Source organism: Ursus arctos, unplaced genomic scaffold (genome assembly GCF_023065955.2).
Source record: "Ursus arctos isolate Adak ecotype North America unplaced genomic scaffold, UrsArc2.0 scaffold_33, whole genome shotgun sequence".
Taxonomy (NCBI): domain Eukaryota; kingdom Metazoa; phylum Chordata; class Mammalia; order Carnivora; family Ursidae; genus Ursus; species Ursus arctos.
The window spans coordinates 29059379-29131467 of NW_026623019.1; the positions used below are offsets into that span (position 1 = coordinate 29059379).

Here is a 72089-nt window from a genome sequence, read left to right on the forward strand (position 1 = left end):
ACCAAGTGGGATTTATTCCTGGTGCAAGGGGGTCAATAGCCACAAATCAATCAATATGATACACCACGTTAATAAAAGAAAAGATAAGAACTAGATGATCCTCTCAATAGATGCAGAAAAAGTGTTTGACAATACAGCTTGCTTTCTTCTAAATACCCGCAACAAATAAGGATAGAGGGAATATACCCCAACATCATAAAGGCCGTATATGAAAGATCCACAGCTAGTATCATCCACAATGGGAAACAACTGAGAGTTTTCCCCCTAAGATTAGGAAGATGACAGGGATGCTCACTCTCACCACTGTTGTTCAACATAATACTGGAAGACCTAGCCTCAGCAATCAGACAACAAAAAGAAATAGAAGGTATCCAAATCAGCAAAGAAGTCAAACTTTCACTCTTTGCAGATGACATGATACTCTATGTAGAAAATCCTAAAGACTCCACCCAAAAAGTGCTAGAATGGACAGGAATTCAATAAAGTCATAGGATATAAAAGCAATGTACGGGGGTCAGTTGCATTTCTATAGACTAACAATGAGGTAGAAGAAAGAGAAATCAAGGAATCAATTCCATTTACAATTGCACCCAAAAAAACCATAAGATATTTAGTAATAAACCTAATTAAAGAGGTAAAGGATCTGTACTCTGAAAACTGTAGAACATTTATGAAAGGACTTGAAGAATAAATAAAGAAATGGAAAAAATATCGCATGCTCATGGATTGGAAGAACAAATATTGTTCAAATGTCTATGCTGTCCAAAACAATGTACACATTCAATGCAATCCCAATCAAAATAGCAGCATTTCTCAATACCTTCAAACAATCTTAAAATTTGCATGGAACCAAAAAAGACCTGGAATAACCAAAGTAATGTTGATAAAGAAAAGCAAAGCTGGAGGCATCATAGTTCTGGACTTCAAGGTGTATTACAAATCTGTAATCATCAAGACAGTATGGTACTGGCACAAAAACCGACACATAGATCAATGGAACAGAATAGAAAACCCAGAAATGGACCATCAACTCTGTGGTCAACTAGTCTTCCACAAAGCAGGAAAAAAAAAAACAGTCTCTTCAACAAATTGTTTTGGGAAAATTGGATAGCCACATGCAGAAGAATGAAACTGGGCCACTTTCTTGATTCCATACACAAAAATAAATCAAAATAGATGAAAGAGGTAAATGTGAGACAGGAATCCATCAAAATCCTAGAGGAGAGCACAGGCAGCAACCTCCTCGACCTAGGCCACGGTAACTTCTCGCTAGACACATTTCCAGAGGTAAGGGAAACAAAAGCAAAAATGAGCCATTGGGACTTCATCAAGAGAAAATGTTTCTGCACAGTGAAGGAAACAGACAGCTAAATTAAAAGGCAACCAATGGAATAGGAGAATATTTGCAAATGACATATCAGGTAAAGGGCTAGTATCCAAAACCTATAAAGAAATTATCAAACTTAACACCCCCAAAACAAAAAAAAATCCAGTCATGAAATGGTCAGAAGACATGAACAGATATTTCTCTAAGGAAGACATACAAATGGCTAACAGATACATGAAAAATGCTTAACATCACTCATTATCAGGGAAATATAAATCAAAACCACAATGAGATACCACCTCATACCTGTCAGAATGGTTAAAATTAACAATTGAAGAAATGATAGATGTTGTCGAGAATGCAGAGAAACTGGAACCCTCTTACACTTTTGGTGGGAATGCAAACTGGTACAGCCGCTCTGAAAAACAATATGGAGATTCCTCAAAAATTTAGAAATAGAACTACTCTATGACCTAGCAATTGCACTACTAGGTATATATCCAAAGGATACAAAAATAGTGATTTGAAGGGGTACCCACACCCCAGTGTTTATAGCATCAATGTCCACAATAACCAAACCATGGAAAGCACCTAGATGTCTATGGATGGATAAATGGATAAAGAAGATGGGGTATATGTATACAGTGGAATATTGCTCAGACATTAAAAAGAATAAAATCTTGCCATTTGCAACGACATGGATGGAACTAGAGTGTATTATGCTAAATGAAATAAGTCAGTCAGAGAAAGACAAATATCATATGATTTCACTCATATGTGGAATTTGAGAAATAAAAGTAATGAAATAAGGGAAGGGAAGGGAATAAAAAATAAGATAAAAACAGAGAGGGAGGGGAACCATAAGAGACTCTTAACTATAGGGATTGAACTGTGGGCTGCTGGAGGGGAGGTAGGTGGGGAGATGGAGTAATTGGGTGATGGGCATTAAGGAGAGCACTTGATGTATTTTGTTTACACTGTATGTGTTTTTGATGTCATGTGTAAGAAATCACTGTCAAATACAGTGCCATGAAGCATTTCTCTTAGCTTTTATTTTAGGAGTTTTATACCTTTATTTCATTTTTAATTGATTTTTTTAAAAGATTTATTTATTTGATAGAGATAGAGACAGGCAGTGAGAGAGGGAACACAAGCAGAGGAAGTGGGAGAGGAAGAAGCAGGCTCCCAGCGGAGGAGCCTGATGTGGGGCTCGATCCCATAACGCCGGGATCACGCCCTGAGCCAAAGGCAGGTGCCCAACCACTGTGCCACCCAGGCGCCCCCATTTTTAATTGATTTTTGTGTGCGGTATAAGATAAAAGTCCTATTTCATTCTTTTCCATTTGGATAGCCAGTTTTCCCAATACCATTCATTGAAGACACTCTCCTTTTTGCCTTGTATAGTCTTTGCATTTTTGTCGTAAATGAGTTGACTATGTACGTGTGGAGTTTTTTGAAGGGGCTCTCTGTTCTATTGGTCTATGTCTGCTTTAAAAAATATATATATTTTTTTGGCCGGTACCATGTCATTTTGTTATCGTATCTTTGTAATATATTTTGCAATCAGGATGTGTGATGCTTCCAGCTTTGTCCTTTCTTAAGATTACTTTGGGTATTTGGGGTGTTTTGTCATTTCAGATGAGTTTTAGGATTATTATTTCTATTTCTGTGAAAATGGCATTTTTTTTAAGATTTTATTTATTTATTTGATAGAGAGAGACAGCCAGTGAGAGAAGGAACACAAGCAGGGGGAGTGGGAGAGGAAGAGGCAGGCTCCCAGTGGAGGAGCCTGATGTGGGGCTCAATCCCAGGACTCTGGGATCATGCCCTGAGCCCAAGGCAGATGCTTAACGACCGAGCCACCCAGGTGACCCTGAAAATGGCATTTAAGTTTTGTTAGGGATTGCATTGAGTCTGTAGATCACTTTGAGTAGTAATGACATTTAATGATATTAAGTGTTTTAATCCATGAATATGAGATGTCTTTCCATTTACTTGTGCCTGCTTTAATCTTTTTCATCAGTGTTCTATAGTTTTCAGTGTACAAGTCTTTTATTTCCTTGGTTAAGTTTATGCCTGTGTATTGTATTCTTTTGATGGCATCTTAAATGAGAATGTTTATATTTTTTAAAAAAACACTTTTAGTGTAGCTGATTTCTTTCTTTTCTCTGTTCTGCTTATTTTTGCAGCGAGCCATCTGCCCTTTTCCTTTGTTTTTAGTTGCTCGCAGTCACCCAAACTATGCTGGTTCAACAGCACTTGTGTTGTTACTGCCCCTTGGTTGATGCACCAAAAGAGCTGTGGTCCTTGGATGCAAGTTCCACTCTTCCCTCAGTGGGAGAAGTGTAAGTCTGAGGTGATCTCTACACACTGAGCTGTGCTGGCTTGGTGGAAGGGCTTATTCAGATAGAGAGAAATTGCTCTTCTTTATCAATTTAATGTGGTTGTTCTTGGTGTTTTGCTCGTCTGAGGTACTGCTACTTCTTAACTGGATTCCAGAACTCTCATAAAGGTATTTTGGTCTGTATATTTTTGTCAAATAACTGTTTCTGTGGAAGAATGAGAGGTGGGGCTACTGGTTCCACCATCTTGCTGACATTATTCTCTCCAAGATGCAGAGTTTTTGATGCCTACATCAAAGAGGATTCCAACCTCCTCTTTCAACTTGGATATTTGACCTGTGCAGAAGCTGGTGATCCTTAAGGGCAATAGTACATTATGTTAAACTTAACCAGGCGGTAGTTGCAATTATACCTCTTGTTCCAGATATCAGTTCATTACTGTATTAAATCAATATATACTTGATTCCTATTGATCTAGGAAATGGTTTTTCCCCTCTATATTTGTTAGTAAAAATTTTCAGAAGCATTTTGTTTTTAACTGGAAGATCCAGCAACATGTATTCACTGTTCTATCTCAGGACTCTATTAACTCTTCCGTTTTCTATTCCATAGGACATCATCCAGGTCCATTACAGTAAAGATATAATGCTATTGGATGTGGTGAGAAGGAAGTGGCAAAATTTTATTTATTTTTATTTATTCTTAAAGATTTTATTTATTTGACAGAGAGAGGGAGAGCACAAGCAGGAGAAGCAGCAGGCAGAGGGAGAGGGACAAGCAGACTCACCACTGAGCAGGGAGCCCTATGTGGGGCTCAATCCCAGGACCCTGGGATCACGATCTGAGCTGAAGGCAGACACTTAACTGACTGAGCCACCCAGACACCCCAGAAGTGGCAAAAATTTAGACACTTTTGTAGCATACATGTATTCCAGAGAGTGGGAAATATATTTCCCCCAAATTCACAGGCCAGTCCCTTTGGGATAATTTCCAGGAGACCAGTGGTCTAGGGTAGATGCAATGGGTAGTTTCTTTTTTTAATTTTTATTTTGTTAATAATAATTTTTTTTGTTATATTATGTTAGTCACCATACAGTACATCCCTGGTTTTTGATGCAATGGGTAGTTTCTGAAACATGTATAGATAATGTGTAGAGGATTTGTTAGGCCCCTATAGGTGAAGCACAGTGTAGATCATTGGGATTTTAAAACAAAGCTCTTCCATTCTCTGTAGACCGAATATGTTTCTTTTTTTGTTGTTATTTCATGTGTGCAAATTTAAATTTATTTCGTTCACCAAATTTTTATTTAAATTCCATTTAGTTAACATACAGCATAATATTAGTTTCAGTTGTAGAATTTAGTAATTCATCACCTATATACAACACCCAAAACTCATCACAAAAAGTGCCCTCCTTAATACCCATCGCCTATTTCACCCATCCCTCCCTCATCCCCACCTCTGCTCCAGTAACCCTCAGTTTGTTCTCCATAGTTAAGAGCCTATTTCTCAGTTCCCCTCCCTTCCCCCAACCATGTTCATTTGTTTTGTTTCTTAAATTCCACACGTAAGTGAAATCATATATTTGTTTTTCTCTTTTCACTGTGACTTATTTCACTTAGCATAATACTTTCTACCTATATCCATGTTGTTGCAAATGGCAAGATTTCATTCTTTTTGATGGCTGAGTAATATTCCATATATATATCTGGAATGTATATATCTCATATCTTCTTTATCCATTCATCAGTAAGTGGACATTTGGGCTCTTTCCGTAATTTGACTATTGCTGATAATACTACTATAAGTATCAGGGTGCATGTATCCCTTTGAATTAGTATTTTTGTATCCTTTGGGTAAATACCTAGTAGTGCAATTGCTGGATCATAGGGTAGTTCTATTTTTAACTTTTTGAGGAACTTCCGTATCGTTTTCCAGAGTGGTGCACCAGTCTGCATTCCCACCAACTGTGTAAGGGTTGCCCTTTCTCTGCCTCCTTGCCAACATCTTTTGTTTCCTGAGTTATTAATTTTAGCCATTCTGACTGGTGTGAGGTGTGAGGTGATGTCTCATTGTAGTTTTTATTTTTATTTCCCTGATTATGAGTGATATTTTTAGCATCTTTTCATGTGTCTGTTGCCCTTCTGGATGTCTTCTTTGGAAAAATGTGTAGTCATGTCTTTTGCCCATTCTTCACTATATTATTTGTTTCCTTGGTGTTGAGTTTCATTAGTTCTTTACAGATTTTCCATACTAACCCTGTATCAGATATGTCATTTGAAAATATTTTCTTCCATTCTGTGGGTTGCCTTTTAGTCTTGATTGTTTCCTTCACTGTGCAGAAGCTTTGTGTTTTGATGAAGTCCCAATTGTTTATTTTTTTGTTGTTGTTTCCCTTGCCTCAGAGACATATCTAGTAAGAAGTAGCTATGGCCAGTGTCAAAGAGGTTACTGCCTGTGCTCTCTTCTAGGATTTTTATGGTTTCCTGTCTCACATTTAGGTCTTTTTATCCATTTTGAATTTATTTTTGTGTGTGGTATAAGAAAGTGGTCCAGTTTCATTTTTCTGCAGTGGCTGTCTAGTTTTCCCAAAACCATTTGTTGATAAGACTGTCTTTTTCTGTTGGATATTCTTTCCTGCTTTGTCAAAGAGTAGTTGACCATATAGTTGTGGGTCCATTTCTGGGTTCCTTATTCTGTTCCATTGCTCTAGGCTGTCTGTTTTTGTGCCAGTACCATACTGTCTTGATGACTACAACTTTGTAATATAATTTGAAGTCTGGAATTGTGATGCCTCTGGCTTTGCTTTTCTTTTTCAAGATTGCTTTGGCTATTTGGTTATTTGGCTATTTGGGATCTTTTGTGGTTCCATTCAAATTTTATGGTTGTTTGTTCTAGCTCTGTGAAAAATGCTGGTGTTATTTTGATTGCATTAAATGTCTAGATTGCTTTGGGTAGTATAGACATTTTAACAATATTTTCCAGTGCATGAGCATGGAATGTTTTTCCATTTCTTTGTGTCATCTTAAATTTCTTTCATCAGTGTTTTATAGTTTTCATAATACAGATCTTTTACTTCTTCGGTGAGATTTATTCCCAGGTATCTTATGGGTTTTGGTGCAGTTGTAAATGGGATTGAGTCCTTAATTCCTTTTTCTGCTGGTTCATTATAAGTTTATAGAGATGCAACGGATTTGTGTATGTTGATTTTTTTATCCTGTGACTTTGTTGAATTGGTGTATCAGTTCTAGCAAATTTTTGGTGGAGTCTTTTGGGTTTTCTCTATCTTTCTCTCTGTCATCTGTAGTAGTGAATGTTTCATTTCTTCCAAATTTTTGGTGGAGTCTTTTGGGTTTTCTCTATCTTTCTCTCTGTCATCTGTAGTAGTGAATGTTTGATTTCTTCCTTGACAATTTGGATGCCTTTTATAATATATTTCTTATAATAATACATTTCTGATGTGTTGCTAGTCCTTAGTACAGACTAAATGCTTGAAGTTGGCGTATAATGTGAGTTCCATAAGAAGGAATTGAGTGAATATCCTTAATTACCCTTAAAATAGTGATCTTCAACCCAGGATGATTGTGTCCCTTTAGGGACATTTGGTAATGTCTGGAGATATTTTTGGTTCTCACAATGTGGGGAGTGAGCTTTGGTTCTACTGGCATCTATTGGGTATAGGTGAGTCATACTGTCATAAATCGCACAACATGTAGGACAGCTCCCCACAACAAAGACTTAGACTCCCCAAAATGTCAATAGTGCTGAAGTTGAGATGCCCTGCCTTATATAAGTTGGTTACCTTCCTAGTGTTTTGCAAATCATACTATACTTTCAACTTAAAACAATGTGAGTGCTATATTTATTTTCTTCCTGATATATCATAGTTTCCAGTTGATTTTAAGACTTATAGTCGGATTTTTGAAAATTTTGTGAATTTGGTGTTGCTTTGATGACAGCTCAGTTTTCATTGCTTGCATATTTTTGCTTTTAAAACACTTTGGAAACTATGTTTATATTTTGTTGTACACTCTAAGACTATCTCATTTATTTTACTGTTTATTGAAAGCAACAGGCAATAGTGTACTAAATACTATTTATAAAGAGGTAGGGTATGCTGTAGGAGCCTGTGGGAAGGTAATTAACATGTAGCTAATAATGTCTGTGAAGAAATGTTTTATTTATTACATTCAATTTTAATACATTTTATTTAATATTTTCATTTTATTTTACATGTGATATCCTTTGTAAAATACAAAATAGAAATAGTTGTAAGAAGAATGTGGACATATTTCTGATCTCAGGGGAAAGCTCTTAATATATCACATTACCTGCAATGTGTCCTGTAGTTTTTGTGTAAATATTATTTATCAGAATAAGTTCCATCCTATCTTATTTTTCTAAGGCTGCTGTAACAAATTACCACAAATTTTGTGGCTTAAAAATCTAGGAACTTATTTTCTGAAGGTTCTGGAGGCCAGAAGTCCAAATCAAGTAGTTAACAGGTCCACATGCCCTCTGAAGACTCTAGGTAAGAATTTTTCTTTGCTTTTTCCATCTCCTGGTGGCTCCTGACATTTCTTGGTTTGTGACAGTATAATTCCAATCTCTGCCTCTGTGTTTACATAGCCTCCCTCCTTTGTGTCTTTCTGTCTCTTGTGAGGACATGTGTTAGGTTTAAAGTCCATCCTAGTTCAGTGTGATGATAGCTTGATCCTTACCTTAATTACATCTGCAAAAACTGTTTCCAAATTAGATCACATTCTGATGTTCTGGATAGATGTGAATTTTGTGGGGACACTGTTCAACCCAGTACACCCTTTATGCCTAGTTAGCTAAGACTTTTGTTATGAGATTTATTGAGAATGCGTATTGGATTTAATAGAATGCATTTCTATATTTGTAAAAATGTTAGTTTGATTTTTTTTTCTCCTTCATATACTTGATGTGGTGAATTCCTTTGATTTTCAAATGTTAAAACAACCTTGCATTCTAAGATAAAACTAACTTACCCTGGTGTTTTCTTTTACTTACATATCACTGTTTTTACTTTATCATTACTTCTTACGTTATTATATCTTTTAAGGATATACAAATTGTTTTATAATTTTACTTTCTTATAATGTTATTGTCTTTTTAAAAACCTGGTTTTTGGAAGGAATGGTTTAAGAACTGGTCTATAACCATTCTCTGTTTCATGATCATGGCAAAATGATGGAGTGGGGGGAGAGAGAGAGAGAGAGAGAGAGAGAGAGAGGTATAGGGAGGAGGAGAGGATGAATGGGAGTAACAGGAAGAAATTACTTGGTCAAATCTCCATGAAAACATGGTAACTGGATCTCCTCCTAGTGGTCTCTATTAGATGCTAGATAATGAAATGTTAGCAAGATATATGTTGTCATTTTAGTTTGCTCTGGCAAATGAACCTGAACTTTATGATTTATGAAACACAGCACACAACAAAATATTAATGTTTACTCTGTACATATTGGAGTATAAAAAGGAGATATGTCATGACCCAAATACCTCCCTTCTGTAAGTAGTAGACTTCATGTATCATTGGAGACGTCATCTATTATATCTGGGCCAGGTAACATCCTCGTGCAACAAGAGAGAACCTGGGGAGTTACGTTGGCACTCTCAGACTTGTGTCTTGCAGTTACCTTTATCCTTGAATTATTAGAAAAGTGTGTAACTGAGTAAGAACTCTGTTGCATCTTTTGTATGATAGTCAGACCCTTTATTTTATCTCAGTCATATAAACTGTTTCATCTTTTTTATATATTTCTAAAAGAGATTTAGAATGCTTTTTCTGTTACATGTTTGGAGAATTCCCTAGTGAAATTGTTTAAGTTTTTCTTTTTCTTTTTCTTTGGAGTGGAATGTGTCAGGTTTCAACCAGGGGAGTGAAATTACACCACTTATTTGAACAATGAGAATTTAGTTTAAGGAATCATTAGGTGTAACGTGTTGAACTAGGTGATTGAAAGGCTAGATGGTTGTGCTGTCCTCAGCTAACCTAATGCTTGCACAGTGGACCCATGAATGAAGTAGGTTTTGTGGTAGAAAGGAAGGCTATGTATAGTCTCTACAGAGGAAGCTTTCTGTTACATGAGTTTTTGCTTGTTACTGTCACTGTAGCCTGTTTGACCTGTCAGCAGCACAGGGAGATCTTTGAAATGGTACCATGTTTCAAAGACTGAAATCAATCTGTTGACAGTAGTTACCAACACTGAACCCTTTCTAAACTGGAGGAGATAGAGATTTATCCTTATGGGGATTTATATATTGAGTATGTATTATCTTTCCTAATTCGAGTGCTTTGGCCTACACCACTATCCAAGTGTTCACAGTGTCTGATTTCCAGTATGAAATCTTGCATAATATTTCCTTAGACGAAGACTACCCGCTTTATAGCTAAGAAAGTACACATGAGCACGCAGAACAAAGGAACCTGTTTTTCCTTTCTACACTGCATGACTGGGAGCTGTTGATCTGATAGAACATTGGAATAGCCTGTTACAGTTACACCTGAGGCACCAGTGAAGATGATACCATGCAGAGTTGGGGTCTATGCTTCAACATATATGCTTTGATTCAGTGACCTTTAGATGGTGCTGTGTCCCTTGTTGGTAAAAATACATAGGTTTTTGCAAGCAAAGGGGTAGAGAAAATCATAAATCTTACCATAAATCTCAGTGGAGTTCTTGCATAATTTCTGTTCTCTGCCCTCACATTTTAGGTTTTGTTGTAGTGGGGAGACTGCTTCTTTTGGGAGACCCAGTATGGGTTATAGTAAACCTAAAATGTTTACCTGCTTTTCTGTCATTTGGGGTTCCTCACATTGGAAGACCAGCATTCAGAAGATCGAATTACCTCTTTTTTATCCCATATTGGATAAATACCAGGTTGCTGCTCGTTAACGGGTGATACAGTGAAGAGTTTGTCTAAAACTAGAGATCCACTGAGGCATGCCTTGTTAGCTCTGTGATGGATGATAACTGTAGTGGAGCAACTGTAGCAACAGTAGATGGGCAGGAACACTTCAACCAGGGCTAACCTGCTCATAAAACACTGGCTCACCTCGGCAGGCAAGTAACAGAGATCATCAGAAGAACCGCCTGAGGCCAGGGCTATTTAGAATGGGTGATAGTGGAGAATATAACCATCAGCTATGAGCAACAGTGCTGCCGTAGCTTGTCACTCCTGTTTTAAGTCTTCCTTTTGTGAAAGTTAAAACAGCCACCACTTTGAAGAATCTATGACAGGATAAGGTAAAGGGAACTAAGTTCTTTAAAAAGTGGGATATGCTGTGGCATTTCTTGCTTCCAAACAAGGAGATGTTTCTCTACTGCAGGTACCTGAACATCTCCTCTGGCTTCCTGGAATGCACAGTAGTCTGTGTGGGAACGACTGGACATGCTAAGGAGTTAAAACAAGCTTTAAAAATAAAAAAGTAGGTATGCCTGAGTGACTTAGTCAGTTAAATGTCCAACTCTTGATTTCGGCTCCGGTCATGATCTTTGAATCCTGGGATCGAGCCCCGCATCAGACTCCGTGCTCAGCACCAAGTCTGCTTGTCCCTCTCTGTCTCCTCCATACCCCACTCCCCCCCACAAATAAATAATAATAAATCTTTTAAAAAAAGAAAAAGTATTCCAGCTCCTTTCCCTTCAATTGGGATAATTCTAAGCCACAGAATTGATAGAGTCCCCCAGAAGGCCATTGTATGCTTGTACCCTAGTTACATTTATCAACATAAGCAACATTCCCTTCTCTGACTCACTTTGTATTCCCTTAATCATATAGTCAGAAATAAACTTCCAAACAAATTACTGGCAATCAGATTTTGTCTTTGGATTATCTTCTGAGGGAATACAACCTGAGTAACTAGATAGAATTACTAGTCCTATGTATATTTGATGTAATCATTCCTGACATTCCCCAAACCATGGTTGCTGTTCTTTTGCCAACCTATGGGAAGCAGAAGAGATGTCATTATATCCTTCTATTGTCAAAATGATCACAATTTCAATCATAAAGTTTAGTAGATAGTGATGCTGTCTCCTAAAATAACCCATATCATGGTGGATTCACATTTCCCATGATAGTAGAGGTTATGAATAAATGCTCTAGTAGCTGAACTCTATTCCATGAGATAGATGTTATGCCCAGATCTGACCATGTTCAATGATAGAAGCCTACGGGGAGTATCCAAGTGGCTGATGGACATATAGTTTTAGAGCTCAAAAGTCAGATTCAGTCAGCAAAATCTGAAATCATGTCTCTGCTTGTTCAATCTTTTTTTGCTACTTTTATGTCTTTGTTCTGTAATGTATAGATGGCAGGATTCAAGTCACAGGTGATGGCAAAGTCAGCAAGGAACAGGCATTATCACTTGATGATGTGGGGAAAGGTCAGACATAGAGAAATATGTATGGACTGAAAGATAGAACCACCACAGTGATGTGAGCTGACCCACTGACAAGTGCTTTGGATCAGTCTTTTGAAGAACATTTTCAGACAGTGACCAAAATGAAGATACAGGAAGGATTAGTAGAAAGAAGGTGCTCATACTCGTGACATTACTGCTGGCAGCAGCAGTAAATTCCAACTTGCCTCCATATATGCATGCAAGTTTTATGATTCTAGGAGAGTCATAATAGAAGATTTTACTTTATTAGGAACACAAAACACACGTTCATAATGAAAACAAATTGAGACATATGGATATCACCCCAAGTACCCAGCTAGTAGTTATAAATGAAACACATATTGTAGGATTCCTGATGTTTGGGTCATGAAGAGGCTCACAGATGCTGTGTACCTGTCAAATGCCATGGCTATGAGTTACACCATCTCTGCTTCTCCCATGATGTGGATGAAGCATATCTGTGTCATGCAGCTTTGGAAGGAAATTATCTTGTATTGATTTGAAAGGTCTGTAATCATCTTGGGGTCTGTAATAAAGAAAAAATGTCCATATCAGTGAGGGACAGGTTGGCCAGGTGGAAGGACATAGGAAAATGTAAATGGGAGTCTAAAATTACTAAAAAGAAAATGAAGAGATTTCCTGGGATGATCCCTAACGAGATCAAGGAGAATATCAGCATGAGAAAAACTTTAGTTTCCCAAGAACTGGGTTCCAGCGATACAAACTCGGAAACCAGAGATTCTCTCAATCCTATTTTACTGGTGGAAGCATGTTTTCTTTTTTCTATCTGAAGAGATTTGTGTGTGCTTACCTGAAAACTATAATGACCTCTCCTGAGTTGGTTGCCCTAGAGGGGACTGCCGATAATCCTCAGTGCCTGTCCCCACCTCTTCATATTACTCCTAGTCTTATAAGCAGGCTCAAGTCCCAGAAAGTGCAGTGAGTGAGGGACAAAGTGGAATTCATGACAAGATGCAATACATAACAAGAGAACTGTAAAATTTTCCATATGATTATCAACAGACATCTAGAACATATGTATGGGAATGGATCCTAAGAGTGATAGACTAGGATGGAATGAATGTAATATTGAATTAGGCCACATTCAATTGTAGTATTACACTAAACAATTATTCTGTATTCATTACATTAGCTCGGATGGATTGGAGTAACCTTAACAGTTTGCTTTATTTGGTTGAATACAAATTTAGACCCAATTTTGGAATACATAGAATGAGGCTGATAGAGTCTCCTTAGTTTATACTTTTAGAAGAAGTTATTCAAAGCCTGAGGGAGATTGCAGTGCTGCCATTGTTGATGCAATTTTTCCCTTCCTATTGTTTTTATTATTTGCTCTCCTTGTCATTCAAGAGCTTTCTTTTGTCTTCATGGTAAAATATAAAAAGGCAGATAGATTGATAGATAGAAAATAGATAGATGATAGATTGAAAAAACAAATCTTTTTTTTTTAAAGAAAGATTTTATTTATTCATTTGAGACAGAGATACACAGACAGAGAGAGAGCAGGGGCAGGGGGAGAGGCAGGGAGAGGGAGAAGCAGACACCCCGTTGAGCAGGAGCTGGACTCAGGGCCTGATTCCAGGACCTGGAGATAATGACCTGAGCTGAAGGAAGCTGCTTAACCATCTGAGCCACAGACGCACCCCATTTAAGATTTGAAAAAACAAATCTTAATAGGGGAAGGAGATGGTAATTTACAGAAAAGGATGTCACCCCCCAGGTGACTCATTAACCGCTTTTCTTCTTAACCTCCTTTAGAAAACCAACATGATTCTAGGAGACAATTCCCATAACAGTCTGATTTCTGGCTGGCAACACCAAGTCTCTGAGTTGAATTTGGTCACTACCCAAGCACAATTATTGCTGTTAATTAGCTGCTTTTATGATGGCAGTATTTTCTGTAACTCAGTACACAGGGGAGAATTATGCAACAGACAGACACTTTCTGAGTTGTTCTGACTCCCTGAAGATATACTTGCTTTATGCCCTCAGGTGAAGGAGCACAATTTCTGCTGTTCTTTGTGTTTCAGTATTTAAAAAAAAAAAAAACAAAAACACATACGCTGCTGCTCGTAGCCTTTATGAATGGTAGTTAAATGTAGGTCTCTAGACAAGGGTGCTTATGCGTGAGAGGTTTTATGCTACCACTCATTCACCATAGTTTGACTTTGATTTTGTTATTCTTCAGTCGAAAGATGAAACATACAGAAAATGGCAGAAAACAAATTTATAGCTTAATCAAATTTTGTAAAGTAATCCTCACCCAAGTGAAGATGTAGAACTATGTTAGGTATCCCATCACAGAAATTTCTGTGATTCATCCAAATTACAACCACCTTTCTCCTCAAAAGGAGTCGTGATTCTGTTACAGTAAAAATATCCTTGCATTTTTTTTCTTTTTTAAAGATTTATTTATTTATTTTATTTATCTATTTAATAATAATGTTTTATTATGTTATGTTAGTCACCATACAGTATATCCTTAGTTTTTGATGTAACGTCCCATGATTCATTGTTTGCGTATAACACCCAGTGCACCATGTAATACGTGCCCTCCTTAATACCCATCACCTGCCTATCCCAATTTTTTTTCTAGCTTTATCTTCCAAATATCCATTCCAGAACACTGTAGTTTGTCTTGACCATTTTTTCATTTAATATGTCTTTCAAATCTCTTCTTTTTAAAAAAAAAAAGATTTTTTACCTTTTTTAAAAAATATTAAAGGATATTTATTGAATATGTAAAGCAATGGATACTGTATCCCTCCCTCCACAAGGAATACAGGTTTCTAAACTGTAAACACAACCTCTGTGTTAGACCGTTTTAATTCCAGTTAGTTAATATACAGTATTTTATTCATTTCAGGTGTACAACACAATGATTCAACAATTCCATTCATTGCCCAGTGATCATTCCAAGAAGTGCACTCCTTAATCCCCATCACCTATGCAACCCATTCCCCTACCCACCTCACCTCTGGTAACCATCAGTTTGTTCCCAATAGTTAAGAGTCTATTTCTTGGTTTGTCTCTCTTTCTCTCTTTTTCCCTTTGCTCATTTGTTTTCTTTCTTAACTTACACATATGAGTGAAATCATATAGTATTTGTTTTTCTCTGACTGACTTACTTCACCTAGCATAATACTCTGTAGGTCCATGGACCGTGTCATTGTGAATGGCAAGATTTCATTCGTTTTTTTGCCCATATAATATTCCATAGTGCATATCTATATACCACTTCTTCTTTATCCATTCATCAGTGTATGGACACTTGGGCTGCTTCCATATCTTGGCTGCTGTAAATAACACTGCTATAAACAGGGGTGCACGTATCCCTTGAATTAGTGTTTTTGTATTCCTTTGGTAAATAGCCAGTAGTGTGATTGCTGGATCATTGGGTAGTTCTATTTTTAACTTTTTGAAGAACCTCCCATACTGTTTTCCAGAGTGGCTGTACCAGTTTGCATTCCCACCAACATTGCACCTGTGTTCCTTTTTCTCCATATCCTTGCCAACGCTGTTGTTGATTTTAGCCATTCTGACAGGTGTGGAGTGATATCCCATTTTACTTTTGATTTGTATTTCCTGATGCAAGTGATGATGAACATCTCCTCATGTGTCTTCTGGTCATCTGTATGTCTTCTGGAAGAAATATCTGTTCATATCTTCTCCCCATTTTTAAATTGGATTATTGTTTTTTGGGTATTTAGTTTTATAAGGTTTTTATGTATTTTTAGATACTAACCCTTTATATCTTCGCCCGTTCCTTAGGTTGCCTATTGGTTTTGTTCATTGTTTCCTTTGCTATGCAGAGCATTTTATTTGGATGTACTCCCAATAGTTTATTTTTGCTTTTGTTCCCTTTGCCTCAGGAGACATATGTAGTAAGAAGTTGCTATGATGTATGTCAAAGAAGTTATTGCTTGTGTTCTCTTCTAGGATTTTTATGGTTTTAGGTCTCATGTTTAGGTCTTTAATCCATTTTGAATTTATTTTTGTGTATGGAGTAAGAAAGTAATCCACTTTATTAAAAATGCACACAGTCTAAACCCACACTCCTCCCCTGACAGTGTCTTATAGTCCAGTTATTCAAGTCTTCTTAGTATTTCCACTAATGCTAGGCTTATTCCTAATAAAGTACCTTTGTTCATGCTGCTGTCTCTGCTAGGTTAAGTCTCTACCACCACCCTAAATTTATGTCCTTTTCCCTTGAGCTCCAAAACAATTTACATTCTGTAGATACTATTGTAGCTCTTAAATAAATGCAATGTTATATGATGTTTACATTTACAAAGGCATTTTAAGACATGTACTTTTGAAAAACTATTCTTAGTGGTTTTGTAGCCCATCACAATAATTTTATATTAAGATTTTGGAAAACTGTCTATCAAACTAAGGCAAATCCTTATTCACAGTTTTGCTAAGTGAGGCAATTTGTAGTGTACAAGTTTTGAATATAGTCTGTGGACGTTGGACTCACCATATTTAAGACCTATTTTTACCATTTTTACAAATGTGGATACTAATGATATTCAATTGTTATGGTTATTATGAATTTCAAATGAAGTAGTAAAAGTAAAGTGTTTTGCACAGTTTTTGTATTTAGTGAGTGCACAAGAGATTTAGGTAATTATTAGTAGAAGGTTTATCACCTTCTGATTCATAGAGAAACCCCAGCTCCCCAATAATCATTAAAGAATTTTACTTGCATTCTAGAAATAACAATCATAACAAGATGATTGAATCTCAGTTCTCTGTATCCTTCTGTTTTCCCATCTTTAGAATGAATGCACTGGCTCAAAAAATCTTAAAATGCCCACTAGTCTAATAGTCTATGGGGCATGAGTGAGGGACCGAATCCAAAATAATTTTCATAGTCTCTGAGAAGTTTGGATAGAAACATGAGAGCTAAGACAGATGTAGAAATCCAGTCTTAGGGGAAGTTAAAATAAATGAGATTCTAGAAAAGAATGTAAAGGTTATAAGGCCTTATAGAGAATGGAATTTATATTTATCATTTAGTGATATTGAAATGCTTAGAAGAAAATGAGTTAATCCAGAATAAAATTAAAGATGAAAAATAGAAGAAAATAAATAAAATAGCAGGAAAATAAAAGGATAAAAGAAAGGTGATTTAGAGGTGAAATGAAAAGTGAGAAAAATGCAAAAAATCTACATGAGAGAAAATGTGAAGGGGTTTAATTGGAGATACAATTGAAAAAGGATTCTGGAATGCCTGCTAAGGGATTTGTGTGTTAGTATGAATACAGCACAGAACTATTGAAGAATTATGTGCAATTATTTAATACATTTCTAACAAATTCTGAGTAATTGTCAAAATTGATGTGTCCTAGGGAGGTATGAAATTTTATGTGTTATTCTTACTAAATCTCTTGGAGGAATAGTAATATTTGTTATCAACACTTTCCTTAATCATGGTTCTTGCATCGCCCTTGGAAATTACACTTTTCTCTTCATTATCCCATATCTTTCCCTTAGCCCTATTTACTAGTGCTCCATATTACTGTTTTCAAGTTCCTTTAAGAACATAGCAATTCTAATTTCATTTTCAAGTATAAAGAGAAGTCTAATAGTAAGACAAGACATAAGCCCTCTGTTACCTTCTGTTTAGCAAGGTAATAAATACAATCATAGTAATCATTGACAATAGAGAGGATGGGATTCCTGTTGTGAGATCATTTCTGATGTGACTGATTGTCTAGGATGGTTCATAAGAATCAAAGTATGCAACTCAGAGAATGGAACTTCAGTATTTATTTATGTGCAACCATTTCATTTCACTGAGAGGACAAACTCAATACTCACATCTCCATAAGAAATATACCAAGGGTGATAGCTGACCAGTGGTTTCTCTTTTGCAGCAAATGACTTTATACCATGGTAACAAGTAAGAATTCATATATGCTTCTCTTCAACAAAAGGAATTTCTTGCTCACTTAGTTAAGACATCTCATTTCCTGAGTGTACACTACTGAGGAGTGAGTGATGATGTTGGATTCTCAGTTACAGGGGACCCTTCACCACTGTAATCCTCTCAAAGCTCGTATCTGATTCTTCAAAAATGGTTCAAGCAGTTTTAGAAGAATTCTATTGATTCTAAGTTGAACATAAGGTTATTGAAGAAGTTCTCCAGAATCTTACACATTGGCTGTAACATTGATTTAGAGCCAGCTACAAATGAACAAGAAAATCTTTCCCTATGTACTAGATTAAAGTGAAAATTCAACATTTAGGGTGTCATGTTTGTCCTAAATATCTTTTACCCCTCTTTAAAGAAAACTACATAAAGTCTTCATAAGATTCACCGAGATTAAAGTCAGGAGACTTGGGGATTTTAGTACAAATTTACAGTGTGATTTTGGCATGTCATTCAGAATCTACAAGCCTTAGTTTGCCTGTTTACAAATGAGCTCATTGGATCAAAAGCTCTCAAAGACAAAATTCCACAACTCTAGGAGTATGATTTGAACCTTTCTGTGAAAGAAGTGTCCAAAACCAGATTATATTGGAATTGCAGGAAGGAGGGAAAGAGGTGGGTGAGAGAACATGGCATCTGGGTATATGGAAAAAGGATCCTGAAATAGAAAGGAAAGAAGAAATTAGCCTTGAAGATTCAGAAGGACTCAACACTTAGAAAACTTGTATAACATATACTTAGTTGTAAAGGGCAATCCTTGTTAATATTCACACTTTCTAAGTATTTGAATTGACCTCTGGATCCTTCCATTTTTCTTGAAGATGTACACGCAATTGAATTCCGCCAAATGGGTTCTTACTAATAAAGCATCTCTTTATTAATAAAATGCTACATTTTGTTTAGTTCTGCTAATATACTTCACTTTCATCATTCCACCTACCTCCTTCATATGTGGAAGAGACTACAGCAATTTTCAAAGGATGGAAGAGTACAGATTTTCCTTTTTGCACTTTGTCTTGAAGCAGAAAATTTCTAAGAGAGTAAAGTGTGTCTGATTGGTCTTCCTTAGTAAGTCACTTGGTTAAAAGCATTTATGAGTGACCAGAGGCAGGTGAGGAGATCTGGAAATAGCCAGGCTGAAGTTTGAGTACTGAGACTAAGTCATATAGTCTCACAGGTTTTCCCTTGAGGATACACACAGAATCTTCTTGAGTCAGGGGTTGTTGTCACAATTTCTTGGCTTCCTTAGGTATTTCTAGTACCTCACTGAATCTAAAGATGATTTTTTTTCTGTGCAAATGAAACTTTTTTCCCTTATATTTCCCTTAATTCTCTTTATATTGAAGTATAATTGAATACAATGTGTCGTTCCTTTCAGTGTATAACACATTGATTTGACAATTCTGTACACTACTCAGTGCTCAGTACAACTAAGTTTAGTCACCATATGTCACCATAGAACACTATTACAGTGTTATTGACTTTATTCCATATGCTGTACTTTTCATCTCTGTGATTTATTTATATTATAACTGGATGTTTGTACCTCTGAATCCCCTTTATCTATTTCTCTCCCCCCCCCCAATCTGCCATGTGGCAACCACCAGTTTTTTTTCTCTGTATAAGAGTCTGTTTGTTTTGTATTCGTATTTTGTGTTTGAGATGTCACCTATCAGTGAAATCATATGGTTCTTGTCTTTCTCTGTTAAAGGAGACTTTTTAAAATTTAATTTATATATTTGAAGAGAGAGAGAAAGCACAATCTGGGGGAGGGACAGAGGGAGAAGCAAGTTCCCCGCTGAGCAGGGAGCCTGACATGGGTCTCTGGGGTTAGATTCCAGGACTCTGGGATCATAACCTGAGCTGAAGGCAGAAGCTTAACCAATTGAGACACCCAGGCTCCCCTCTCTGTTAAAGGTGAGTTTTTAAAAGAATCATAGTGAAACCAGTAAGATAATGTTCTGAGGTTAAAATCCAGATGGATTCAGGAGACAATAATAATGCTTTAGATATTATACAAAGAAGATATCTTATAGCATTTATGATCACTTTTGGATAAAATATAGGGAAAAAAATACCTTGACCAATAGTAAGAAAGTCTCATATATTATTTACCATTTTATTGAGCAGCTTTAATTACAGTGCAGCAGTTACAACTGAGCTGAGTCACCACAATTAATGTTTCTTAAATCAGTCATAGGGATACATTCCAAGTGATTTCTCAATTGTGCTCTTTGACCCATCAGACTTCTCAAGTTCTACTTGGAAAAGTAAAGTAAAGTAAATATGTCAATCATTTTCTTTGTCCTAAGCACCCTGGCTTATATACAGGTACATTAAATAAGGTGAGATCTGAGTTGGGTACCTGTTTTTAGGTAATAAGATCCTGGAAATACTTTTATAATTGTAGATACTCTTTTAGGGTGAATCAAGAAATGCTTTGAGGAAGACTGCAAGGACAACAGAAATTTGCTGTTGAAAAAAATGGAATATAGAGAAATTTTGCATAAGGCAAAACAGTAGAATCTATTTCTAAAATAAACATTGACAATCAAAGACTGAAAACAATTCTTAAGAGTTGTAGCATAGTGTTCCCTGCCTATTTATCTAACTTAAACTATAATTAGGATGAGAAATATTTCTTGATTTTTAATGGCTGCTGGTTTGTATAAACTCATACTTTATCCATTGGATCCACATAATTTCCATAAGAAATATTAATTGATTCCTAGTGATGCTTATAATCAGTATGAAGGTACTGATAAATAAAGCTCTATCATATGTACATGTATGTATTTACATGGAGATATAAAACAATTACATGAAAATTGAGTGTGGTCATTGATGAAATTGCAATTTAATTTTATAGGTCAGTAGGAATATATAACACTTTATCTTTCATACTTAACAGAAATACTGCAGCTCTATTTGAAAGTGAATTTCTTTAATTCAGTACCTCTTTTATGTAGAGTTCTCAGTTTTTTAAAGGTGATAATGAATTGTACATAATCCATAATGTTCATGGTGATCACAAGGGTCCTGATGCTCCACGGCACTCATCTTGTGCTCTTACCAGTGAAATCTGCTATGGCATCTCCCTAGAACTTACAACTTGTCAACTCAGCCTTCTCATTGCCACCTTCATATCTCTGTTCCTTAAAGTATAGATGGCAGGATTTAATACAGGAGTGATGACAAAGTCCACAATGGCAAAAAATTTATCCATTGACTTGGTAGGGAAAGGCCACACATAGAGAAACATGCACGGAGTGAAGAACAAAACCACTATAGTGATGTGAGCTGACAGAGTGACAAATGCTTTGGATAAATCTTTTGAAAAATGTTGTCTGACAGTGATCAGAATAAAGATGTATGATACAAATAAGAAAAAGAAGATGCCCATAGATATGAAGCCACTGTTGGCAGTGACCACAAATTCTAGTCTGTAAGTGTCCATGCATGCAAGTTTAATAACCCTAGGAAAATCACAATAAAAGCTCCCCACATTATTAGGGCCACAGAATGGTGAATTGATGACAAAAACAAAGAGACACAGCATGAATCACCCCAGTGATCCAAGCAGCCACTATGAAAAGCATGCACATTTTGGGATTCATTGTAGTTAGATAGTGGGGAGGCTTGCAAATGGCTGTGTACCTGTCCTATGCCATGGCTATGAGCAGTACCATCTCAACTCCTCCCATGACAGGAATAAAGAACATTTGTATCATGCAGTTATGGAAGGAAATGATTTTGCAACCACTGAAAAGATCAGAGATCATCCTAGGAACTGTGGTGGATGAAAGGCCCAGGTCAATGAGTGATAGGTTGGCCAGCAGGATATACATGGAGGAGTGTAAGTGAGAATCAAAAATCACTGTTAACATAATGAAGAGGTTTCCCAAGATAATTCCCACATAGAACAAAGAGAAGAAAAGAATAAGGAAAACCTGCATTCCCAAGGATTGTGCGAGTCCCGGTAACACAAACTCAGTTGCCACAGAGCCATTTCCTTGGTCCATTGAATCATAAGGAAGGGAAGACTCTAAAGTGACCTGAAAGAAATGAGAGAAGGAATTAACTTTGAGGAATTCTTCACACAATGTGTTAAATGTTGATAATTTAAATTGGTTATTGACCGATCCTTTATTTAATTGATAGTAAATTAGTTACAAAATAATGGGAGCCCAGAGCATGGGTTTGGTGGTATGAGCAAAGATGCATGCAGAGGCCTTCTATTGCTTTAAATTGCTCTTATTTATTCAAGTACATGGGGTAATGAGTCAACTTACGAAGTTAGAAAAGGATGCAAAAATTAAACTCAAGGAAATCAAGTTAAATAGAACAATAAAAATTAAAACCAAAAATAATACATATTGACTCCTAGAAAATTGGAAGAGTGTATATGAGCATAGAAAAAAGTTAAAAAGAAACAAAAAATAGATAACCTTTTGAAAATATAATCAAGAATAATAAAATAAACAATTAGAAATGAGAATAGAATAATAACAGTTAACATAATAACAGTTAATACACATTTGAAGTCTGTTTTTTATGTGTATGTATTACTGTTAGGTTTGTACTGCTGAAATGGTGTCGGCATTGGAGTTTGAGTGATAATTTTTGTAAACAGAAAAATCCCACACTACATAAACCTATAATCCTAAAGTCTCTAAACTTCCATTTACAGCATATAATATAATCCGTTTATGAACTTTAATTATTATACTGTGGACAATCACAATGGAAAATATGGAACTGAGTGTATTCAATGTGGTGGAGTCAGAGTCAGTAGCATGTGTAAAGGACAGGCAGGAAGGAACACATAAAGAAAGGGGAAGAATGAAGATCAATGGGAAGGAGTGTAAGAAAATAAAAGGAGGGTGAAGAGAAGAAATTAATTCCTAAAGGTCAAATAGAGGATAAAACGATGATCAAAAAAAGGCATTGGTAGAACATTGCACATCTTTGCTTAGGTGCCTGTCATAGATTAAATCAACACACATCGATACATTACAAACACCTGGGTGAGAACTTTACTTGGGTTTCCATTCACTGCTTTAGGTATATTTTGACTGGAAGGATGGAAAGTAATAGTAAGGCTGTAGGGAAAATAACCACTGAGATGAAGACAGGACTTTAAGCACGTGAATCATGGGTGTGGCAGTGGGGTTTGGTAGAATAGAGTGGTTGAACACGATGCCTCAGTGAACTGGCAGGTGAATCACCTCTAAAAAATTTAGGAAGTAACCAAAAGCATCCGTTTAGCCTTCAGGCACTATTTGGCTTACCCTCATTCAAATATTCATAGATTTTCATAATATAAAATTAAAGATTTTTATATAGGCACCCTTTCTGCTTTGTCTAACACTATATCACCTGCCTTTTAAAACAGCAGCTGGCACATAGAAAAAGCCCAGGAAATATGTGATGAATGAATTTCCTAGAAATAGGTACTAAATTGTTCATAGAAGAAACAAAACAGTAGCCCTCACAAATATATACAGAAATTGATTTAATAATGTCTTCTCCACAAACGTGTATTTCCTGGTATAGTCCAGTTATATATACATAAAACGTGAGTATTTAAATGAGTGAAGAAATGTCTGCTCTTTTTCTTACAAACATCTGGAATTAGCATGTGTCACTGATGAGGAAATCCTCATGATCTGAGAGAGAAAAAGACCATGCGCTTGGTTTCTCTGCCTTTTTAGAAAACCCTGGTGACTTTGTGAAGCTCTCAGGAGTTTGGCAGAAGTTAAGTCCCCATAGATTTTGCTATCCTTCCTCTTGGAGATGTAAACTTTTCCAGTCATTCAGGGCCTGGGAAGACCCATCATTAAATAAGAAATATAGATACATATTAAACAAATAAGATGATCAGAATTATAGATTTGTATAGAAGTGGGAAAGAACTTTGAGAGAACCTATTCAGTCACTTCATTCTACAGGTAGAGGGCCAACCCCGTGAGGGTAAATGGCTGGCCAGAGTTTCACAGGAATACATTCACAGGGCCAGAACTAGAATCAGCCTAAGTTCCAGTCCAATGGTCTTCCTCAATAGTGCTCTATACCCGCTTATTAGAAAGAGTCATGAAGAGGCTAGAAGTATTTATATTTGAAAGGGTCACTGTAACCTAATTGGAAGTGGTCTGTCAACCCTCAGTTTTTATTCATTTAAAATAAAATTTGCTACCCTTCCTGAAAGACTTTTTTTTTGCCATTGGGGATTTCTCTTGCTAACCCCCTTTCCTGTTTCTTCACATAATCTGGTTAGTCCTTGAACCGTTCCATCTCAGAGCTTATAGCTACCAGCTCCTCTGTACCATCCCCTGGATTGGGGCCAGAAGCTTTCTGACTCTGAGAATAGCCTCTCAGATTAGGCATTGGCTGGTTCCTTCAAATGTGGAGGAAAGTAATACTGAAGGAGAGGGAACCACACTAGAATCCTGGAGGTGGAGGATTGAGACTTCCTTCCTTTTGTTTAAAACAGAATTTGGTTCTCAAATAGGGTAGGAATAGCTGAGGCCAGATGTCTGTTTCACAGTGAAAAAAAAAGTTTAAAATGAGTTGGAGAGCACAAAAATCAGAAACACATGAGTCTTGAAAAATCTTCACATTAAGGGGACAAATTGAACATATCAAAGTGTCTGTGTGTGTGTGTGTGTGTCTATGTGTCAGTGTGTAGAATTTATTTGATAAGACAATGCAATGCAATGGTTGAAATTTGAGAGTAAGAGAGTGATGGTGTAGAGTAAAAGGACAAAAATATTTCAAAAGGAGAATATTTCTGACACTAATATCTTACAGAGAAACAGATGCTGAAGCAGAATTAAGGGAGAGAGAGAGGGACACAACCATGATAGGTGCAGTTTCACAATTAAAAAGCATCTTTCCTACCTGCCTGTTGAGCTACAGGATTTACATTTTTGGAAGAATAGAAATTCAGAGAGCTCAGTCTTACTTTCTATACATAATCTTCCCTCAATGTCAAAGCTATATATGATTCTTCAAAATGGGAAATAACCTAATTAGATACACAAGAGAGTGACCTACTGTTGTCTCAGAGAAGGCCAATACCGAGCCCATTATTAGTTTTTCTTGGGGGACTAAACTTTGAGTCACATTGGTTTCCCCATGAGAGAAATAATGAAAAAGAAATTGCCTGGTAATGCAACAGAGGGGAAGAGAGAAGATTTTGAGGCATTATGTTGGTTTGTGTAGAAATATCCCTATATAGTTGCACGATCTTTGGGATGAAGTGCTTAGAAGCACTGAGATGGGGGGATGAGGGTGTAAAAACATATCCTGAGTGGACAGACATACTTAAACTTGTAGTACCATACTTGAAATAGATGTAAAATCCCTGATAGGTAAAGATAATTCTTACAACTGACAGTAGGGGAATAAATAGATCACTTTCATGTTATCAATTATAGCCAATGTTTACCTCTGTAGATTTACTTGCAGTCCCAAACTTTGGAGTGTTGAAGATAAAAGTCTTCTTGAATGTATTTAACCTTTATTTTTCCTGAGTTGACTGGATAGAACTACAATTTGTACATTATTGGATCAATTTCTGAAGAGATCAGTGGAAAACAGATGCAAACACAAAAGAGGAAAATATAGGAGGTTATTTGGAGTGTTTGTAAGAAGAGGATATTTACCTGAGGGAGATACTCATTCATAAGACCTATGGCAAGGTATTGAAACAAGCCTAGTGTATTTCTGTAAAGAAGTAAGGCTGATTTATATTTGATATGTAGATACAAAGAATCTGATCTCTAGTCTATCATGGAGTCCCAAGTGTCAAGGCTCTATTTTTGTTTGAGTTGTGTTTGTTTAGAGTTGTATTTTATTTTTTCTTGTTGAGAAAATGGAAAATCATAATTCTCTAGAATAGCTGCAGAATAATGGCTAGTGTCAAATTAATTTTTGAAAAATATTGACATTCCAAAATGTATAAGGATACAAACTGAAGAATAATGTGGGCAGAAATATTTAAAAAGAAATAAGAATGCATGGTCAGTGACATGAATCGGTATATATATGATGAAGTAAAATAATTTAGTTGTTTGGAAGAAGCACAACTACTCTAAGATTAGAGGAAAATTTCTCTTGTTGCCTCCCTGCCCCACTGGCTACTGCAATGCAGTGAACACTCCACAGCCCCATTAATCATTTTATCGTGTCAGTGCACTTCTGTCCTGAGATGCCTGTGTCCTAAATGGCCAACTGGATACCAGACAGAATAGCATATTAAGGTGAATGAGGGAGAATCTAGGCAGAAATAAAGCCCTAGGAAATTCTCCAGCCAGGCATAGAGCACACTGATTTGAGAGCAATCCCTTGGGGCATGGATCTTGGGTTTGCTTGGCAGTGGAGAAGGCTGCTGAGCTAACAGAAGAGTAGGGGATGTTAATGTAGAGCTTATGAGAACTAAAAGTATCAGAGAGGATCGAGTCCACTGATTTACAGGCTGCCCCAGCTAAAGTTCGCTCAAGATTTAAACTGGCTGAAGCCAGCAAAAAGAAACTTGCCAGTAGATTTCACTGCAGAGAATTGACAAACAAATTCAGAAAATCAATTGAGAAAAAGGAAAGAAAAGGGGATTAGGTACTTTAATCCTATGACTAAGCAAATATAAAAAGGAAGCCCATAGGGCAGTGGGGAGGGAACTTGGGGCAGGAGGTGGCTTTCTGGGGCCTTCTCTCCCCTTCCCCTTTCCAACCACCTTCCGCCACTGCTGGACTGGGGCTAAGAGCAGCCTGAGCAGGAACATGACCGCAACCCAGGTCACTGAGCTGGAGGGATGAGGAACACCTCTGCAGTATCAGCCTCCTCCTCCCAGGAGATGGAGGAGCTGGAGCACTTTATGCACAGCTGGCTACATGCTACAGTACCAGGTGCAGGTCCTGCTGGCTGACAGCACAGAGGCAGATGGTGAGAGCAAGCAGACACAGTCCCACATCTCCCAGGAGGAAGTCCCAATAGTGGACCTCCAGTGTAAGGCCTAATGAACAAGGGACAATGGACCACAGTGAGCAGCTGGAAAGCAGTTGTTTCTCCTCTCTAAGGCAAGCCCCCCTCTCCCCTACTACACACTCCCTCAGAGTTGAAGAAGGAGGAAAACAGGAAGTGCTGGTGGACAGAGTTTTTTAAGAGTCCCAATAAAAGCCTGTTCTCACTAAACCAGGGTCCAGGAGAAGGGAAACGTAGCAAGATAGGAAAGTTTGAGACAATAACTGTTCTACTCCAGCCAAATAGCACAGAACAAGCTGTGGCCCCATGTTTACCAACACCAGCAAAGATCCAGTGGGCATCTAGACTGCTACCCTCACAGGGCTGTAACAGGGCACCCTCTATCTTCCCTTCAGCAGGCTGGTAAGGAGGCTGGGGCTTTCATCCCTGCCATCTTGTAAGAAGGCCCCCAAACTACCCCCATGGTATTATTGGAGACCATATGAGAGCCTGGACTTCTATCCCCACTCAGCAGTATTGAGGCACTTCTCCTCTCCCTGCGAGGTTGTGTCTGAGGAGATTCTAATAGAGAGTTGAGACTTCCACTATTGGCCAGTGATAGTGAGGCCACCTCCATGGCAGGGTCAGTGGGGACTGTGTGGGGCCCTGGAACTCCCAGTTCCAGCTGTCTGTAACAAGTGTACCCCTGGACTTCTACCTTCACTGGTATTGGTGAGACTGTGCTCCCCACCCCACCCCCCGCCAGAGTAGTATCACTAACAACAAGTTAAAACAGAAGATTTAAATACGATTCAGAATCTCATAGCATGCAAGTGTCCTAATTGCAATGAAAAAATCATTTGTCAGAGCAATAACTGGAAAGATTTCAAACTAAATGAAAAAACAGTTAGTAGATGTCAACACTGAAATGAGAAATTGGACTTCATCAAAATTAAAAACTTTTCCTCTGGGAAAAACCATTTGAAAGATGAAGAGACAAATTACATAGAGGAAGAACATTTTGCAAAACATGTATCTGACAAAGGACTAGTATTCAGAATATATAAAGAATTCCCAGAACACAGCACTTAAAACAATCCGATTAGGAAATGTATAAAAGACGTGAAGAGATATTTTTCCCTGAAGAGGATGTACAGATGACAAATAAGCACACAAAAAGATGTTCAACCTCATTAGTTGTAAGCGAAATGAAGAGTAAAGCCACAATGAGAGATCTCTTCCCACCTATCAGAATAGCTAAATTAAAAAAAAAAAAATAGTGACGACACCATGTGGTGGTGAGGATACAGTGAAATTGGGTCAGTCTTGCATAGCTGGTAGGAGGGTAAAGTGTTACAGCCATTCTGGGAAACAGTTTGGCAGTTTCTTAAAAAACAGAAACTACAAGTTTGATATGATCTCGCAATTTTACTACTGGGTATTTATTCCAGAGAAATGAAAATGTACGTTCATACAAAAACATGTACTCAAATGTTTATAGCTACTTTTCTCATGGTAGCCCCAAACTGGAAACAACCCAGTTGTCCTTCAGCAGGTGAAAAGAATCTCCAAGGGAATTATGCCAAGAGAAAAAAAGCCAATTCCCAAACGTTACTCTATTATTCTATATATATAACATTTTTGAAATGACAAGATGATAAAAATGGGGACCAGGTTAGCAGTTCCCAGGGATCAGGGAAGGGAGGGGTGGGATGAAGTGGCTGTGGGTACAAAAGGGCAGCAGAAGGTAACTTTGTGCTGATACAAATGTTCTGCATCTTGACTGTATTAACATAGATACCCTGGTTGTAATACTGAACTATACGTTTACAGGCTCTCCCATGGGGGAAAGTAGATAAAGGGTACATAGAATCTCTGTGTTATTTGTTGCAGCTTGATGTGAATCTATAATCATCTAAAACAAAAGTTAAGAGGGGCGTCTGCATGGCTCAGTCAGTTAAGTGGCTGACTCTTGATTTCAGCTCAGGTCATGATCTCATGGATCCTGGGGTGGAGCCCTGTGTTGGGCTCCGTGCTCAACAGGAAGTCCGCTTGAGGAGTCTCTTCCTCTCCCTCTGCCACCCCCCACCCCCCACCACCGGCTCACCCTCTCTCTCTCTCTCTAAAATAAATAAATCTTAAAAATATGTATAAAATAAAAGTTAAGAAAAAAGAAAGCCCAGATACTAAGCAATAAATTATTCAACACTACTGTTTTTAAACTCTGTTGGTTTTGTTCATTTATTTAATGATAAATATCCATCAAAGATTTTATATACTGTTGTACTGATGTGATAGCAGTAGACGTCGACACAGCCCCTCCTCACATGGAATTTAAAATGTAACGAGGAAGACATACAACAGATAAGAAATTATGAGTATGGCTAATGTTACAGAAGTGATACTGGGGAGTGCTATAATAATATACAATGGAAGGAGCTCTCCTGGACTCAGGTTCTGGGAAGTGTTTCCTGATAAAATAATGTTGAAACAGAAATTTAAAGAATGAATAAATGTTAATAGGCAAAGCATAAAGGACAAATGTTTCAGACAGAATAATTGGCCAGTCATTCTTTCAAAGAATGAATTCCCAAAAGCATGTTGTCATGTGAGGCTGGAGGGGAGGATGAGGGCCAGGTCTTGGATGGCCTGATAAATCTTGAAAAGTAGTTTTGTATTTTAATTTAACAGTAGTGGCAAGCATGTGAAGGGTCTTAAGTAGAAGGATCACATGCTTAGATTTATATTTCAAAAAATCTGGGATGCCTGGGTAGTTTATTCGATTAAGTGTTGGACTCTTGAGTTTGGCTCAGGTCACGATCTCAGGGTCATGTGATCAAGCCCCACATTGGGCTCTGAGCTGAGTGTGGAGCCTGCTTGAGAATCTCTCTCTCTTTCTCTCCCTCTTCCCCTCCCCCCCGTGCATATGTGTGCACATCCACTCTCTCAAAAAAAAAAAAAAAACTCTCATTCTGAATATAGATAATGAGAAGGCAAACAAGATTTGAAGTTGGAAGACATATAGGTGACTTAATATTCTACTTGAAAAATGACATATGAAGTCTTAGACAAGAATGGTGATATTTGGAAGAGAACAAGGGGACATATTTAAGAATTGTTTAGAAGTTGGAATTAATGGCATTTGCAGATTTAATGAATATTAGGGATTCGGGAAAGGAGGAGTCCATTATTACTCCTAGACTTTACATTGAGGAACTGGGTAAATATTGGTGCTACTTATTGTGACTAGGGACCTGAAAGAGTAGCAGTTTCAAGGATGAGATGAGTTTAGTTTCAGATCTGCTGAGTGGGAGATGCCCTTGAATCATCAAGTCAGTAGGTAGTTACATTTATGAAGTAGGAACTCAAAAAAATAACAGCCCGGCTTAACGATAAAAGCCCTTAGCTGAGATTGTAATTAAATCCTAGGGAATGGATGTCCCTTAGGGAGAGAATATGGAGTGAGAAAAGGCCAAAGTGCAATTCTGAGGAACACTGAGTTTGGTGATGGAGCTGACTGAGAGAACCTCAGCAAACTGCTACTGGGAAGGAATTCCCAAAGAGTAGGAGGAAAAGCGAGAGACTAGTTTCTCAGAAGCCCAGTGAGATATTTGAAAGAGGGAGTGGTTAGCAATGATCAAGTAAAGAAGAACTTCCCATCCAGATGAATACCAAAGCATTAAAAGAAGTTTTTTTTAAAAGATTTTATTTATTTTTATTTGACAGAAGGAAAGAGAGAGAGCATGCAAGCACATGCACAAGCAGGGGGAGCAGCAGGCAGAGGGAGAAGGAGAAGCAGGCTTCCCGCTGAGCGGAGAGCCAGATGCAGGGCTGGATCCAGGACCCTGGGATCATGACCTGAGCTGAAGGCAGATGCTTAACTGACTGAGCCACCCAGGCGCCCCACATTAAAAGACATATTAATGATTAATTTACATGGAGGAAGTAGAGATGTTATTGGAAAGTTTCCTAGGGATACACTGGACAAAAAATATAGACATTAGTTTCCTTAATTAAGCATATTTTATTTTGAGAGCAGTAGAAACAAATAAGCAAAAATGTTACATGTAACTTTAATAAAGGATTTATTACAAATGTAGAAACACTCAAACTGAATATGCCTTACCATTTTTGGCTTGACATTTATCGAAGACTATCAAACTCAGATACATAAACTCTTGGGGGGATGTTTTATCTGGCCAAGAAACCATATTCAAGGAATCCAAGGCCTCTAAATACATTATTTTCCTTTGGAACAGCTATACTTTCTATGTGTTTTTTTTTTTAAATAAACCAGGTGATTGAATAACGGAAAGACCACATTTTTAGAATAATACAAAGGCAGACAAAATGCAAAAAGCCCTGGTTTGTATTTATCTTAAGTATTGATAGTGTTAAGGAAATTCTCTCTCTACTTATAATCACTCAAATCTAAACGCAAAACTAAAATATCATCCTATGCTGATAAAGTCAAGTTTGTGTTTGGGGCTCAATGTAAGTAACATAGTTGATTTTGTTCTTTTCTAAGTTAAACTAAAATTGAAATAGGAATTACAAAATATAATTTATTGATTTTGATTTACTCAAAGTCACATTTTATCTACTAAATCCATAAGTTTACTATGAGATATATTTATCATTTTTGAGGTATTCATTTATAATTTAGAATTAAAACAATTATCAGGTCCCAAAAATGTCACCCAGAAAATATCTGAATGTTAAGTTTATTCTTACAAATCAGCTCAGTTTTCTATTGTCATCACTCTTCATAATGGAAATAGGTGAAGTCAATTTATTCTCTGTGCTTAGCAAAATAAAGTCACCTCTGACTCAACAATCAATTGCTACAGGTAGAACTTTGTTCAACTATTTCTCCAAATAGTAGTTCTTACCATAGTAACGATGACAGTCACATGACTAGCAGTGTTCTTGGTGAGCCCGAAGCGTGTTGTATCTAGATCTGCTCCATTCATTATGAGATCCCACTAGGACCCACAATCCGTTTGCCCAGTCTTCTCATGGCCACTCTCATGTCTTTGTTTCATAATGTGTAGATGGCAGGATTCAAGACGGGGGTGATAGCAAAGTCAACAATGAACAAGTACTTATCCAGTGATGTTGTAGGGAAGGGCCACACATAGAGAAACATACATGGCATAAAAAACAAAATCACTACAGTGATGTGAGCTGAGAATGTGACAAATGCTTTGGACAAGTCCCCTGAAGAACGTTCCTGGACAGTGACCAAAGTGAAGATATAGGATATCATTAGAGGAGAAGGTAGCCATGGATACAAACCCACTGTTAGCGATGATTACAAACTCTAGCTTGTAAGTGTCTACACAAGCAAGTTTCATGACCCGAGGAAAATCACAGTAAAAATTATCTACTTCATTAGGGCCACGAAAGGGCAAATTTATGACAAAAACAAACTGAGAGACAGCATGGATTATCCCCACTATCCAGGCAGCCACTACAAAAGGAAACACACATTTTGGGGCTCATGATGGTCAGGTAGTGGAGAGGCTTACAGATTGCAGTGTACCGGTCATATGCCATGGCTATGAGCAGCACCATCCTACCTCCACCCATAATGAGAATAAAAAATATCTGTATCATGGATTTTGGAAATGAAATGATGTTGCAGTCAGTGAAAAGATCAGAGATCATTTTGGGCACTGTGGTAGAGGACAGACCTAGATCAAGTAGAGAGAGGTTGGCCAATAAGAAGTACATGGGTGTGTGTAAATGAGTCAATAATTACCGTGGACACAATGAGGAAGTTTCCCAGGATCATTCCCATGTAGAACACAGAGAAGAACCAAAACAGAAAACGATGCATCTTCCATTTGAAAGTCCAATCAATACAAATTCAGATACCAGATTCATTTGTTGCATCCATTGGCTCAATCAGTAGAGAAGGTGCTGAAGTATTCTAAAGGTAGGAAGTAAGGAAGAATTGAGTGTTTGCCCATCAATGCTTTTGTAGGAATATGTTGCAAATGCCAAAATGTGACGTTGGAAAACATACAGCGAGGGTGGGTGAAAGGAAAATAAATGAATAGGAGAAATGAGATAATCAAAAGTTAGATTAGAGAGAGAAGGAAACAACATTACTTGGAAATATGGAGGAATTAAGAGCAAAGAGTAACACCTCCTGGTAAAGATCCTCTTTACCATGCTCCTTGTGCTTCTTTAGTCTTTTTATATTCAAGAAAACACCTTTTGTGTCATGAATAGTCAGCTATAATTTGAATGTTCAAACTTAATCATATTTGTACACACATATTTTAGCAGAATGTAGTGATTATTCTTTTACTTCATACCTGTGAAATCTCAGGCATTAATCACTCATAAAATAGTCACCAGACAATGAGTGAAAGAGTATTGAATCTGAGAGGAATGCTTACATAAAATGAAAAGATAGTTTACAATACTTGTGATTGCAACGAATCACTTGGAGAGTTATGATACACTTTAAGTCAAGTGAACCTCCAAAGCCCAAAGAGAGAGTGTCAAAAGCCTCGGAAAAAGGGCTTCTCCCTACTTTGCTAGTATTGAGAGAGGTTTTGTAATCTAGGTGTAATCACGATGTGCTAAGAGCATGTAAAAACTACAGGACCCCAGAGAGTCATTAAAGTTAAAGGTCATGAGAACTTTTCTTCAAGTATTTGAAGCTTTGGTCAGCTAAAATGCTGGTGAGTAAAATTTGAAGGTGAGTAAATTGCTACAACTTTTTCAAGGGGAATATCTGTTATCACTATGGATAAGTAGAAAGGTTGAAGATGTATATATATAATGCATATTTGGATCCATTTATTATTTAATCTAAAGTGAAAAATTAAAAGTACACTTAAAAGAGATAAGATATGAGAAGATAGGCAGAAAGGGGAATTTGATAAGATTAATACCCAAATGAGTGTGGCCATCATAAATGATGCAAATTTAGATTTGTTGACATGTTCACTAAATTCTAAAGTGACAAAAATTGTTTACAAGTGAGTATTATGTGATATGCCCTTTATAAGTATACACTACAAAAATATGTACATATATACATCAACATCTCAAGATCACTGGATAATGACATTTTAGGTCATTTTAATATTATAAAGGTTGACCATGTATATTTTGTATTTTTCTATATTGGCCATGTGTTTATAATAAAAATTGTGAAAAGATAGATATAGACTCATAAATACAGAGAAGAAACTGGTGGTTGCCAGATGCAAGGGTAGCAGAGGTTAGACAGAAATGGGTAAAGGGTCAAAAAATGGGCAGAAGATATGAACAGACAATTTTCCAATGAAGACATACAAATGGCTAACAGACACATGAAAAAAATATTCAAAATCATTAGCCATCAGGGAAATTCAAATCAAAACCACACTGACATACCACCTTATGCCAGTTAGAATGGCAAAAATTGACAAGGCAAGAAACAAATGCTGGAGTGGATGTGAAGAAAGGGGAACCCTCTTGCACTGGTGGTGGGAATGCAAGTTGGTACAGCCACTTTGGAAAACAGTGTGGAGGTCCCTCAAAAAGTTAAAAATAGAGCTACCCTATGACCCAGCAATTGCACTACTGGGTATTTACCCCAAAGATACAGACATAGTGAAGAGAAGGGCCATATGCACCCCAGTATTCATAGCAGCATTGTCCACAATAGCTAAATTGTGGAAGGAGCCGAGATGCCCTTCAACAGATGACTGGATTAAGAAGATGTGGTCCATATATACAATGGAATATTACTCAGCCATCAGAAAGAATGATTACCCAACATTTGCAGCAACATGGATGGGACTGGAGGAGATTATGCTAACTGAAATAAGTCAAGCAGAGAAAGACAATTATCATATGGTTTCACTCATTTATGGAACATAAGAAATAGCAGGGAGATTGGTAGGAGAAGGAAAGGAAGAACGAAGGGAGGGGTGGTAAACAGAAGGGAGAATGAACTAAGAGAGACTATGGACTCTAGGAAACAAACTGAGGGCTTCAGAGGGGAGGAGAGTGGGGGACTGGGATTGGCGAGTGATGGGTATTAAGGAGGGCACATATTGCATGGTGCACTGGGTGTTATACGCAAATAATGAATCATGGAACACTGCACCAAAACCAAGGGTCTACTATATGGTGACTAACATAACATAATAAAAAATTTAAAAAACTAAATGAAAGATCAGAGATGGAAAAACAAAAGAAATGGGTAAGGGGAGTGGGAGGTATAGGCTTCCAGTTATGAAATAAATAAGTCATGGATATGAAATGGCATAGAGAATATAGTTGATGGTATTATAATAGTGTTGTATGGTAACAGAGTATAGTCACACTTGTGAACGTAGCAGTATATATATTATATAAAATTTTATTTTATTTATTTATTTATTTATTTATTTACAAAGATTTCATTTATGCATTTGTCAGAGACAGCCAGCGAGAGAGGGAACACAAGCAGGGGGAGTGGGAGAAGAAGAAGCAGGCTCCTAGCGGAGGAGCCTGGCGTGGGGCTCGATCCCAGAACGCTGGGATCATGCCACAAGCCAAAGGCAGATGCTTAATGACTGCGCCACCCAGGCGCCCCTAAAAATTTATTTTTATATTTTTATTTATGTATTTTATATTTATATATTAAGAAATGGAGGTGAATTCAAACCAGTTAAAATTTTTTTGGTTGTTTTTCTTTCTTTGAAAACATTAAAGAATCATAAATTCTTTGGAGGCAGAGTCCTGAAAGAGATGGTTTCTCTCCCTGCTGGATATTTTGACTTTAACATTCAGCACATAGGAACCTTTTTAAATAGGTAATGCAGAACATCAGATAGAACTTAGTTCTTTCTATTTTATAGATTGAAAATTCCCACTCCTTAAGGGGCCAAGAGCAATCATAACCAACCTAAAACTGAAAGCACAAAGAAGCAAAGCTGTCCAAAACTCATTTTGCCAATGTCCTGTCACCATTGTACGATATTCATGAATTTTTCTTTTAATCTGTACTCTTAACCATTTTAGCTTGCTTCTAATAGAGGTCCTTTTCAGAACTGATGGACACCAGTTCCATTAACTCATATTCATTCTTATCAGTCTCCCTCTAATTCTTGACCTAGTCATTGGCTAACATCATCAAATGCTTTATCAAATATGCCAAATGGAGGGAACTGACTCACCCCATCATTCCCCTTATGAGGGCAAAGAATCATTTCCATTTGTATAGTCTATTAACAGCATGAGTGGGAATGGAGTGGGCAAGACAGATTTACCATATTTGGTCCTCACAATGGGAAACATGGAATATCACATAAGATGATGAAGAAAGTGGTGAGAGATACCAGTTCCTTCAGATATCAACCCACCAAGGAGACATCATAAATGTTAATTCTTTCAGAAATATCTCCTTCTCAGGTCATAATATAATTTTGTGATTACAATAGTAAGAATAGTGTTCAAGGGATTGGAATAACTACTGACAGAAGGAAAGTATACAAATGGAAAGGAAAGAGAAAGTGGAATGGGAGTATAAAAAGAGAGAGTTTGCTCTAGTACTGCTCAACATTAGGAGCATTTTTTTTGAACTACCTATTCTGTTCTAAGGTGTGCTGCGACATTTGTAGAAACTCACTAATTTTGATTTCTGCTTTGTAGTATAATCACCTCCAAGACAAAAATACATGTTTCTTCCCAGTGAGAATACAGTTAATTAGTGGTAGTAGGTGTTAGTGACCCATTGATGTTTCTCAGATCTCTAATAACTAGCCTTTTATTGATTTCTCCTGGGAGCCAGTTCTGTGAGTCACATTAATTTTCTCAAGAGAAAAAGAAAAGAAGGTAGGTGTCAGAATATCTCCTGTATGTTAGGAAAGATAACATGCTGGATGGGTGGAAAATAAGTACCATTTAGGAGATGTGGAAATGTGGGCCTACTTAGATTTGCTGAGTTGGGAAGAGAAGATCTTTTTTATTTTTCTTAATCTTCCACAATTATTGCAGATGCCCTCATTTATGGAGTGTGAGAGTTGAGCCATACATACCAAAATTTTTTTCCAGAACAAGCAAAAAGCTTTATGCAAGGGGGGATTTCTCATAAGCATTCATGATTCTTTCTCATTCCAGATGTTTTATCTGTTACTTATTTCAAAATTTATCATGCAACAGTAAAAATGTATTGAATGAATGAAAGAAAGAATGAATGAATGAATATCCTTTTGTAACTATTTTTTTTCTTTAATCATATGAATTCTAACTGGATAAATGGTATGGGACCATGGTGAACTGTTGAACTAAAGAAAAAAACCTTAAAAATGCTATTCTAGATTAGGAGTTGAAAAATTATGACCTATGGGCCAAATTTGGGCCACTGCCTGCTCCTCAAAAAAAGTTTATTGAAGCAAAGCTACAACCATTTGTTTATGTACTGTGTATGGCTCTTTTGTGCTACAATAAGCAGAGTTGAACAGTTACAACAGAGACCATATGGCTGTGATTTGATCTGTTACATAAGAAGCTTGATGACCCTACCCTAGGTCAAGCCAGACAGGCAGAGGAAGAGGGTATAGTAGAAGGATCATCCACATCCATTTTCATTATCTTCATATATATTCACATGTAAACTTTCAGATGAAGTCTGGGAAATAAGTTTGTTGAAGTTCTGTAGATTATGCCTCCAAAAACACTGTCTGTACTCAACTGGGTACATATTTGTGGGGTCCAATTCAAAGTGAATGCGTATATATGGCTTTTATTTAACAAAATTATTTAAAATCTCACCAGTCAATTCTCATACCTTTCCAGAAAATCAAAGAGGAGGAAAAACTCCCAAATGCATTCCATGATGCCAGCAAAATGCTAATATTAAAGTCAGATAGGATACTACTAGAAAAGAAAAGTACAGTTCAATGTTTCTGATGAACATAGATGCAAAAATTTTGAAAAAAATACTAGCAAACTAAATTCAGCAGCACATTAAAAAGACCATTCAGCATGATCAAGATGGAGTTATACCTGGCATGCAAGGATTGTTCAATTTACAAAAATCAATCAGTGTGTCATATTACATTAATAAAATGAAAGAAAAAAAATCAAATCATATGATCATCTTAATAGACCCAGAAAAAGCAGTTGACAAAATTTAACATCATGTTTATAATAAAACACGTAACAAATTAGCCACAGAAGCAACACATCTCAATGTAATAAAGGCCATATATGACAAGCCATCAGCTAAATGATACTTACTGGTAAAAAGTTGAAAGCTTTTCCTCTAAGATCAGAAGTAAGACAGTGTGCCCACTTTCATCTTTTTTTTTTTTTTTTTTTTTTTTTGCACATAGTTTTGAAAGTCCTAGCTAGAGCAATCAGGTAAAAAGATATAAAAAGCATCAGAATTGGAAAGGAAGAACTAAAAATGTCCATATTTGCAGTTGATATGATTTTATATGTAGCAAATCCTAAGGACTCATCCAAAAAAACCCCAGAACTAATGAACAAATTCAGTTTAGTTACAGAATACAAAATATAGAAAATTCAGTATCATTTCCATATACTAACAACATATTTTCTGAAAAGGAAATAACAAAATCAATCCCATTTACAATAGCATCAAATACGCTAAAATACTTGGGGACAAATTTTGCCAAAGAGGTGAAAAATCACCACTTTGGAAACTACAAGACATTGATGGGGAAAAAAAGACAAATAAATGGAAAGGTATTCCATATTCATGGATTAGAAGAATTAATATTGTTGAAATGTCCATACTATCAAAAGCCAACTATAAATTTGATGCAATGTCTATGAAGATTTCAATGGCATTTTTTTCTTTTTTTTACAGAAGTAGAAAAAAATACTCCTAAGATTTATATAGAACCTGGGCAGGATTATATTGTTTAAATTCTACATTTTTGCAATTTCCTTAGTTTTCCTTCTGTTAATTGATTTCTAGTCCAGACTACTATTGTCAGAGAAGATATTTGGTATAATGTCAATCTTTTAAAATTTGTTTAGGCTTGTTCTGTGGCCTAACATATGATCTTGTTCCATGTGCCCTTGAGAATTTGTGTTCTGTTGCTCTGATGAATGTTCTGTATATGTCTGTTGAGGTCTGCTCGGTCTAAAGTAGGGTTCATGTCCAGTGGTTCCTAACTGATTTTATCTGAGTGATCTATCCATTGTTTAAAGTGGGGTGTTGAATTCCTCTATGGTATTTGCGTTGTTGTCTTTTTAACTCCTCATATCTTTTAGTATTTACTTAATATATTTAGGTGCTATAATGTTCTTTGTGTATATATATATATATATATATTCTGTGCCTATGTATATCTATATATAATATAGATATATATATTTATGATTGTTACAGCCTCTTGGTGAATAGTCTCCTTTATCATTATATCATGACCTTCTTTTTGTGTTATAGGATTTGACTTAAAGTCTACTTTGTCTTAGTTTAGCTACCTCTGCTCTTTTTTGGCTTCCATTTGCATGGAGTATCTTTTTCTGTACCTTTACTTTGTGACTGTGTGTGTACTTAGAGCTGAAGTTAGTCTCTTGTAGGCAGCATATAGTTGGTTCTTGCTTTTTTAGTCATTCAGCTACTTGTACCTTTTGATTGGAGAATTCAGTCCATTTACAGTTATAGTAATTATTGATAGGTTAGGACTTACTAATGGCAGAAAGGATTCTAAAGGATAATGCCATCTTATTTATTGTTTTCTGGATGTTTTATAGTTTCCTGAACCTTTCTTCCTCTTTTGCTATCTTTTGTGAACTGGTGATTTACCATAATGGTATGCCTTAATTCCCTTCTCTTTATCTTTTGTGTATCTACTGTAGGTTTTTGCCTTGTGGTTACTATGAGATTGCTAAAACATCTTAGAGATAAAACTATCTGTTTTAAGCCGATAACAGTGTAACTTCAATCACATATAAAATCTCTCCTTTTACTCTTGGAAAGGGTAACCCCTCCTTGAAATTTTGTGTTTTTTTAAAGTGAGAATAGTTACTTTTTGTTACTCATGAGTTCAGGAAAAATAAAAATAAAAATAAAAATATTTGTGTGCTGTCTGCTCTGTCTGAAATTAATAGAGCTAATCTTTCTTTCTTTTGATATGTATCAGTGTGGTAATTTTTTTTCCTGACCCATTTGCTTTTAATCTATATGTGTCTTTATATTTAAAGTGGGTTCTTATAGACCCAATATATAGTTGGATCATGTGTTCTGACCCACTTTGATAACCTCTTTTAGTTGGTACATTTAGTCTATTGACATTTAAAGTGATTATTTGAATGGTGGATTAACATCAACCATGTTCATTACTGTTTTACAACTTTTGTCCTCGTTCTTAGTTCTTATATTTGTTTTCTACTTTTTCTACCTTGTCCTTTTAGTTGAGTATGTCATAGGATTCTATTTTCTCTATTTTCTTGGCATGTAATTTATAGTTGTTGTTTACTTTTTTAAGTTATCTAAGAGTGTGCAATGTCCATTTCCAACTATTCCAAGTCCACTTTCAAATAACACTATACTACTTCATGGGTACTGTAGGTACCTTGCAATTACAAAATAATCCTAATGTCTTCCTTGTGTCATTGTTATCATTCAGTTCACTTAACGTAAGCATATATTAGCATCTATTTGTATGTATATACACATATACATGGATAATATATAAACATAGGCATATATAATTGATTATGTAGTTGCTATTATTGTTTAGACAGTTATCTGTTATAATAATTAAGTATAAGGAAAATAAGTTTTTATTTTACCTTTACTTATTCCTTCTTGTATGCTCTTTCTTTCTTTGCATAGATCTGAATTTCTGACCTATATTATTTTCCTTCTCTCTGAGGAACTTCATTTACTGTTTCTTTCAAGGTGGGTCTACTGGTAAATTCTCTCAATTTTCATTTGCCTGAGAAAGTCTCTATTTCTTCTTTACTTTAAAGGATAATTTTGAGTATAGAATTCGAGTATAGAATTTCTTTTTCCTCTCAGTACATTAAATATTTCACTCTATTCTCTTCTGGCTTGTATATTGAGGAGAAGTGGGATATGGTTCTTCTGTTTGATTTTTTATACATTAAGGTTGTTTTTTTCTGTGACTTCTATGAGGATTTTTTGGTAGCTTTCATTTTCTGTGATTTAAAAATGATATTCCTTGTGTAGTGTTCTTGGTTTGTTTGTTTGTTTGTTTGGCATTTATCCTATTGATGTACTCTGTGCTTTCTGGACCTGTGGTTTGGTGTCTGACATCAATTTGGTGTAATTTCTGTCATTACCATTTGAAATATATTTTTTTCTGTCCCCTGTTCTCTTTTCTCTCTTTCTGGCATTCCCATTATGCATATCACACCTTCTTTAGTTATCCCACAGTCCTAAGATATTCTGTTCTTATTTAAAATTTTTTTGTTCTGCTTGTTCTTTAGTTGTCAAAGATCCTATTGCTATATCATCTAGTTCAGAGATTCTTTCCTCATCCAAGTCCCATCTACTAATGAGCCCATCAGAGTCACTTATCATGGCTTTTACAGTGTTTTCAATCTCTAGCATTTCTTTTTTGTTCTCTTTGGTTTTCCATCCCTCTGCGTACATTGGCCATCTGTTCTTACATGCTGTCTATTTTATCCATTACAGTCCTTAGCACATTGTTCATAGTTATTTTGAATTTCTGGTCTGATAATTCCAACATCCCTGCTATGTCTAGCTCTGAAGTTTGTTCTGTCTCTTCAAATTGTGTTTTTTGCCTTTTAGTATGCCTTGTAATTTTTTTCTCGATAAGTAAACATGATATACTGGGTAAAAGGAACTGTTATAAATAGGCCTTAGTTAATGTGGTGGGGAAGTGTGGGTAGAGGGAAAGCATTATATAACCTCACAATTAGGTCTTAATCTTTTAGTGAGCCTATGCCTCTGGACTGTGAACTTTACAGGTGTCTCTGTTTTTGTGTTTTTGTTTTTGTTTTTTAATCCACCTTAGATGTGACAGAATGGCAAGCATGGGTTGGAGTTGGGTATTTGCCTTCCCCAGGTTATTTAGGCTCTTATAATACCTCAGTAGTTTAGATTCTGGTTTCCTACTTTCCACTGAGGGCAAGGCTTCTTAAGAAAAACAGTGTTGTGATATATTTCAAAATATTTCCTTTTCCCCTTTCTCTGCCAGAAACCTGAGGGGATTTTTCTATTATTTACTAGGGAATCTGCTGGAAGTAAACCTCACAATATTTTTGGGACCTCCTTCCCACCATGGCTGGTTTACCCTAGACAGTTTTTAACTTTCAAAATTTGCCTGTACTGAGACTCCAGCAATTCATCAATTATGGTTTAGGTTTCCTACACCAGCTGTCACTCCTATAGCAGTTTCTGCTGTTTGTGTCTGCTCTAATAAGCCATGATGACCTGTATTTGTTTGTGTCTCTAATCTAGGAGACAGCAGTTTGCCCTGTGTCTTCCCCTGTCTAATGGATCCAAGGAGAGTTGTGGGTTTTTCAGTCTTTTCTACTTTGTATTTGTTGTTAGGATGGAATAGTGACTTCCAAGCTCCTTACATGCAGAACTAGAAACCAGAAGCCTTTATATTTATTTTTGACAAATTTAAAGTTAATGTAGTAAAACATAATCTTTTCTTTTTTTCATGTTTTCTACTTGTTTTGCCTTGCTTAAAATTGAATATTTTAATGCCACAATTATATAACTCTCACATTATTGAAAATTACTTTATGATATAATTTTAAAATAATTTTATCCAATTAATTTATTTTGAAGGCTATCTAATTTTTTGTGTTTGTATGAAGAACTGAACTTTTTGTTTGTTCAAATTCTTAATTATTATTATTCTTAATTATTTCTGATTATATGGATTTATTCACCTCTGTTTTGAGACTCTACCTTTATTATAGGGTAGAAATTAAATCTTATCTGCGCTTTCCTTACTAATTATTTTACTTTCATTCTTATAAGTGTACATTGAACAGCATGGATTTCCTACCTCAACTCCTTCCTAATTGCTAGTTTACTTGTTTCTGGAGCTGATTTCCATTTCATACCATATGTATTAATCTGTCTTTTCTATGTGATTAAGGAAAGAAAAAAAAGCTCACAAAAACCAAAAAGCAATTAACCTAGCACTTCGCTGGGAATTATCAAATGGCTTTAGTGTATATTTGTCCTCACAAGTATGGGTGAATTTTATAATTTCTGCCTAACTGGGTTTGTCACTTAAAGTGGAGAGTGGTTACTTACATATAGGCCATGATTATATGTGATATAATTGCTTCTTTAGCCAGAAGACACCAGGAAGAAAAACACTTATACTTCTTACTTATGTTTCTGTTCTTACTGTGTTCCAAGAAGAGTGTTAAGTAGCAGGGTTGGTAACCTAGCTCAGCCCCTATAGTGCTTACACTGTGAACCCGTGAGTGAAGTACTTATGAATGGCAAGGACGAAGTCTTTCCATGGGTTCTTTCAGTATGGTCTCTTCTCAGTAAGGCAGTTAAAGTGTGTTTGTCCTTTCAGAAATACAGATGGAATCTGAGTTTGTCCTTTCAGAAATACAGATGGAATCTGAACACTTGATATGGTTTCATTTGTTGATGCATTTAATCAGCAACTTGGTAGCAACTTAGTGGTTGTTTACATTAGATCCCTTTCATGGTGGAGGACTAGCGAGTAGTTCTTACTGGGGTAAAGGTGTTTCCCAAGTATGGTTTTGGTTTTGACCATCCTTACGGCAGTAGGTTAAGTGATCCAAAGTGATCCAAAGACACATAGAAAGTCTAATGTCCTTCATCGCTTAGGACAAAGAAATATCTTTACAGCCAAGAAAGTACAACAGTGGGCACATAACCAAGTGATCCACTGGTGCAGCAATATATGGTATGCAAAAGTGTGAGACTAGAAGATCATGGGAATAGCCTTTTAAAGATGAAAATAGAGGTGCAAGTAAGTATGTTGGTGATGACACTTTGTGCTTTAACATGTGATATATACTTTGAACCACTGGACATCATAAGGTATTGTATTCCAAAATGCATAGGTCTGGAAACCAAAGGTAGTCAGTGAGAGTGGCTCCACTCACCATCACTTCTTTGGAGAATTTGAGCTTTCTGAACCTACAGCTTTGACCTCTGCTGGGGTAGGATGAATGCTTCTTCTGGGGACAGAGTAAGCATTTCAGTAAACCTAAAGTTTTAGTAGCTCACTAGTCATTTTCGTTTCCTTGTGTTTGTAGATCAGCAGACAAAAAACAGTTACTATCATGCCAGGTATAATTAACCTTTATTATCACAAAGAAATAGAATTGCTACTACACTTGCATCAGCCATTATTGTGATAACTCTAAATGGGCAGTTGCAGCAATTGAAGCATGACAAGAGAAGGGTAATCATGGATTTAGTGTTACTAGGTAGGAAGATATGGATCTGAGCAAGTGATCTAGATCAGCAGAAGTGCTGGACAAATGTGAGGAAAATCTAGAATGGATTATGGAGGAAGAAGATAGTGAAAGTATTCTTGGGTACATATGCAATGATAGACGCCATTAATACTTGTTTCATTAACACTCCTGTATTTGAAGAATCAGTGATGGAGTGAACTTACATGGAACATGAATGCCTCTAAGCATGGGAAAATGTGGAGTGTATCTGATAATTTCAGTGTTGCATTCATATCCCTCTGTGCTTAATATTTCCAAGAATGTATATTGTTTTGTACCATACACTGCAAAGATTTTCTGCCTGAGGACTTTTCTTTGGATATCAAAACTGTTCAACCTGCTATGTAGGGGAAGCTTGGAACTTCCATGGAGTTAATGCCTCAGAGCTACCCCAACACAGAAATACACAGCTTCCTTGCCTCAAGTGAAATAAAGATGTTATAGAAAAGGTGCATTCTCCTAGAGGGCCATAGCAGAATTGCCCCCAATGTCCATATGGTAGAATGCCAGTTAGTATACCCTCTGTTGGCATCCATTCTTTTTCTGCCCCGTCTCCACTTGTGAACAAATGTGTTCCTGGTGCCCCATCCAAATAAACTCCTGGCCCACTGAATTTGTCTCTGGGTCTTCTTTTAAATAATAAGTAAAGCTGTTGGAGCCATACACACACACACACACACACACACACACACACACAGCAATTTAATGTGAAGATTCTTGATGTTCATTCACCAGAACTAATTTACAGGTTATTTTTAGACGTTATGAATAGCAGAAACAGTGTTATTACATTTTTATTTGAGAAATAAACAAAAATTCAAAATTAAAATGTTCTTTGTTAGATTATGCTGTTCTCTGTTAGAATACCAGTTCTTAGTGTGATGAATTTACATTCCCGTGATTGGTAATGGTTGTACACTCCACAGGTGAAGTAGTAGCAGGCTTAGGATGGCAGATGATGAGTTTGTTCGGGATATGTTAAATTTGAGGTACCTAAGTAGGGATGGGTCAGTGCGTAATGGGATGTTTAGTTTTAAAACTCACCCAAAAAAGTGGTCAACACAATCTGGGATAAGATATCTTTTTGCACAGTCTTTTTATAGCCAATTTTATGTCTTTGTTCCGTAATGTATAGATGGCAGGATTCAAGACAGGGGTGATAGCAAAGTCCACGATGAACAGATTTTTATCAATTGAAGGTGGGGGAGAAGGCCAGACATACAAAAACATGCATGGAGTGAAAAACAAGAAAACCACAGTGATGTGAGCTGACAAAGTAACAAATGCCTTGGACAATTCTCCTGAAGAACGTTTCCGGACTGTGATCAAAATGAACGAATAGGAAAGGATCAGCAGGAAGAAGGTGCCCATGCTCATGAAGCCACTGTTGGCAGTAACAATAAACTCAAACTTGGCTGCATCTGTGCACGCAAGTTTTATGATCTTAGGAAAGTCACAGTAAAAGCTGTCCACTTTATTTGGCCCACAAAAAGGCAACTTTATAACAAATAAAAACTGAGACATAGCATGGATCACCCCAGTTACCCATCCAGTGATTACAAATGAAATGCATATTTTAGGATTCATGATTTTCAAGTAGTGAAGGGGCTTACAGATGGCTGTACACCTGTCAAATGCCATGGCTATGAGTAACACCATCTCCACTCCTCCCATGATGTGGATGAAGCATATCTGTGTCATACAACCTTGGAAAGAAATTACTTTGTATTCATGTAAGAGGTCTTTGATTATCTTGGGAACTGTGGTAGAGGAAAGACCCACATCAATGAGGGACAGGTTGGCCAGCAGGAAATACATGGGAGAATGTAGGTGAGAATCAAAAATTACCAAAAACAAAATAAAAAGGTTTCCCAAGATGACCCCTAAATAGAGCAAAGAACATATCAAGATGAGAAAAAGTTTTTTCTCCCAAGAGCAAGAAAGGGCCAGTAACACAATCTCTGTGATCACAGAGTCATTTAATCCACCCATTGACTGGGAGAGGAGAGCTGATTTTCAAGTGACCTGAGGATAAAAATTAAAAAGAGTAAGTATCACTGGCAGAAACATAGATCTCCTAGTTGCCTTGCTAATTAAGTTAGATATAATTGACTGAGAGGAAAAAAATGAAGAATTTGGAGGAAATAAGTTTAGCAGCAAATTTACTATATAAAGGGAGATATATGAGGGAAAAATATGTGACTATAAATTTTGCAGATAGAGCCAAAAGGGGTACTTTAATTTTCACCCCATACTTAAGTCTTTTAAAAAAAAATTTTCTCAAAGATTTCTAGATCATTATTCTGACCATTGCCCTAAATGTTTTTTTTTTTAAACCACATATATATGTAATTCTCTCTTCTCTTACCTGAACCTTTCTTAGTCCCTTAAATTTTCCGTTCTTACAAAACAGATGAACATAAGGGAAGGGAAGGAGAAATAAAATAAGATGAAAACAGAGGGAGGCAAATCATAAGAGACTCAACTATAGGAAACAAACTGAGGTTTGCTGGAGGGGGAGGAAGGTGGGGGTGGGGTAATTGGGTGATGGGCATTAAGGAGGGCACTTGAAGTAGTGAGCAGTGGGTGATGTATGCAACTGATGAATCACTAAATTCTGCCTCTGAAATGAATATTATAGTATGTTAATTAAATTTAAATTAAAAAATTTTAAATTTTTGTTTTCCTTCTTCACTGGGCTTATAGAGATCACCATGACAAAATTACTTGAATATATCCCATCACTCACTACATTGGACTTTTTAGTTTAAATGGAACTCAGGTGCACAGGCTTAATAATTTTATTTTATTTATTTATTTTTTTTTAAGATTTATTTATTTATTTATTTGACAGAGATAGAGCCAGCGAGAGAGGGAACACAAGCAGGGGGAGTGGGAGAGGAAGAAGCAGGCTCATAGCAGAGGAGCCTGATGTGGGGCTCGATCCCATAACGCCGGGATCACGCCCTGAGCCGAAGGCAGATGCTTAACCGCTGAGCCACCCAGGCGCCCCTTAATAATTTTAATACTTAGTTTATGACGTGATTATCACCATTGGTCCAAGATCACTTTTAGTAAGCAGATTACTTAATGACAAGCTAAAAATAAAATAAAATATTGCATATCTGAGAGTAAAGAGGAGTAAATATAATTATAAATAATAATTAATTCTAATGATCACAGATAACAGATTTGAGTGTCTCCTATATTTAGGGAGTTGTGTTAAGTATATCATTTCTTTCAAACCTCCTGATGACTCTATAAGATGGGTTCAGTTTTATTATCCCCACTTCACAAATGAAACAGTGCCTGAGAAAGAGGAGGTGGCAAGGCTAGGAGTGTATCAAGAGTTTTAGGACTGGAGAGTGCATTCTTCTAGCTAATGCTCTGTGCTCTTCAAGGCCAGCACTTCCAAATACATTCTAGCCCTCTCCAAGGATCCAGATGCATTAACCTTTTTCCTTCATCTGAACTTTTTACTTCCCTTGATGTGTTGCACATAGTATCTCTCCTTCAAAAATCAAATCTGTCAAGGGTGGGAGGGGGGTATCCTTCTTATTTTCCCTTTACTCTCTAAAAACCCTTTATAGGTAAGTTTATTTTACCTTATACATCGTATTCATTGAACAAGCCAAAACAAGCTAGCTTGCTCCAGAAAATCTTTTTAGAGAAGTCACCAGGGATTTAGCACACAATGGTCTACATACAAAAATGTCACATATAATAAACAGTTTTCAGTCTTTATCTTACATACTTGTTCTCCAAATTTGGTACTATTGATCATTGTTTTTCAAATTTCTTCTGTCATTGGTTGCTGTATATGTATTGGTTGCCTATCCCAAAGCCTTTTCCATACCAGTTTGTGCCAGGAGAACACCTATCCATTTAAGGTATTTGGTGGAGATTTTCCAATTTTTGGAGAGGGTAGGTTCTTATCTTAGACCTGGGATGAAATATGATCATCTATGTGCCTTGGCCATGGATTGGTGTAAGTGGGGCATGTAGCCGAGTTTTGATGAGATACAGAACAATGCTTTCTGTGGAAGGTTTTTTTTTCCCCAGATTAAAATACAAAGATTAATATGGAGAAGTCTCTTTTTCTGGCTCTTTTATTCCTGCATTCAATATTAATGTGATGCCTAAAGATGTAGCAACCATGAGTTTTGGGTATCTACATGTTAAAGATGATATTATGAACAGATAGAAAAATAATCCAGCCTAAAAGGTCTTTGCCTGATGTCAACAAAGGTCTACCTTCTGATATCTTGTTGAGAAAAACAAAAACTTACTTTGTTTAAGAGCCTGTAAATAAGGCAATATTACTTGAAGCTAGATGCTCTTTTGATTTTTCTCCTATATTTTTAATTTCTCTTTTGTGTCTTTCACTGATGCATGGATTCCCCCCCCACCCCTGAGCCCACTTATCTTTGACTATTGATGTGACTCAGAAGCCTTAAAATACATTTTTCATTTTAAACATGTAGTTTTAAGTACTCCCCACTTATAAAAGATTTCTTTATCTATAGCTCTATTCCTGGACTCTAGCATAATATATCCAAGTCTGTACTGTACTACATAAATGGACATCCCACAAACACTTCCAAGTTAAAGTGTGTAAGGGTGAACTCATGATTTTATCCTCTTTTTAATGCCTTAGGAAATATCATGAGTGTTCACTCAGATGCTTAATCCAGGAGTCTTTGAGGCACCTTTTATCCTCACTCCTCTTATATACCAGATGGAAAATTACACTTCCTGAATATTTCTGTTTTGTTTCTTCCTCTTCATTTCCACTGTCAGTTTTATTTCCGGTCTCTGTACTTTTTTCTAATTAATGACCATAAAGCCTTGTGAATGATCTATCTGCCTCCAATCTTACCTACATTTCATTCATTCTACACTTTGCTTTCATATTTGTCTATCTAAAGATCAAATGTGGCGTTATACGCACCTAATGAATCGTTGAACACTACATCAAAAACTAATGACATACTATATGTTGGCTAATTGAACATAATAAAAAAGATCAGATATGGTCATGTAGCTCTCCTATTCCATTTTCTGGTTCTATCATTATGGATATGTTAAAATTCAGTAGCATATCACATCAGGCTCTTTATAAACTGAATGTGTTACTCTATTTTTTTGCATTTCTCTGCTCTTGCATATTCTGTCATCTGTGTTGTTCCTGGTCATTACTAAGTGGAAACATGTTTGCCTAAAAGGCCTGATGGACTCAGTTGCCATTCTAGTTCTGCCACTTATGATCTATATAAACTAGGGTAGACTAGCCAGTTGTGCTGATGACATTTATTTGTCTATAAATTGAGAGGTGTAGCAACTGTATAACTTACAGCTCCAGATGTTATGAAGATTTGAGAGTATATGGCTAAACTATCTGGCAGAAATGTTAGTTCCCCTTTTCCTTTATCTTTCAAAACTTAGATGAAATGCAAACTACTCTGAAGTGTTCCTCCGCAACCGCAAGCAGAGTAGTGTCTATGAACTACTGTTAAATCTTGTACCTTCTTTATAATAAAGTATATTATAATTTCTTTATAATATATTATATTTATAATTTCTAATATATTTATAATTTACAACATATTATAATTTCTTTGAGAAAAAGGGCTTTTAGCCACTTTTGTATACCCCAGTAGTTAGCACAATTTCTGGCACAAGGTAGGCACTATCAAATGATAGTCTTCACTAACATTCAAGAAGACATGGAGCAAAATCAGGGGCATAGAAGCCACCGTAGGAGATTTGGTGGAGAATAAATCTTCACCAAATGATTTTGGGGTTTGAACTCATCGACACCTGCTTACTGATTGATGGGAGAGTGGAAACCAGTCTGGATCAGCAACCTCCTTCTCATGACACTGTTCTCACAGAGTGACCTCAACACCCCAGATTCCCAAGTAGATCCTAAGTCCAATACGGCAAACCTGGAAAAGTACAAACTTTCCTCTTTATTTTTTGCCTCAAACAAAATGTGTATAGTCATTAGGGAGTATCTGGAACTGTCCTCAAATTACAGTGAAGTATTAAAGCTATAGACATATTCCTAAACTGAAAACATCACTGAATATTTGGAAAAATTCCATAATTCAAAAGAGCAGTACACTTCTCATGCTTAAGCTCCAATGAAAAGCTGTTTGGTACATGAAGAAGGAAGAGAACTTTTAAATACACCTTGAATCGATGTTCAGAAGAGTTTTTGACGCACATGAGATAAATTAGAACTTTGAATAAACTAAACTGAAAAAATATTAATTTGTTAAGTTAAAAAGAGATTTTAAAACACCAAATATAATGTAAATGTGTGTATAGAAGTATTTAGACTTTATAGTATCTTTAGTTTGTGGGATTTTAAGTGATATTTATTTTTTCCTAAATATGAACTCTTGTTTTCTATATTTTATAAGTAATATTTACAGATCTTCTAATTTTTGAAGAAAATTTGAAATTAGTGGAGGAAACAGGAAAAATGATATGGGGTAATTTTATAAATAGCATTATTATGTAGTAACTAATAGTAAATATTCTGGGGACAGACTACCTGGATTCGAATCTCCATCTCCTTGATTTATGAGCTATGTGTCCTTGGGTGAGTTGCTTCACTTCTCTGTCCCTGAATTTCCTCATCTGTAAAATAGGGATGATATCAGCACTTACCTTATAGTGTCATTGTGAGGATTAGATGAGTTAATACATGGAGAACAGCAGAGAATGCCTTGGCACATAATAAGTACTTAATACATTTTTAAAAATAATTATAATGATTTTTAAGACTTGATCATTCAGTTCTTTCTGAACATAAGATAGCTTGCTCTGGCCGATTTTACTCATTTGGAATGAAATAACCAAGATGTCATGTTCCATGAATTACCATTAATCCCATATCAGAGGGGAAAAAAAGGGAAGGAAAATTGAAGGCCCTTCACATATCAATTTAAAAAGATATGAGCTCTTTGAAGAGAAATTCACTTCACAATACAATTGAAATTATGAAAAAGAGACCAGAACATATATGAAACTACATGACTGAAAGACCATGAGCAAAAGGAACCTTGAAGTAAAGAGGAAAGAAGGTTTGGGAACAAAATGTAACCAGTTGCTGGGGAGTTAAGAGAGCAGGTTTCATTTCTACCTGCTCAGGTGCAGGTCTCACTCAGCAGGAGCTTCGAGAGATTGAGACACACAGACAGTTCACACTCCTTTGAGTCACCACCATTTCTTAAGACAGAAAGTTTTAAATAGTTCCTGCCATTTGGAAGGGAGTCAATTAGCTGGACTGGATGGTAAGACTGGATAGAGTCCATAAGTGCTTCTAATGGAAACCAGGTCTTTTGTGCACACTGGTTTCCCAAGGGTAAATTATCACAACTTGCAGAAGAGATCCAGGGAAATTGGGCAGTTCAATGTGATGATCTGTGATTTTGTGCCCTGATTTTTTTGTCAAATTAGAGAACTTTAGGTTAACTTTAGATGTCCATTGTGTTATTGCAAGTTACATAAACCACCGATAGTATTAGTTTGGCACCTCTATCAAGTTTAAGAAAACTATCACATTATACCCATAATGGTTTGTCTAACTTTGAAATTTTGAGAAATAATGAATTGATATTTGAAAAACAAATCATGGGAGTTCCAAAAGTAGTGAGATATTAGATTGGCAAAATCTCACTTGGTATTTTAACAGCTTTATGGAGGTTTAATATGTATACTGTAAAATTTATCCAGTTAAGTGTACTACTCAATAATTTTAAATAAATTTATAGAGTTGTATCATCATCATGATAATTCAGTTTTAGAATAATTTAGTCACCCCAGAATATTCCTTGTGCCTATTTGTGTTAATCCCCACTTCCATTCCCAGATCCAGGCAACAAGTAATTTGTTTAATGCATCTAGAGATTTACTTTAGAATCAATCCAATTTACCAAACTAAAGCTCCTTGAGTGATGGAAGGGCTGTGTCCTCTTGAGGAAGGACCCTTCTACAAAGCCACATTTTTATACTATATTTTTGCTATCCTTCAAAGGATAATCAGAATAATATTCAGAATTTTGGGGGTTATTAGACACTGATTTTTATTTTGAAATGTCACTAATTTCTGAAGAAAGAGAATGCTGCTGTGGACAACCAGTCAGAAATAGGGGTTTGTGGCAGTCAGGTGGCCAATGAAATTTTCTCTGTGCCCATCTCACAGTGTGCTCTTTGGTTTCCTAAATCCATTCTTTAGTTATGTCCATATTTTGAGATAAAAATTGGTGTAGATATACTAACAAATGGAAGATTTCCATATTGATTACCCAGGCCATGAAATGAAAGCTGTTATAGGAAAAGCCAAGTGAAGCAAATTAGACCTAATTAGCCTACTAAAACAATAAACTAAAACAATATTTCATTTTAAGAAGAACTGGAGAGGTTAGTACTACCATCAATAATTTGAAGGCTTGGGGCACCTTGGTGGCTCAGTCGGTTAAGTGCCCAACTCTTGGTTTCAGCTCAGGTCGTGATTTCAGGATCATGAGATGGTCAGACTCCAAGCTCAGTGTAGAGTCTACTTAAGATTCTCTCTCCCTCTGCCCCTCCACCCCGTTCTGTCTATCTCCCAAATAAATATGTCTTTTTAAAAATGTAGAGGTTTGTTTTTTGCGGGATTTTTTTTTAATTGTTGTAAGAATACTTGATACTTGGGGCACCTGGCTGACTCAGTTGATAGAGTGTATGATTCTTGATTTCACAGTTGTTAAGTTCAAGCCCCCATTGGGTGTAGAGATTATTTAAAAATAAAATCTTAAAAAAAAAAAAGAATATTTGATACTCGATCTAAGGATTCTTTATCTACTTTCCTAACAGAGTTTTAAGTGTCCAGTACAGTGTTGTTAACTACAGGTTGAGTGTTGTTCGGTTCTCTAGAACTCATTCATCTTATATAACTGAAACTTTGTATCTATATAACTCTTAATTTCCCTCTCCCCCCAGTCCATGGAAACCATCATTCTACTTTCTGATTTTATGATTTGATTATTTTATTTTTTAAAATTTTTTTTAGAAGATTGTATTTATTTATTAGAGAGAGAGCAAGCATGGGGAAACAGACTCCCCGTTGAGTGTGGAACCCTACCTGGGGCTCAATCCTAGGACCCTGAGATCATGACCTGAGCTAAAGTCAGACATTTAGCCAACCGAGTCACCCAGGCACCCCATGATTTGATTACTTTATATACCTCAGATAAGTGAGATCATGTAGCATTTGTCTTTTGATGACTGGCTGATTTCACTTAGTGTAATGTCTTCTAGATTCATCCATGTTGTTGCATATGACAAGATTTCCTTCCTTTTTGAGGCTCTGTAATATTTCATTGTATGTATATAAAACGTTTTCTTTCTCCATTCATCCATCAGGGTCATTGGGTTATTTCCATACTTGGCTATTGTGAATAATGCTGCAATGAATGCAGGAGTGTAGATACCTCTCTGAAATGAAATGATACTGATTCCTTTAGATATATACTGAGAAGTGGGATTGCTATATAATAAGGTAGTTCTATTTGTAATATTTTGAGGAACTTCCGTACTGTTTTCCAAAATGCTGTCCCAATTTACATTCCCATGAACAGTGTACAAGAGTTCCTTTTTCTCCACATTTATTGCCAACACTTGTTCTTTCTTGTCTCTTTTATATTAATCACTGTAACACGTGAGGTGGTATCTTACTGTGATTTTGATATGCATTTCTGTGATGATCAGTGATGTTGAGCCCCTTTTCATACACCTATTGGCCATTTGTATGTCTTCTTTTGAGAAATGTCTGTTCAGGTCCTTTGCCCATTTTAAATTGGATTATTTGGTTTTTGCTATTGAGTGGTATGAGTGTTTTTTTATATGTACAGTTGAATGATTCATCACTTACATATAACACCCAGTGCTCTTCCCAACAAGTACCCTTCTTAATATCTATTACCCATTTATCCCATCCTCCTGCCCACCTCTCCTCCAGCAGCCCTCAGTTTGTTCTCTATTAAATCCATCTGGTCCTGTGTGTCATATAAAGCCACTGTTTCCTTGTTGATTTTCTGTTTGGGTGATCTGTTTATCAATGTAAATGTGGTGTTAAAGTCCCCTACTATTATTGTATTATTATTGATTAGTTCCTTTATGTTTGCTATTAATTGTTTTATGTATTTGGGTCCACCCATCTTGGGTGCAAGCATATTTACAATAACTATATCTTCTTGTTGGATTGCCCCTCTTTCTTAATATAGAGTGTCCTTTTTTGTCTCTTGTTACAGTCGTTGTATGAAGTCGATTTTGTCCAATATAAATATTGCTACTCTGACTTTCTTTGGACATCCATTTGCAATATAAATGTTTCTCCATCTCCTCACTTTGATTCTGCGGACATCTTTACATCTGAAATGAGTCTCTTATAGGTAGCATGTAGTTTGGTCTTGTTTTACTCACTCCGTCAACCTATGTCTCTTGATTAGAACGTTTAGTCCAATTACATTTGAAGTAATTATTGATTAGATACGTATCTATTGCTTTTTGTTACTTGTTTTGTGGTTATCTTTATAGTTTTTCTCTGATCTTTTCTTCTCTTTCTTCTTTCATGGTTTTCTGGTTTTCTTTAGTGATATACTTGGATTTTTCTTAAGCTTTTTAAAAAATCTGTTAGTGGTTTTTGGTTTGTGTTTACCATCAGGTTTGTATATAACATCTTCTGGTCTTGTTACTCGCTTAAGTTTCAACCTATTCTTTACTCTTTCTCCCCCATTTAGGTATATCATGTCATATTTTACTTCCTTTTATTTTGTGAATCCCTTCATTGATTTTTATAGAAATACTTATTTTTACCGTTTCCTACTTTTCATACTCTCCATTATGGTCTTTCCTTCTCACTCAGATTCCCCTTTAATTGTTAGGTTTTTCTCGTCGCCAATGAAATCAAGACCGCGAGGCAAACGTGGTTCGAGGGATAAACTTTATTGCGAGCACCCTCGGGGGAGGTTCCACGACTCAGGAAAGAGCGGTGAGTCGGGGAAGTCGCGCCCAGGCAAGGCAACGAGGGTTTTTATTGGGTACTGCTGGGGGTGGGGAAAGTCTGTCTTGGAGAGTCGTGGCAGGTTTTTATTGGATACTGCTGGGAGGTGAGGAAAGTCGGTAGGATGGGTTTCAGTTTCCCGACTAGGTTTTGGTTTAAATCTTGGCGGAAGGGTCGGTTATCTTGGCGGGAGAGTTGGCCATCTTGGGTGTCTTGGCCCCTTCTTCTCGGCCAGCCCAACAGTAATATTTCTTATAGGGCTGTTTTAGTGGTCATGAACCCCTATAGTTTTTGTTTTCTGAGAAGCTCTTTTTAAAACATTTATTTATTTATTTATTTATTTATTTATTTATTTATTTGAGAGAGCAGGGAGGGGCAGAGGGAGAGGGCAAGAGAGAGAGGGAGAATCTCAAGCCCACTATCCACTGAGCATGGAGCCTGATACAGAGTCTGATCCTGTGACCTTGACATCACAACCTGAGCCAAAAACAAGAATCAGACACTCAGTTGAGTGAGCCACCCGGGCACCCTGTCTGAGAAACTCTTTATTTCTCCTTCTATTCTGTATGATAGCCTTGCTAGAAAGAGTTTTCTTGCCTGCAGATTTTTTCCTTTAGCCTTTTGAATATATTATGCCCTCCTTTTTGGCCTGCCAAGTTTCTGCTGAGAAATCAGCTGATAGCCTTATGGGGGAATCCCTTGTATATAACTGTCTTTTTTTTTTTTTTTCTGCTTTAAATTTTTTTTCTTTATCACTTTTTGCTATTTTGATTACTATGTGTCTTTGTGTGGACCTCCTTGGTTTGGTTTTGCTGAGGTTTCTCTGTGTCTCTTCGATCTGGATATCTGTTTCCTTCCTCAGATTAGGGAATTTTTCATCCATTATTTCTTCAAATAAATGTCCTGTCCCCCTTTCTCTCTTTTCTCCCTCTGGGATCCCTATAATGCAAATGTTATTATGCTTGATGGAGTCACTGTGTTCATTAAATCCGTTCTTGTTTTACATAATTCTTTTTTCTCTCATTTGTTCAGTTTGATTATTTTCCATTACTCTGTTTTAGCTCATTAATTCATTCCTCTTCTTCCTGCAGTCTGCTATTTATTCTATCAAGTGTATTTTAAATTTCATTAATTCATTTATTGTGCTCTTCATCTCTGATTGGTTCTTTTTTACTGTGTGTGTGTGTGTGTGTGTGTGTGTGTGTGCGCAAAAAGGTAGTTTTATTTGGACCTGTGGGCAGAAAGAGCTGCACCAGGGTTGTGAGGAGCAATTGATTATATACTGTGGGGTTGAAGGAGGTAAGGGAAAAGGGAGGTTTTCAAAAGAACTTTCATATGCTAAAGAGGACCTACAGATACTAGAGGCCTTGCCATTGTCAAGTTAAGGTTGTTTTTCCCTCTAGCAAGGCATTAACATTAAAGATAATTGGGAGCTTCCTGGAAGAATATCACACATATCCCAATAGGAGTGGGGGTGGGGGAGGTTGCAGGGTGTCAGCTTAGGCTCTGTCCCAGCTAGCCTTCAGCTCCCTCATCCTTTCCCCCTGAACAATTTTGACCCTTAAATCTTTAAAGTTCTTGAAGGCAGAAGGTCTCATCTTTTGTAACTTCTTCCTGCTGAATACGGGCATAGAGATGTCCCTGCCTATAGGTCTATATGGTCCCTTGGAGATCATGAAGAGGAGTTACGAAAGGGGAGGCAGTTTTCGTATATGAACCTCCTTGAGTAGAAAGGATCATCTGTCAGCTGGAAGTTATGGCAGTGAAGGAGTCTTAGCACTAGGCAGGGAGATACCAGAAATGACAATAAAATAGGGGTAATATTATAATGAGAAAGAAGTCTGAATAAAAGAACTTTGATAGTTGACCTTTGATAATTTTCCTCCAGTCCAGGAGTTTAAAGCAAAGAGAGATCATTTAAAGTGCTAATTAAGGTAGTCATGTCAGTTAAAAACCTGGAAATACTTTTGTGGTAATCTGGAATGTATACACAGCATTCTGTTCTTAGGATACATTTTCTATTGCGTTCTTAAGGGTCTCACCAATGTCCTCCACTCTCTTCTCAAGTCCAGTATCTTTATGATCATGACCTTAAATTCTCTATCAGGCATGTTAATTATATCTATTTCACTTAGGTCTCCTGCTGTAGCTTTGTCCTATTCTTTCATTTGTGACTTTTTCCTTTGACTCCATATTTTGCCTAATACTCTGTGTCTGTTTCTATGTGTTAGGAAAGTCAGCTACATCTCTTGCTCTTGAAAGTAGTAGGTTTGACCTGCATTTTTTAAAAAGATTTTATTTATTTATTTGACAGAGAGAGAGAGAGACAGCCAGTGAGAGAGGGAACACAGCAGGGGGAGTGGGAGAGGAAGAAGCAGGCTCCCGGTGGAGCAGGGCGCCCGATGTTGGCTCAATCCCAGGACCCTGCGATCATGCCCTGAGCTGAAGGCAGACGCTTAATGACTGAGCTACCCAGGCGTCCCTGACCTGCATTTTTAACTAGATGGTGCTGGCCCTCCTCACAGTGGACACACAGCTGGTGAAGTGACTGGCTGGCAGTGGAGGGGTGGGGGTTCAGCGCTGCTGTCCTTCCTCCATAGGAAATGCATAGTGGCTGTGGGGATTGGGCTAGCCAGGCTGTTTTGCAAAGCATAATCAGGCTGGGGATGCCCTTTTAACAAGGTGTGGGCATTCTCTGCAGGACCTGGGGAGGTGCAGTGTTGGGAAGGTTTGTGCATGTCTTCTGGGGGAGGGGATCTGCAGCACCCATACTGTGGCAGGCCTGGCTTGAGGGGTAAGGCATAGTGTAAGCAAGTTAGGTAGGGATGCTGGAGCAGTGCTGGTTCCTGCCCATGGTTGTGTGTTTATGATGAGGGGTGGGGAAGAGAAACGGCACCTGCTATCTCCTTTATTCCTAGAGATGTTCCTCAGAGAATTCTGAGATTAGTAACTAACTCTTCCTCCCATAAGCTCCAGGCACCTTTCAAACTGTTGCTTCCAAGCTTTATCTCTGTGGGCTGCTGGCTGTGCTCTCTCTTTGAGGTCAGGGGCTCAGCTTCCTATTGCCCTCTGGGCTCTCTCAGAGCTAAACCTGCTGATTTTTTTTTAATTTTGTATTTAAATTCAATTTAATTAACATATACTGCATTATTAATTTCAAAGGTAGAGTTCAGTAATTCATCAGTTATATACAGCACACAGTGCTCATTACTTCAAGTGCCCTCCTTAATGCCCATCACCCAGTTACCCCATCCCCCCACCTTTCTTCCAGCAACCCTGTTTGTTCCCTATAGTTAAAGAGTCACTTATGGTTTGCTTCCCTTTCTGTTTTCCCCTTGTTTTACTTTTCCTTTCCTTCCCCTATGATCCTCTGTTTTGTTTCCTAAATTCTACTTATGAGTGAAATCATACGGTAATTGTCTTTCCCTGACTGACTTATTTCATTTAGCATAAACGCTCTAGTTCTGTCCATGTTGTTGAGCCTGCTGATTTTTAAAGTTCCAGGCTTGCGGCGCCTGGGTGGCTCAGTTGTTAAGTGTCTGCCTTGGGCTCAGGGCATGATCCCAGAGTCCTGGGATCGAGCCCCACATCAGACTCCTCCACTGGGAGCCTGCTTCTCCCTCTCCCACTCCCCCTGCCTGTGTTCCCTCTCTCTCTGGCTGTCTCTCTGTCAAACAAATAAATAAAATCTTAAAAAAAATACTAAAGTTCCAGGCTTTAAGTTCCACTGGTGGTAAGCAGTCACGAAATTCAGCCCCTCTGATTTTCAAAGCCATGTGCTGTTGGGATTGCTCTTCTTTTTGCAGCCTCCCTGGTGTACCCGTGTGTTTCTTGCCCCTCTCCACACCCATGGCTCCTTCCGTCTTGTGGTCAAACTTGTAGGGCTTAGGTTCCTACTGACTCTTCATCCTTTCTAATCTCTTCAATATAGCCTCTCTCTACCTTCATTTGTGGAGTATATTCAGCTAGTCTTTGGGTCCTTTTCTGGGTTATTTGCCCTTATGTAAGTGTTATCTAGTTATATCCCTGGGACAAGGTAAGTTTAGGGTCCTCCCCTCTACCATCTTCCCAGAAGTTATTAGCAAAATTTTTCAGAAGTATTTTGCTTTCTTCTGGCAAATGCAGCTATAGACATTCAATATTCTATCTCAGGGTTCTATCAACTGTCCAGTTTTCTATTCCATGGGACATTGTATAGATCCACTACAGTGATGGTATAATGCTGGTGGACCTGGTGAGAAAGAAGTGGCAAAATTCTTGATGCTTTTGTAAGTCACATGTACGCCAGAGAGTGGGAAGTATATTTCCCCCAGATACATGGACTTGCACCTTTGGGATAAATTCTAGGAGGCTAATGGTCTAGGGTAGATGCAGTGGTGTTTGAATTTACTGAGACACGTATAGATACTATGTGGAGAATTTATTAGCTCCTATAGGTGAATCTCAGCGTAGATATTTATGATTTAAAACAATGTTCTTTTAAAACATTCATTTAAAACAATGGTCTTCCATCCTCTGCAGCTTTCTTATAATAAGAAAACATTACTGTAACACTAATTTGAAAAGATATATGCACCTCTATGTTTATTACAACATTAGTTATAATAACCAACATATGGAAGCAACCCATGTCCATCAATAGATGAATGGATAAAGATGTGGCATGTGTGTGTACACACACACACACACACACACACACACACACACAATGGAATATTACTCAGCCATAAAAAGGAATGAGATGTTGCCATTTGCAACAATCTGGATGGGCCTAGAGGGTATGGTGCTGAATGAAGTCAGACAAAGAAAAACATGATTTCATTCATATGCGGAATTTAAGAAATAAAACAAATGAACAAAGGAAAGAGAGAAACAGAGAAATGAACAAACAAACAAAAACCAGACACTTAAATACAGATAACAAACTCCTGGTTGCCAGAGGGGAGATGGATGGGTGTGTGGGTGAAATAAGTAAAGGGGAATAAGATAGTTACAAAGTAAATAAGTGACAGAGGTGAAAAGTACAGCATCTAGAATATAGTTAATAAGATGGTAATAACATTTCTTGGTGATAGATGGTAGGCCACACTTATAGTGGTGAGCACTGAGTAATGCATAGAGATTTTGAATCATGTTGAATACACCTGAAACTAATATAACACTATATGTTAATTATACTTCAATAAAGGAATTTAAAAACAAAAAAGGAAGGAAGAAAGGAAGCAGACGGAAGGAAGGAAAAAGAAAAGAAGAAAGAAACAAGAAAAGAAACAAACAAAAGAAAAAACATTTCTGGCTAGTTGCTAGAACTTAGTAGAGACCAAATACTTGAAGTTAGCACATAACACGAGGTCTGTAAGTATGAACTGAGTGAAAATCCATAATGACTTTTAAAATAGTGATTCTCAACCCAGGATTATCTTCTCCAGCGACTGCTTTAAAAATCTATTGCAGGATGAAGTGATGTGAAGTAGAAACTAAGTGAAAAGTGGAATATACCTTGGCATTTATTGTTTCCAAACAAGGAAATAGTTCTTTACTCCCAACACCTGAAAGTCTACCTGACAGCTTCCTTTAATGTACAGTATTCTGTGTGGGAAAGTCTAGACATACTAAGGAGTTAATGCACTCTATGAAAATGAAAAAAACAAAAACAAAAAACCTCCAGCTTCCTTTACCTTCAATTAGGACAATTCTAAGCCACAATTTATAGAGTCCTCCAGTGGGCCATGACAGGCTTGAATTTCACTTATCAACATAAGCGTCCTTCACGTCTTAGTCTCAATTTCTACGTCCTTAATGATGTTTCCAAAACTCAGCTTTCAAATAAACTACTGACAATCAGTTTTTGTCTTTGGATCTTCTTCTGAGGGAGTACAACTTGGGTAACAAGATAGAGTTACTAGTCCTATATATATTTGATAGAATGATTCCTTGCGTTCTCCAAAGCATGTTTGCAGTTCCTTTGGAAACTTACAGGAAGTGGAAGAGAAGTAATTATATCCTTTTATTATCAAAATGATAAAAATTTCAATTATAGTTATTGTTTAGTAGATAGTGATGCTGTCTGCTAAAACAACCCATATTGTAGTGGATTCACAATTTCCATGGTAGCAAAGGTAATGAGTAGATGCTCTACAGAAGTAGATATCTATTCAATGAGGTAGATGTTATCCAGATCTGGATGTGTTAAGTATCAGAAACCTAAGGGAAAATATTCAGTAGGCTGATCGATATATAGTTTTAGAGCTCCAAAGCCAGATTCAATCAGCAGAATTTGATATAATGTCCCCATTTGTTCAATCTTTTTATGGCTATGTCTTTGTTCCATAATGTATAGATGGCAGGATTCAAGACAGGGGTAATAGCAAAGTCAACAATGAACAGATATTTATCAATTGATGATGTGGGGAAAGGCCAGACATAGAGAAACATGCATGGAGTGAAAAAAAGAACCACCACAGTGATGTGAGCTGACAGAGTGACAAATGCTTTGGATAAGTCTCCAGAAGAACATTTCCAGACCGTGACCAAAATAAAGATGTAGGAAAGGATTAGCAGGAAGAAGGTGCCCATGCTCTTGCAGCCGCTGTTGGCAGCAATAATAAACTCAAACTTGTCTCCCTCAGTGCACGCAAGTTTTATGATCCTGGGAAAGTCACAGTAAAAGCTGTCTACTTCATTAGGACCACAAAAGGGCAAGTTTATAATGAAAGCAAACTGAGACATAGCATGGATCACCCCAGTTACCCAGCCAGCGATTACTAATGAAACACAGATTTTAGGGTTCATGATATTCAGGTAGTGGAGGGGCTTACAGATTGCTGTGTACCTGTCAAATGCCATGGCAATGAGTAACACCATCTCCACTCCTCCCATGATGTGGATGAAGCATATCTGTGTCATGCAGCTTTGGAAAGAAATGATCTTGTATTCATTTAAAAGGCCCCTGATCATCTTTGGGACTGTGGTAGAGGTAACCCCCATGTCAATGAGTGACAGGTTGGCTAGCAGGAAGTACATAGGAGAATGTAGGTGAGACTCAAAAAGTACCAAAAAGAAAATGAAGAGATTTCCCAGGGTGATCCCTAAATAGATCCAGGAAAATATCAACATGAGAAAAACTTTAGTTTCCCAAGAACTAGAGAGTCCCAGAAACACAAACTCAGAAACCACAGAATCATTTAGTCCACCTATTGACTTGGTTGGAAGAGCTGATTTTCAAATCACCTGAGGATAGAAAATGAAGAAGGGTGAGAATCAATGGTACAAATGTAGGTTTTCTGGGGCACCTGGGTGGCTCAGTCAGTTAAGTGTCCAACTCTCAATTTCGGCTTGGGTTGTGATGTCAGCATTGTAAGATCAAGCGCTACATCGAACTCCATGCTCAGCATGGAGCCTATTTGAGATTTTCTCCCTCTCCCTCTCTCACTGCCCCTCTCCCTTCCCTCTCTCTAAAAAACAAAATGAAAACAAAACCAAACCACAAAAAAATCCCAAAAAAACAAAACAAAACTAAGAACCAGATATCAAACGCAGGTTTCCTATTTATGCTGCTACTTTGTTGTAAGGTTCATATTCTAGAGTTAGAAATCATTTAATTGGAAAAGAGAAAACACAAAATAAAATTACTATAATGATCAGAGGAGTGATTATATAAAAATAGAAAAAAATTTTGAGTAGTTTAGGGGGAGATCAATTGGGGATATTTCCCTTCTTATTCCATTATTAGGCATTTTTTTTCCTTTTACTGATTTCAAAACATTTCCCTTGATCACTTAACTAGATATTCTTACAACTGAATAATCTCTAACATTTCTGTCACTTTCACATTAATGCTCACATACTAACTTGCATATTCTTGTCAGCTGGATATTTTATTTCACTGATCAAACAGACATCATGAGGCTGAAACTGTTTAATAAATTTCACCTTGCTTCACCCCATCTGTGGGCTTTTTTTGGGTACAATTTATCATGCATGTCAGGTATTCAGATTGAAATTATTCATAATGCTTTGTTCAAGACACATTGTCATGATACATGCATAGATCTCTATATCAAATAAAATATTTGATATGAGAGAATAAATACCTGTTAGTAAGGAAATATTTACTAAGCAAAGATAATATTAATAGATAACATTTATTCCTCCTTGCAAGCACTGTACTAAGCATATTATCTCATTTTACCTTTATAGAATTCCATAAGATAGTAATCATTTTATTAGATTCATTTTATCAGTGGAGAAACTGAGTTACACAGAGATCAATCGTCAGAGCCACAGTTTTCATCTGCAGGTGCAGGATACCAGAATTCCTGATCTCAATCATGGCACTACAGTCTTCAAGGACAGCCCCTTCAAGTATATCCTGGGTCTTACCCAAGACCCATCAATTAGTTTTCTTCCTCTTTAAATTTCCCTTGACCTATAACAAGAACGGCATTAGTATTATGACCTATTATTAGCATAATGAGCTTTCTTTTGGATAAATCAAATCTCTATCTTGTGTCATTTTCCAATTTTTTCTCTAACTCTCATTGGCAAGCTGGTCCACACTTTTTGTTCATTCATAAGCTAAAAATGGTTTCCACAGATTTCTTGTTTGTTAGAAAGAAGCTTTGGATTCCGAATACCTCATGTAATAATCACTTTTCAGTCATTACTTACCTTGATCTTTCTGCGGGATTTGATGCTGTTTATCATGCCCTTGTTTTTGTAACTCCTTCTGCCTCTGGCTTTCTGTCTTCTTTAAAGCCATTCCCCTTCCCACTCCTGAAATTCTGTTAGTTCAAGTAGTGAGCTGAAATCACTTCAATTAGGAGAGAGTGGCCCTATCCCACCTTGAAAGTATGTTATATGATTTTTCTAAACCAGTTACTATATTTTTCTTGGCCCTGGATTGATGTAAGATGGGTCACAGGGCCCAGAACTGTTCAGTGAGTTGTAAATCAATGTCCTCTGTAGAGGGTTTTCTTTCCCAAATAAAAGGACATATCTTCATGTGCAGATGGATTATCCTGGTCCATTTTCCCCGCATTTGATGCTAATGTTATGCCTAAAGGTGAAGCAACCATAAAATTCTAAAACTCATACACTAAAAGTAATAGTGAAAAGTTCAAAAGGATCTGGGACCCAAGATGCATGTAGTCACTTACCCAAAGCCACAAATGATCTCTCTCCTTCTGCTTTTTAGTACCTACACGTTCCCTTCTCTATCTGTAGATTTATCACTGGACTCCAGAGCAGTATATTTAAAGTTGTATGTGATTCACACAAATTCAAGTCTCACCTCCACCTTCAAGTAACGTGTCAAAACTGAACTCATTATATTCCACTCCAGTGTTTTAATAAATATCATTACCATTTTCCCAGATGCCCAATATAGGCATCTGTGTGGCACTCTTGTTTGTATTACCCTTTCCACCTCTAGTTGCACAAGTTTTATTGTCAAATATTTCTTAATTAATTCTCTCCTCTGCATTTCTCTTGTCATTTTATTCTGCTTCTAGCCTATTTTCCCATCTTGACAATTGAAAAGGGTACTCAATGATCTTTCTGCTCCATTCTTCCCCAAGTCCAGTCCATTCTATAGTTTGATTTGAGATATGTCTATCTAAAGTCAAATACAATCATGTGGCTTTCCTACGTAAAACCTCTAGTGGGTCTGTCAAGAGAAAATTCTTGGAATCCCACCATATATCTCCTAAGACTTTGAAAAGAGAGGAGTAATATTTGGTTTCAGAAGATATTTCCATGAAAATTATAGGGAATGAGTGTCCTAAACAGTCACTGGATAAGTTTCAAAATTGATTCCTGGTAAAAACTCTTAGTAAATTAGGAAAGATTTAGAAATATATATATATATTATAGACTGTAGTCTATATATATATAGACTTCTATATATATATATAGAAGATTGTAGTGCCATGATTGAGATCAGGAATTCTGGTATCCTGCACCTGCAGATATATATATATATATTCCCCCCCCCTGCCCCGTTCTCGTCCTTTACTGCCTCAGGAGCCCCTGACCTTCCTCCCTGCACAGTGCCTGCCTTGGATGCAGGTGGGAGGGGAAGAAGACCCACACAACCTCCCACTGGGAAGTCCGGGCCAAATCCTGTTTGGCAGGAAGACAAAGGGCAACACCGGATTCTGCTGGAGGAACCCACGCCCCAACTTTTGTCCACCCACTGTGAAGTCCTCGAGTTCCCTGGGGGAGACCAGTGGCCACAACCGGGTCCTGGGACAGGGAGGTCAAAGGGTCAAGCCAGGTGCCAGAGCTCACAAAATATCCACAGCAACACTGGCCACACCAGGCCCACCTGGGAAACAGGCCAGCAGGTCCTCACACAGGTGGGGGGAGGCAGCCTGGGCTAAACCAAGTCTTTCCACGGGAGGGGTCCCCGGCGTCAAACCGAGCCCTGTGGTTGGAAGGCTCCCTGGACCAAACCAAGTAGTTGTACAGTCATGGGTCAAACCAGATCCTTTGGCAAGAGGGGTTCCTGACACCAAACAAAACATCAAACAGAATCCGTCATGGCAGCTACAGGCCAAGCTAAGTCCTTCTATGGGAGGAGGGCTGGTCAGCAGAGCCGAAGGAGTCCCTAGCAGCGGAAGCAGCTTCGAGCTCGGTGGCCGAGGGAATGGCCAGGCCAGACGGGGGCGGCGGGCCTCCTCAGACGCTGATGGTGCAGAAGACGGTGAAGCCCGACAGCGTGGTGCTGACCAGGAGCCCGGGGCACTGCGGGTGCCAGTGCAGCTCCTTCAGGTCCATCTCGCCCTGGTGCACAAATAGCAGCTGCTGGAGCAGGTCTGCCAGCCTGGGGTCAGCGGTCTCCGCATCGCCCGCTTCGGGGTCGTGCTCCATGGCCAGGTCCCACTGTGTGATCTGGTTGTCTGCACCCGAGGCCGCGAAGATGCCGCTGTCCTGGGGGTGCCACTCGACCGAGGTCACGGGGGCCACATGCTGCTTGAAGGTGGCCACTGGGGAGCCAGACTTGAACTGCCGCAGGTCCCAAATCTTGAGGGCGCCGTCGTCCCCGCCGCTGAGCAGGAAGGGTTCCCCGCGGCTTCAGCTGATGACGTTGACATCGCAGTCATGGGCGACGGCAGTGGTGAGGATGCAGGCCTTATCATTTAAAAATAAAATCTTTGTCTGCTGTTTTAGTCACAAAATGGTGCTGAACCTGAGTCAGTAAAGTCCATCCAGGCCCATTATAAAAGGTGATAGCATTATCTACTGTGAGGAGTAAACAAGCTGGCAGCCTATGGAGGGGAGGATAATGCTCCAGGCCCACCCTCTTACTGACTCACTGGCAATTCCTGTTCAAAAGGTAAATGGGCTAAATGGAAAAGAGAACCCTATCCATCCTACTTGTTCCAGAACCCTACCATCAATTCCAGTGTCTCCTGAGTGCTGTTAACTGTCCAAGACAACATAAAACTAACATAATACATGCAGAAATAATAAAAGATAATCTAGAGTATGGCACTGAGAATGTCCACCCTTGCCCCACACCCTGCAATTGATACATCATAGAAACCAGGGTGACTCCAGAGATACCATGGATGTCAATAAGTGGTTGAAGATATGGGCAATGTTGCAATGTTCAGTGCACTCTAAGCTGAGGTTTTGGGAACTAAAATCATTAGAAAGAGCCAGGAATTGTAAGTCTGAAGATCTGGGTTTGACTCCTGGAATGGCCAAATGTTGGCTGTTTAGCCTTGAGCAAATCACCTCAATTCTCTGAGATATGGTCTTCTGGCATGTAAGGGGAAAATATGAATGCCTTCCCTATCCAGTTCACAGGGTTGTGGTGGCAATTACATAGAATACTTTATGTGAAAAAAATATGTGTAACCCAAAAGCTGTGAACATTTTGCCTTGAAATATTGCATGAATTAAAAAGAAAGGAAGGTGGTAGGTATCTCAATGTGGTTTTGATTTGAATTTTGAACATTTTTTCATGTGTCTGTTAGCCATTTGTATGTCTTCATTGGAAAAGTGTCTGTTCCTATCTTCTGCCCATTTTTTGAATTGTTTATTTGTTTCTTGTGTATTGAGTTTGAGAAGTTCTTTGTAGATCTTGGATACCAGTCTTTTCTCTGTAGTGTCATTTGCAAATATCTTCTCCCATTCCGTGGGCTGCCTCTTAGTTTTTTTGACTGTTTCCTTGGCTGTGCAGAAGCTTTTGATCTTGATGATGAAGTCCCAATAGTTCGTTTTCGCTTTTGTTTCCCTTGCTTTGGAGACGTGTCTTGAAGGAAGTTGATGTGGCCAATGTTGGAGAGGTTACTGCTTATGTTCTCCTCTAGGATTTTGATGGTTTCCTGTCTCACATCGAGGTCTTTCATCCATTTGAGTTTATCTGTGTGCACGGTGTAAGAGAATGGTCCAGTCTCATTCTTCTGCATGCGGCTATCCAATTTTCCGAGCACCATTTATTGAAGATACTGCCTTTTTTCCATTGGATATTTTTTCCTGCTTTTTCAAAGATTAGTTGACCATAGAGTTGAAGGCCCATATCTGGGCTCTCTAATCAATTCCATTGAACTATGTGCCTGTTTTTGTGCCAGTACCATGCTGTCTTGGTGATCACAGCTTTGTAATATAACTTGAAATCAGGCAACATGATGCTCTCAGGTTTGTTTTTCTTTTTCATTTCCTTGGCTATTTGGGGTCTTTTCTGCTTCTGTACAACTTTTAGGATTGTTTATTCCAGCACTTTGAAAAATGCCGTTGGTATTTTGATTGGGATGACTTTGAAAGTATAGATTGCCCTGGGCACCATAGACATTTTAACAATGTTTATTCTTCTGATCTGAGCATGGATTGTTTTTCCATCTCCTTCTGTTTTCAGTTCCTTTCATAAGTGTTCTGTAGTTTCTAGAGTATAGTTCCTTTACCTCTTTGGTTAGGTTTATTGCTAGTTATCTTATGGTTTTTGGTGCTATGTAAATGGAATCAATTCCGTAATTCCTCTTTCTACTGTTACATTGTTAGTTTACAGGAAAGCAACTGATTTTTGTGCATTAATTTTGTATCCTGCCACATCATTGAATTTCTGTATGAGTTCTAGTATTTTGCGGGTAGAGTCTTTTGTGTTTTCCATATAACATATCATGTCATCTGTGATGAGAGAGATATCAATGCATCATTTAAGTATCTGCTCAACACATCTAGTAAGAAGTGATCCAAACCTGCTGTATGATTATTATAGAATAGCCATTAGTTCCGTTAGCAGAAACAACACTGAGATCAATGTGTCTTTACTTTTCTTTTTTTAATGTTTTTTAATTACATTATGTTAGTCACCATACAGTACATCCCTGGTTTCTGATGCAAGGTTCGATGATTCATTAGTTGCGTATAACACCAGGTGCACCATGCAATACATGCCCTCCTTACTACCCATCACCAGCCTATCCCATTCCCCACCCCCTCCCCTCTGAAGCCCTCAGTTTGTTTCTCATAGTCCATAGTCTCTCATGTTTCATTCCCCCTTCTGATTACCCCCCTTTCTTTATCCCTTTCTTCCCCTACCGATCTTCCTAGTTCTTATGTTCCATAGATGAGAGAAATCATATGATAATTGTCTTTCTCTGCTTGACTTATTTCACTTAGCATTATCTCCTCCAGTGCCGTCCATGTTGCAGCAAATATTGAGAACTTGTTCTTTCTGATAGCTGAGTAATAGTCCATTGTATATATGGACCACAGCTCCTTAATCCAGTCATTTGTTGAAGGGCATCTCGGTTCCTTCCATGATTTAGCTATTGTGGACAATGCTGCTATGAACATTGGGGTGCATATGGCCCTTCTCTTCACTACGTCTGTATCTTTGGGGTAAATACCCGGTAGTGCAATGGCTGGGTCATAGGGTAGCTCAATTTTTAACTTTTTAAGGGACCTCCACACTGTTTTCCAGAGTGGCTGCAACAACCTGCATTCCCACCAACAATATAGGAGGGATCCCCTTTCTCCACATCCTCACCAGCAATTGCTGTTTCCTGCCTTGTCTATTTTTGCCATTCTAACTGGCATAAGGTGATATCTCAGTGTGGTTTTGATTTGAATTTCCCTGATGGCTAATGATTTTGAACATTTTTTCATGTGTCTGTTAGCCATTTGTATGTCATCATTGGAAAAGTGTCTGTTCATATCTTCTGCCCATTTTTTGATTTGTTTATTTGTGTCTCGTGTATTGAGTTTGAGAAGTTCTTTGTAGATCTTGGATACCAGTCCTTTATTTGTAACATCATTTGCAAATATATTCTCCCATTCCGTGGGCTGCCTCTTAGTTTTTTTGATTGTTTCCTTGGCTGTGCAGAAGCTTTTTATCTTGATGAAGTCCCACAGGTTTTTTCTTTTGTTTCTCTTGCCTTTGGAGATGTGTCATGAAAATGGTTGCTTTGGCCGATATCGTAGAGGTTGTTGCCTATGTTGTCCTCTAGGATTTTGATGGATTCCTGTCTCACATCGAGGTCTTTCGTCCATTTGGAGTTTATCTTTGTGTATGGTGTGAGAGAGTGGTCAAGTTTCATTCTTTTGCATGTAGCTGTCCAATTTTCCCAGCACCATTTATTGAAGAGACTGTCTTTTTTCCACCGGATGTTTTTTCCTGCTTTATCAATGATTAGTTGCCCAAAGAGCCGAGGGTCCATTTCTGGGTTCTCTATTCTGTTCCATCGGTCTGTGTGTCTGTTTTTGTGCCAGTACCATGCTGTCTTTGTGATCACCGCTTTGTAGTACAGCTCCAAATCCGGCATTGTGATGCCCCCAGTTTGTTTTTCCTTTTCAACAGTTCCTTGGTGATTCGGGGCCTTTTCTGGTTCCATACAAATTAAAGGACTATTTGTTCCAGTTCCTTGAAAGATGTCCTTGGTCTTTTGATCGGGATAGCATTGAAAGTATAGATTGCTCTGGGTAGCATGGACATTTTAACTATGTTAATTCTTCCGATCCATGAGTATGGAATATTTTTCCATCTTTTTGTGTCTTCCTCAATGTCTTTCAAGAGTGATTTATAGTTTCTAGAATATAGGTCCTTTACGTCTCTGGTTAATTCCAAAGTAACATATGGTTTTTGGTGCTATTGTAAATGGGATGGATTCCCTAATTTCTCTTTCTTCGGTCTCGTTATTCGTGTATAGAAATGCAAGTGATTTCTGAGCATTGATTTTGTATCCCGCCACATTACTGAATTGCTCTGTAAGTTCTAGTAGTTTGGGGGTGGATTCTTTTGGGTTTTCCATATAGAGTATCATGTCATCTGCGAAGAGAGACAGTTTGACTTCTTCTTTGCCGATTTGGATACCTTTGATCCCTTTTTGTTGTATGATTGCTGTTGCAAGGACTTCTAGTACTATGTTGAATAATAGTGGCAAGAGTGGGCATCCTTGTCGTGTTCCTGATCTTAAGGGAAAGGCTTCCAGCTTTTCCCCATTGAGAATAATATTTGCTGTAGTCTTTTCATAGATGGCTTTTATGAGCTTGAGAAATGAACCCTCTATTCCTATACTCTGAAGGTTTTTAATCAGAAAAGGATGTTGTATTTTGTCATATGCTTTTTCTGCATCTATTGAGAGAATCATATGATTTCTGAATTTTTTTTCTGAATAAAATCTAAGACACTGATAGATTTGCGGATGTTGTACCACCGCTGCATCCCAGGGATGAATCCCACTTGGTCATGATGGATAATCCTTTTAATGTGCTGTTGGATTCTATTTGCCAGGATCTTGTTGAGGATTTTGGCGTCCATATTCATTAGGGAAATAGGTGTGTAATTCTCCTCTTTGATGGGGTCTTTGCCTGGTTTGGGGATCAAGGTAATATTGGCCTCATAGAATGAGTTTGGTAGCTTTCCTTCTGTTTCTATTTTTTGAAATAGCTTTAGGAGAATAGGTATTATTTCTTCTTTGAATGTTTGGTAGTATTCCCCAGGAAAACCGTCCGGGCCTGGAGTTTTATTTTTTGGAAGATTGTTTATCACTGACTCAATCTTTCATAATTAATTGGCCTGTTTTTAAAAAATCAATTTCTTCCTGTTTCAGTCTTGGTAGTTTATGGGTTTCCAGGAAGGCCTCCATCTCTTCCAGATTGCTTAATTTATTGGCATAAAGCTGTTGATAAAAGTTTCTAATAATCCTTCCAATTTCATTGTTCTTGGTTGTGACCTCTCCTTTTTCATTCATAATTTTATTAATTTGGGTCCTTTCTCTATTCTTTTGGATAAGTCTTGCCAGAGGTCTGTCAATTTTATTAATTCTCTCAAAGAACCAGCTTCTAGTTCTGTTGATCTGCTCTACTGTACTCCTGGTTTATAATTCGTTGATTTCTGCTCTAATCTTGGTCAACTGCTTCCTCGTGTGTGGATTAGGCCTGTCCCTCTGTTGTGGTTCTAGCTTCTTGAGGTGAGAATATAAAAACTGCATTTTAGATTTTTCTATTCTTTTGAGTGAGGCTTGGATGGCTATGTATTTCCCCCTTAGGACTGCCTTTGCAGTATCCCATAGGTTTGGGAATGTTGTGTTTTCATTCTCGTTGGTCTCCATAAATTGTTTAATTT

The 72089-nt window shown here is 37.4% G+C and overlaps 2 protein-coding genes and 2 pseudogenes across 2 annotated transcripts; all 4 read right to left on the reverse strand.

Moving 5' to 3' along the window:
- Positions 1-21178: 21178 nt before the first annotated feature.
- LOC130542370 (olfactory receptor 4F6-like) lies at positions 21179-22085 on the reverse strand (annotated as a pseudogene).
- A 9980-nt stretch (positions 22086-32065) lies between these two features.
- LOC125281535 (olfactory receptor 4F6-like) lies at positions 32066-32866 on the reverse strand (annotated as a pseudogene).
- Positions 32867-45513: 12647 nt separating this feature from the next.
- Positions 45514-46449, reverse strand: LOC125281537 (olfactory receptor 4F21-like). Its single transcript, XM_048215302.1, has one exon. It carries the CDS (start codon positions 46447-46449, stop codon positions 45514-45516), a length of 936 nt encoding a protein of 311 aa, XP_048071259.1.
- A 15331-nt stretch (positions 46450-61780) lies between these two features.
- On the reverse strand, positions 61781-64274 carry LOC125281536 (olfactory receptor 4F15-like). Its single transcript, XM_048215301.2, has 2 exons — positions 64184-64274; positions 61781-62727 (listed from the first exon to the last, which is right to left on the reverse strand). Exons 1-2 carry the CDS (start codon positions 64272-64274, stop codon positions 61781-61783), a joined length of 1038 nt encoding a protein of 345 aa, XP_048071258.2.
- Positions 64275-72089: the final 7815 nt, after the last annotated feature.

What these genes read in the sequence shown, in the direction of transcription:
- LOC125281536 (XM_048215301.2), bottom strand. Translation starts at nt 64,274, where the DNA reads ATGGCTTTAAAGAAGACAGAAAGCCAGAGGCAGAAGGAGTTACAAAAA. An exon ending in AATCCCGCAGAAAGATCAAG is followed by an intron (nt 62,728 to 64,183) that starts GTAAGTAATGAC and finishes TTTGAAAATCAG; the next exon opens with CTCTTCCAACCAAGTCAATA.
- LOC125281537 (XM_048215302.1), bottom strand. Translation starts at nt 46,449, where the DNA reads ATGGGTGGATTAAATGACTCTGTGATCACAGAGATTGTGTTACTGGCC.